Source organism: Lemur catta, chromosome 5, assembly GCF_020740605.2.
Source record: "Lemur catta isolate mLemCat1 chromosome 5, mLemCat1.pri, whole genome shotgun sequence".
In the NCBI taxonomy this organism is placed as follows: domain Eukaryota; kingdom Metazoa; phylum Chordata; class Mammalia; order Primates; family Lemuridae; genus Lemur; species Lemur catta.
This window is the reverse complement of record NC_059132.1, coordinates 5,925,381-5,982,806: the sequence shown is the minus strand read 5'-3', so window position 1 is coordinate 5,982,806 and position 57,426 is coordinate 5,925,381. Positions and strand designations below refer to the sequence as shown.

General features: G+C 58.5%; 1 protein-coding gene and 1 long non-coding RNA gene across 4 annotated transcripts; one reads left to right on the top strand and one right to left on the bottom strand.

Annotated features, from left to right (window-relative positions):
* Window positions 1-20,282: 20,282 nt before the first annotated feature.
* CXXC5 (CXXC finger protein 5) lies at window positions 20,283-53,535 on the bottom strand. Of its 3 annotated transcripts, none has more exons than XM_045550948.1 (3): window positions 53,051-53,535; window positions 22,735-23,811; window positions 20,283-21,313 (listed from the first exon to the last, which is right to left on the bottom strand). In XM_045550948.1, the coding sequence occupies exons 2-3, from the start codon at window positions 23,650-23,652 to the stop codon at window positions 21,269-21,271; spliced, it is 963 nt and encodes a 320-aa protein (XP_045406904.1). In that variant the 5' UTR covers window positions 23,653-23,811; window positions 53,051-53,535; the 3' UTR covers window positions 20,283-21,268. The 3 variants fall into 3 exon arrangements, with proteins under 3 accessions (XP_045406904.1, XP_045406905.1, XP_045406906.1); XM_045550949.1 differs by lacking the exon at window positions 53,051-53,535 and adding an exon at window positions 52,886-52,972; XM_045550950.1 differs by lacking the exon at window positions 53,051-53,535 and adding an exon at window positions 39,365-39,381.
* Window positions 52,198-52,982, top strand: LOC123637846. The gene is made up of 2 exons (XR_006735081.1): window positions 52,198-52,569; window positions 52,714-52,982. It is a non-coding gene; the product is annotated as an uncharacterized LOC123637846 (long non-coding RNA).
* Window positions 53,536-57,426: the final 3,891 nt, after the last annotated feature.

Here is a 57,426-nt window from a genome sequence, read left to right as displayed (position 1 = left end):
GGCTCCAAGGCTGGAAAGAACTTGCCTTGTTGAAGGTCTGTGAGCATGCCGGTAGGCCCCCAGGGAATGTAGATAGGGCAGGGGGTTATGAAAATGGCAGTGGGAGCCTTTAGTGGGCTTTAAGCTTAAATTTCTAAAAGATCCCTCTGGCTACTGTATAGACCAGAGGAAGGCAAAGGTTCAAGCAGGGAGACCAGGGAAGAGGGAGGGGGAAAGGAGGGGGAGGCTTAGTGATACACTTTGGCAGATGAATTGGATGTGGGGGTGAGGTAGAGAAACAAGCTTGGTGAAAGGCAGCATTTGGACCTAGGTTGGCCTTTGGGAGCGTGGAGGAGCTGTTCAGAGGTTAAGGGTGAAGCTCTGGAGCATGAACACCAGGGTTCAAATACTGGTACAGATATGCACTAGCTGAGTGACCTGGAGCATCTAGATGAATGTTCTCAAGCATTTAAAAGACAAGGAGGGGATGATAATCGAGATTGTCATTGTAAGGTCTGAATATGATGTAACACACGAAAACTGTTGGGCATAGAGCCTGGTGGAGAGTAGGTGCTCCAGAGGTGTTGGCTCTCACTGTGGATGTTGTTGCTATTCACCCACCCCCCACACACACCTGCCGCCTGGGAAAGCCATCCTTTCCACCCCACCTCTGGCCTTGTTTTCATTTGTGAGGCCAGAGAAGTTCCTGCTCCTCCCATCGACCACCCCCCCACACACCCTTGTTTGGAGGGCAGTTTAAAGGGGTGGGGGGTCTTAGTGAAGAAACCCATCTAGTCTCCCTTCACTGTACCATCTTCTCAAGACCCCAACTCCCTACCCCTGGGCTACCCTAGGAGTGGTCTCAGTGGGAGCCTTCCCTCCCAGCCTGCCAGAAGAGGGGAGAGTATGTAGTTCTCATTCAGTGGCTGAGTGGCCCTCCAGCCCAAGCCATGCCCTTGGGCAGATGCCTGGGCTACTCAATTGCAGTTGGTTGTGGATTTTGTGCTCCAGGAGCTCCAGCGGGGCAGGAGAGGATGGAGGTTGGAGGTGGGGGCCTACAGTTACAATTCCCATTTAGGAGCCTTTACTCAGCGCCAGGCACTTTGCTCTGGCCCATCGGTGTTGCACATACATGTCGTCAAGTCCTTGCAATCACCCCATGGGATTGGTACAACTCCTGTCCTTAATTTATAAGTAAATAAACAGAAGCCTCCAGAAGTGATATCCCTTGCCCAAGATCACACAGCAATTAAGTGGTAGAGCTGGAAATCAAACCCAGGTCTGGCTGAAGCCAGAACAAGAGAATTTAGCCATTCTACTATCTGGTCTTCTATGCCATTAAATGGATAGATGCCTCTGACAAGCCCTCAACCAAACTCCTGTGGAGGTGGATCTGCCCCTTCTGCCCTTGACTTTCCTGTGTGCCTGAATCTTTGAGGACAGAGGGTTCATCTGAATCCTCAGATGCTAGATACACAGGTACTGCTTGAATGTGGCATCATCCTCTCGACAGCAGTGATGATGTCTGCCTTCACCTCCCCTTGGGTTCTGGGCCCCCCTACAGCCCATTTTCAGAGCACCTCAGAGCTGTTGACTAGAAAAAGAAAGTTCTACTTTGCATAATATTTGCATCTGCTTTGCATGCTATTCACATAACATCGAAATGCACCAGAGGCCTGGCCCTGGCACCCTATTCCCCTTCTCGTCCTCCCCACCCACCTGCTGACCCAGAGCACGGGTGGGTAGGAGTTCTTAGTACCCATGTAGGCTCTGCCTAAGCTTGTCTACTTCCAGTATTGTGGGGAGGGAGATGGGAAGATTCCTGCCTGCTGTCATCCCTGTCCTCCCTCCCTTCCATCCCTTTCTGGGAGAAGTGTGGTGGATCAGGGCAGGAGAGCTAGGCAGCAGATGCCAGTGCGCGCGCGCGCACACACACACACACAGCAGTACCCCAGGAAATACCTGGGGTCCGAGTGCCCACCACCCCACAACGAAGGTTGAGGAGAAGGGGAAGGAGGCAGAGGCATTGCTACGTTACTGCTGCTGAGGGATGGTGGCCCTGCCCCTAACAGGATCCTCACACCCCAGACCTCCTCCTATGGGGCCAGTCTGCATCCCCCGGAGCTCATACCTGCAGGCCCTTCTAATAGGAGTGCTGGGGCTGGAGGGAAGGAGGAGGGAAGAACAGGAAGAAATGGAGGTGACAGTAATGGGATGGTAGCAAGGACTAGAAAGAAGGAGACTGTGGCTCTGTGATCCTGGAGGAAGAGCAGGAGAGTCTGGGCACAGCCTGGCCTCAGCCTGGACCTTTAACCAGGTCAGGGCCTCCTAAGAGACCCTGATACGGAAACGGAGGAGGAGAGAGCTCCTGTGATCGGCTGATGAGGTGTGACCCATTGAGTTAACAGAGGCCAATAACCTGTCCTGATTAGAGCCAGCCATCGTTGTACCCGAGCCATGAGTGTCTTGGGGGCCCATTGGCCATGAGGTATCTACAGTTGAGGACTGTGGTTGGCAGTGGCATCTTGCAGCCCACACACCCCCTTTCCCTACTCCAGGTTGAGATTTCAGGCTTGGAGGCCCCCAGTAGGTGCTTATGAGTAAGAACCAGAGACCCAGGAACTCAGAATACTGGGTTCAGCGGGGGTCCATAGAGGAATAGGAGGCAGCAGGATACTTACTGAGTGACTTTGTACCAGCCACGTGACGGGGCGCTAAGGGTGACACAGGATGCTGACAGCCTGGCGTTAGACCTGCAGACAGGCATAGCACAAACGCTAACCTGGGAGCCCTTCCTGGCAGAGCCAGCACAAGGCACTGGACTTCAAAGGATGGATAGAGAAAGTGACAAGACATGTGCCTGCAGGCACAGTGAGCAGGGACTTCTCTAGGGCTTTGGGGACTGCAAGGGGAGAGGAGAAGGAAAAGGCAGCAAAGGCTGGATTATGCCAGGCCTTGAATGCCAGGGCCAGGAGGCAGCACTTGGGGCAGGAAAGGTAGATGCAAACTGGAGGAAGAAGCTTTGAGGTCCCCCCTCCCCACCTACCCGACACCCACACCCTTACCCCCACCCTGGCAGGCAGAGTGCCAGGCCTGCAGGAGGTCCCCAGCGCACTGTTCACGCCATCCACCCATCTCCCTACACAGCGTGTTGGGTTCTGCCCCAAGACCCAGGAGATGCTGCCTAGGCTGCCCTTGGCTGAGCTCCCAGAGAAATCTTCCACCCCGGGTGGGCTCTCCTGTGCCCTGGCCTCTTCTCCTTGTGTGCACTCATCGCCTGCCTGTGCTCAGCTGAGCCGCCATGCTGGCAGTCATCCCCACGGCCCTCACACCCCTAGGGTCACACAGTCCTGGGGTTCACTCCAGTTTCCCTAACTTAGTTACATAACCGCCTTGCCTCAGTTTCCTCACCCACCTCAAAATAAACATAATACCAAGTTTCTAAGATTCTTGTGAGAATTAAATTGGATGAAGTACTTAATAGAAGGCCTGAATGTCATTTATTTAATCAGTCTCTATTTATTGAGTGCCTTCCATGTGTGTGGCATTGTTTTAGGCACTGGGTTTTCAGAAGTAAATCACACAGACTAGGTGGTCCCCTGGGGTTTCCATTCTAGAGGGGAGCATGCATATGAACCACAAATATATGTAAATGAAATAGTTCCACATTATGACAAATGCTGTGAGAGTATAAATAGGATAATGTAACAAGGTAACTGGAGGTGGGAGAGTGATTTTGGGTAAGGTGGTCAGGGACTTTATCTTTGAACTGTGATTTGCGATGAGACCTGAAGAATGAGGAGGAGCCAACCATGCTAGGGGGTAGAAGGTGTTCCAAGGAGCAGAAATAGCAAGTGCAAAGGCCCTGCGGCAGGAAGAGCTTGCTCTGGGGGATGCTGGAGTGGCTGGAGCAGGGGCAGCAGGGAAGATAGAGGCAGGGGTACTGGGGGTCTTCAAGGACCTTGGGAGGAGTTTGGCTTGAATTCCAGGGGCCATAGAAAAATCATCAGAGTTTTTCAACAGGTGTACTTGATTTACACAGTAATTGCTCATTAAAGTCTTGCTGTTATCACTATGAATAATAATACGAAGCCCAGAGAGGAATAGCAATTTGCACAAGGTCACAAAGTCCCATCCCACAGCCACTTCCTCTTTCCCCCTCCGCTAAGGAGCCATGTGGATCAGCCCCAAGCTGTCGGGAAGGAGGTGAGGGCGGCTTCCCTTCCCTCATTCCCACTCCTTCCCTCCGGCCATTTCCCGTGCTCCTGGCGCCCGCGTCCCAATTAGCTGGAGAGGCTGACGGCCTGAGCTCCGAATGACGGACACCTCCTGTCACCCCCCTGACGGGCGAGGAGATTAACTCAGAGCAGTGCCGGCTTGGCTTGAAGGGACGAAGGGATGAAGGGACGACAGCAAAGGGAGGAAGGGGGAGGGGATGACCAGACCGCCCCGCCAAGGGCCCCCAGTGCCTTAGAAGGAAGGGGGACTGGAGGGGGCCCTTGCCTCGGAGAGGGGGCTGGCAGGCTGGGGAAGGCCACCTCCACTCTCCTGATTGGCTGCTCCCAGCTGGGGCCACTTCGGCTTCCACCCTCAGCTCCTCTGAGGGCAGGGACCATGCCTATGGTGCTTCACAGCCGAGCCCTTAGTTCCAGGCACAGGGCGGGTACCCAGTAAATATTTGTGCACTGACTGTGGTAAATAATTTTTGTGCAGGTTCATCCGATCCTGACAACATCCCCATTTTAAAGAACAGGGAACTCAGAAGAGGAGGGACTGGTTCACATGTCACACAGATGGGCTGGCATTTGAACTGAGGCTGCCTGATGCCGAAGCTGAGCTTCTAACCACTGTCACTCCTCTCTTTAGGCACAGACTCCTGGGCTCGTGGCGTTTAGGAATTTACAGTCCACTTTAGGGCCATGAGATACAAGCCCCAGGAAAGGGAAGTTAACACCCCAGTTGCAGGCGAAGACGCTGAGGACCAGGCTGGACACCAGAAGTTCCATGTGACTCTCCAGGAGAGTGGAGGCAAGAGAGGCGGGTAGAGAATGGAAGAGAGTGTTCTGGAGGAGAGGAGGTGAGCCGGGCTTCTAAACGCAGGTATGATGGGTCAGAAGAGAGCAAGAGGAAGCCATTTCAATTCCAGGCAGAGGAGAATGGACAGAGGCTTGAAGGCAGAAATGGGCAAGGCATACACGTCTGGTCGTCTGGTCAGACCTTCAGGCTGCAAGTCCCAATAATCCAGCACGCACTGGCTTAAGCAAAATCGGAATCTACTAGCTCATTCTGAGGCTCAAACAGAAGAGTGTCTGGCTTCAAGTACAAGGGTATCAGTTTCTCTTTGCTGGCTTCATTCATGGGTAGCTCTCCTCAAAAGGTGGTGGCCCCAAATTCCCACCCCTACCAGATCAGATGATGCCCCCCACCCCCTACCCCCCATTCTTCCCAGTAATTCCAACCAAAGCTTGGAATTCAGCCTGATCGGATTGGTCAGGCCCAAGTCACATATCCATCTCTGAACCAATCACTGTGGTCAGCAAGGAAGTGTCTGCTGATTGGCCAGGTCCCTCAGCACCGGGGTAGGTGAGTCCTCCTAAAGCCCTAAGGCTTCTGGAGGAGGGGAAAGGTAGTCAGTCCCTCCAGAGGCAGGGCGGTACTGGGGGCCTGTCAACACCAGGGTGCTCTAGTCCCAGGGCTGGATTCTGGGCCCTGGATGACCCTTCCTGAGCAGCCCGAAGACCCCACTCTCTCCTGATTCTAATAGCTCTCTGCTGTGTAGACGACATCTGCCAGTCCAGCTCTCACTAGGTGAGAGAGGCCTCCAGAAAGGCTCCTGATCTAGAAGGGGTCTGGAGTATTTCTTTGCCTTGCTTGCTCTAGTGCCTTGCATGTCTCCATGGGTCTGCACGATCTTCTCTCCGCCCATCCTTCACCCTTAGCTCAGCTGCGAGTTTCCCCTAGAGTTTGTTTCATTATTGGGGTCTTTACTTGCCTTTTACAAAGTCATCAGCTCTGACTAGAGCCCAAGAAGGGCAGTCTTGCAACAGGAAAGACGACGGCCAAGTGCCGGGGAGGACTGCCACAGGGAGACTGTGCCACCGTCTAGCCAGGAATGGATACAGCTGTCAGTCTTATGAAGAAGAGGCCAGTCAACAACCCCACCAGTGCCCAGATTAGGGCCACAGCTGTGGCAGCCCATCCCGGAGAGCGGGGCTCACCTGGAGGAAGTGGGAGGGCTGGACTTTCAGCAGTCGTGCTCCAGGGTTTGGAGCATGGGCTTGGAAGTCATACTGACAGAGGTTTGAATTCTGGGTCGGCTGAGTGACCTTGGGCTTGCCCTGTTCGGCTTTGGTTTCCTGGACAGTAAAATGGCGGTAATGCAAGGAAGGCCTGACCTCAAGGGATAGTGAAGTTCTGATGAGATATTGCACCCCAGGTGCTGGCACCGCTCCTGGCACAGAGACTCTTCCATAAAGCGGCAGCTGTTACTACTAATATTCTAGCTCTGTTCAAGACTGGGCCTCAGCCTGGAGCTCAGGGCAGCCCTTTCTGGGCCTCAGTTTCTCCATTTGTACTTCCAGCCCTCTCACTCCCAGAGTGGGTGACTTGGATGATCTCACTGAGGGGAGGACCCCTCCCACATCGGTCAGTCCATGGGGGGGTGGGGGGGTGGGAAGGCGACAGTGCCCAACCAACATTTTCACCAGGCTGGGCGGGCAGCGCCAGGCAGGCGGGAGCTGGTCAGGTTTTTAATTGAACACGATGCAAATGAAATGTAAATACCATGCAAATAAGCTCTTGCCAGGAGGCGCTGGGCTGGGAGCGGAGGGAGCAGGGAGGGGACTGCTGAGCAAGGCTCCTCCCCGGCCCCCCTTTCCTCTCTCCCTGGCTGCCCACGCCCACCCCCTGGGCTGCCCACCCAGCTGGGCCATTCCATTTGGGTAACAGCGGGTGGGCGCTCCATCCCCCCACAGCCCCCTCCCAGGCTCCTGTGGTTCCTGGAGCTGGTGGAGTGCTCAAGGAGGAGGCAGGGTCCCTGCAGATGGGGCCAGGCTTGACACAGACAGGATCACACAGAAAGACCCACACTTAGAGAAGGGACAAACAGATATAGACATACAGAAACACACATTCCCTCTGAAGCCCTCTGCAACACTGAGACCTACTCAGAGACAGCCAGTCACACATAAATATACACAATTGCACATTCAGTCATAAATACATACAGTGGCACAAATAGACTCAGTCACAGGGCACATGCATGTGTACACACACACACACACACACACACACATGCACACACACTCTCACTGCCTGTCCTCCTATGAGGACTGCAGGCTGATGTCCCTGTGCTGGCTGGAGGTCAGAGAAGGTGGGAGTTGGTGGCGGGGAGGGGGGAAGACTGGACAACAGGCACCCTGTGTGGTCAGAGCCTGGTGGCCTGAGCAAGGCCAGACAGGTGGTAGGGGGTGGGGGGATCTTCAGGGTGGCCTGGGCCTTTTGCCCACTCCCCATCCCAAGACACATGCCCATACCCCAGGGCCACAGCCACTAGCAATCCCAGGTGTCAGTCTATCCCCCAAGTCCTCAGGGAACTCTGGGCCCCATCCTAGTCCCACAGCCCTCACTCCTGAGGCAGCTAGCCATTGGAATGAGCCTGGCCCAGGGGACAGGGCCTGGTTGGCTAGGTCAGGAATTCATGCCCCACCCTGCCAAGGGCTGAGGAGTGAAGTCAAGGGAGCAGGCGAAGGCTGAGCAGTCTGGACAAACCACCATTCCACCCGGGATCCACAGCTGGGGGTGGTCCCAGCCCCCTCCCTGGGGTGACTCATGTCCTACATTTAACTCTCATTAGCGCCTCTGAGCCAAGCTGGGAGGGACAATGGCCAACCTCCCCCAGCAGACAGGGAGCTCTGGGTGGGCCGCCCTCGCACCTCAGTTTCCCCCCAGGGGCCTGGCCTAGGGACAGAGGCTTCACGGGAGAGCAGTGCTCATTGTCCCTTAGCTAAGGGCTGTCCACCCCATGGAATGAGGGACTGGGTGTGGCCTCTTCCAGGAACCACCCTCCCCGGGCCTCCACCGGATGCACCACAGCCTCAGAGAGTCCCCCACCCCAACCCCGGCCCAGAGGTCGGGAAGGAGGGGAGGGGGCAGACAGCGTGGGATCTGAGGCGGCCCCCGTTGCTAGTGATCCTGTGGCCCTCCGACAACCCCTGCTCCTGCGCAGGCCTTACACAGGGCGGGGCGGATGAATGGGGCCAGGGAAGCAGAGATGTGGCCAAGGACCCGTGGCCGTTCTGGGTCTCCTCCGTCCCCCTTATTTTGAGTACAACTGCCCTGTTAGTCACCATGTGCCTAGCGAGCACCGTGGTCGCAGGCCCCAGGGAGGCCATGCCAAAGACCCCTGCCCGCCCCGCCCCAGGAGGGGCCAGTTCCGCCTGCCTCCGCCACCCTCCCCCTTCCCTTCTCTGTGGGAAGGAGGCAGCTGGGGCGGGGGTGGCCGCGGGAGCGTCTTGCCCGTGTGATCGTGCCGAGCGGGGAATTCGGGGCCATGTGGGAAAGACATTAGTGCTGGCCGCCCTGCCAGCCAGGAATGCGCCCCCCGCTCTGCAGCCGCCGCCTGCCTGGCCCAGAAACGGTGACTCACCCGCTCCGTGTTCCCACCCCCTCATCGTGGGCCCTCCGCAGCCCACCGCGGGCCTGGCCTGGGCTTTCCAGCCTCCACCTTTGCTCCTGCTGGTCCTGCTACCTGCCTCGCCCATCCCCCATTCTCTCTCCTCTCGCCACACGGAGCCAGATCGCACCTCCAGGGAGGCTCAGACACCACCCCCATGAGGCCGCTCTATTCTCTGGACTCCCTCTGGTTAGAACTCTCCTTTGGGACTTAGTTCCTGGGGCTGTCTCCCTCTCTCCAGAATGATTCACCTCTAGATGCCCACACCGGGGAGCACAGGGCAGGTGCAGAAAAAAGTTGGGGAAGCAGAGCACTGTGTGGGGAGTGCTGTTCCTAGGGTTCCTTCTCCGTGAGCTTGGAATGATAAAACAATGCCACTCACCAGCACAGAGTGTGCAACCTTGGACCCTTAGTCCCTTGGTCTGAACCTTGCTTTCTTCATTTTCTAGACTGGGATAGCAGTATCCAGCCCACGTGCTAACAGAGACAGCCTGTGCAGAAGCTGGTGTTTGGAAAGCCTTCAGCTTGGGACCTGCCACTGCGAGGGACTCAGTCATGATGACGGTGGTGATGACATTACTTGGTGAGCCCCTACTATGTGCGGGGCCCCAGGCTGGGTACTTTCTAGACATTATTTCATCTAATCTCTGCCTCAGTCCTCAGGGGTAGGTTCTGTTGTGTTCCTCTTTTATAGATAAGGCAACATTGAGGCCTGTCTAGGGGAAGGCGCTGACCCAGGCGTCCACAGGAGGTAGAATCTAGGCCCACACCCAGAGCTCCGGTCCCAGCGGACCCAGAGCTCTCCAGAACCCATACAGATGCATCCGCTAGGTCTGCCTCTTCCAAAGACCAAACTGGTAGTCCTACCTACTTGGGAGGCCGAAGTGGGAAGATCGCTTGAGCCCAGGAGTTGGAGGCTGCAGTGAGCTACGATCCCACCACTGCACTCCAGCCTGGGTTACAGAGCGAGACTCTGTCTCTCAAAAAATTTAAAAAAACCAAAAAATACCAAACTGGGCTCCAGTGGGCAGTCCTCTGCAGCCCCTACCCTCATTGGAACCTGCAACCAGCCTCCACCCAGGGCCACCTCTCATAACTTTTAATAAGAGGTAATAGCACCAAGCAGCAGGCATCAGCTTCGTTTTTAATTATCTAATTTACATTTAATTTTCCCCAACAACGTGATGCAGTTTATTAATGTTTTACCTAAGAGCATCCATTCATGGACTGAAAACACGTTTACAAAACTAATGGGCATTGCTTCTTTTTTGGAGGTCCCTAGTCAGACGCAGAGACCCGGCAACCACCACAGTTCGTGCACTGGGCTAATTAATGAACAAACATCCTAGAATTCTTTCAGTGCATGTCACTTTTCTGCCAGCCTCCAGAAATAAGTATTACTCTGCCAGATACTTTTCAGGACTATCTCAGTTAATCCTTGTCCTAACCCTTATAAACTATTAACTAACCCTTATAAAACTATCTGTTTTGCAGATGGAAAAACTGAGACCCAGGAAAATGAAGTGTCTTGCCCAGGGTCACATGACAACTGAAGGGAAAAGCTGACACTGTATGCTCATGTGACTCAAAGCCCACTTTCTGTGCTGCAGGAGAGGATGGCCCCTCAGAAAATCCAGACCTGGTCCTGCAGGTACCAGCTCCAAACTTTGAGACCTTGGGTCTGTGGGGAAATGTGCCTTGTGGTTCTCAACATGTCAGTGGCATTGAGTGACAGGCCTAGTGGGGAGAAGTGTGGGAACTCAGTGACTCAGGTCCCACAGCAGTGGACCCCCCCAGGCATCCCTAAGGCTGGGGTCTGGTTTTCCGGGCTTCCCAGTGCCCAGTGGCTATGACTTTCATGATGAATTTTCCTTGGTGTGCCCAGAAGGGTCCCCAAAATAGCAGGGGCCTCTCGTCTTTCTCCCATTGGACTCCCCATGAAACTGGGCCTCTTCTAAAGCAGAGACGATGAGCAAAGATGATTCTGGTTTCCAGAAGGGAAGAGAGAACATGGACCCAAGTTGAAATCCTGGAGCCCAGGGCTGGTGGGAAGAAGATGTAGGCCCAGGGCAAATGGACAGACAGCGTGGATACTCACCTTGACCTCAGCTCCAGCCTAGCAGTGTAAGCGCTCACAAAGCCTCAGCCAGGCCTGGGCAGACAGGCAGCGTGGGCACCCGCTCCAGCCCTGGCCAGGCCCAGGTGGGTGAGCAATATGGATTTTCACGCCATGCCCCAGCCAGGCCTTGGCCAAGTAGATGGTGTAGACACTCATCTATTTTTCAACAGATGCCTGGAGGTCCCAAAAGCTAAATTGGCCACTATCGGGCAAGAGAGGGCCACCCTGGAACCCAAAGGCCTGGATTAGCATCCCTTGAGCCACCCGCCCGAGCCTCTGTGTGCCCATCTGGAGCAGGGAGATGATGACCCAGTGCACATTTCCAGGTGTGGTCCACACTGCTGCAGTAATTACATGAGATGGGCAGCCAGGGCCTTGACCTTCTACTCCATTCCTGAGCCTCTCCTCTTCCATGTAGCTTCCTTACTATGAAAAAAAGGGAAACCAAGACCCAGGGAAGCCAAAGGACTACCCCAACATCACATGGCATGTTGGGGTTGAGGTGGAAGTGGAACTCAGATCTGGGTCTCAGAGCGGGCTGGGACTTTGGGAACCTCCATGGACTGCAGCACTGTGTGGTTAAGCCGCACCTTGGTATCTGGTCCAGGCTGTTTGTGTGTGTGTGTGTGTGTGTGTGTGTGTGTGTGTGTGTGTGTGTGTGTGTGTGTGTGTATGTATGTCTGTTGCCAGGAGTAGGGGGGAGTGGACAGGGTGTTGGGGGAGCTGCTGCTGCCGCCTCCCTGATATTTTTAGCTTCAAGAATGAGCTGAGCTCAGGGCTCTGAGCTCCCATCAGCAGGGAGGGAAATAGGAAGGTCCCCACCACCCCTCCCTACCACCAGCAGCCTGGAACAGGGTTAGGTGGGGATGGGCCTGGAAAGGAGCAGGGACCCCAGGGACTGGGGGCAGTCAGGCCCTGACCCCCTGCACCCCAGCTTACCCCCATCCAGGTCATCCTTCCAATGCCCTCCTCCCAGTTGGCAGGGACAGGTGGCCCCATCTGCCCCCTGCTTCCCACAGCTTTCCCTGCTAGGAGCTCCGGGCAAGCTCTCGCCTGCACCAGGTCAGAGCTGGAAGGTTCCCATGACAACAGATGACAGCAGCAGAGGCTGCTGGCCACAGGGTCAGGGGTGAGGGGGGTATGGGTGGAGGAGCAGGAGAAGGGAAGGGGCCCAGCACAGGAGTGGGGGAGGAGCTAGGACCCCAAAATTATAGCTCACTGCTGAGCCTTAAACCCCAAGGAAAGGCCTGGAACCGTGGCTGACTGGTGCTGGAGGGTACTCCGTTGCACTAATTGGGAAAGCTAGCCTCAGGAAGGGCTATGCCTTTGGTCATGTGATCATGAAGCCAGCTAGGGGTAGGGCTTGGGTAGAAATCCTATGCCGCTGCCTCCCAGCCTAGGACCCTGCTGCTCCTAGGCTAGGGTCTTGGGGGATAAAGGGTGGACCCAGATGTCCCCTTATGAGTGTTCAAGACACCCAAACTGACAGGTTACTCCTTGTCAAGCCTAGCCCCCCAAATGTTTTTGTTCCCTTGGAAGGAGATATATTAGTATCAGGGATCAGACTCTGGCTGACTACCTACCCCAGCCCCAGGGGCCTACAATGGGGTTGGGAATTTGCCTCACATACCCAGGTTGAGTAAAAGTTTCACTCCAGATTTTAGCCCCTCCAAAGGCTGCCCAGGTTCCAGAACCATCATTGGCTCCCACTTTCCCCAAGACAAAATGTACCTGCTCTTCCTGGATCTTGAGATTGACCCCACAGTCCCCTGGTCTCTCTCTGGTGTGGTCTCCTCACTGCCCGGGAAGTACCAGTCTCCAGGCCTCCTAGGTGAGCAGCATGGTCCTTTGAGGCTCAGTTTCATTCACGCCTCCTCCAGGAAGACTCCTTGGCACTTCCCATCCGCTCAGATCTCCCGCTCACTAGAAGTGCGAGGCTAGAGAGTTCTCAAAGGCCTTTCACACGGATTTCTCATCCCACTCTCACAGTGAACCTGAGAAGGGATGTTACTTGCTGACAAGTAAACGAGGCCCGGAGGAGAAAGCCTCTTGTAGGTTGTAAGGACTGTGTCAACTTGGTGCCTGGCTCCAAGCACCATCTTCTCTTTGCAGTCACCAGCCTGTGGCCCTGCAGTTGGGACCCTCCAACTCAGCCCTAAGAGTTCTTTCCCGACGCACATCCTCCTCCCGCTGGTCCACTTGTTCAACCGTGTTGAGCACCTGACACCCTCCCTCCCGGAGCTCTCCCAGCGGGAGGACCAGCCAGTGAGCAGGTGAGTTCACCCAGTGTGATGCCAGCAGGGGCCCCTGGTCCTGCAGCCCAGACTGACCACAGCTCAGCCTCCTGTAGGTCCTGTCTGCCTGGGGAACGCTATTCCCACGTCTAACCTCAATTCTACTTGCTGCAAGCCCTCAAAGACTTTCTACGTGGTTAACTGGCTGAGAAAGGCCAGTACCCAGGTCCCCGACCCCAGGACCTTACGAAGCAGCGACCTCACTCTCTGTCTAGGACCTCCTCTCTCCACCATCTCCACCCGCCCCTCGGGATGGTTACAGGGGCCTGGCTGGGCAGCAGGCCCAGCAGGCCCAGAGCCATCACACTCCTTTCTGAGCCCCCATATAAATTCTGCATGTCCAGGGACTTCCTACAGCACCCCACTGCCCCCCTGCCCAGCTCAGCGTTGGTGAACTGGCAGGCCAGTGGGCCAGCAAGAGGTAGGTAGGCAGGCAGCCTCCCCCTCCCGGGGCTGCTGAGCCAGGCCAGGAACCAGGGGAGGAAAGAGACCACAGGATGCTGCTTGGTCCTCAGCATCCCTGAGGGCCACTAGGAAGGGAAGAGAAAATGAGAAAGGAACTCAGTCTCAGCTCCCCAAATCCTCCCTTGGTTGGACTGGGGGCTGTGGGGGCTGTGGGAGGCAGGGCAGGCTCCTGACACGAGGCCCAAGGCCCCTCCTGGGGTGGGGGGGTCAGAGCGCCGGGCGCCCTCGTGATGAGCCGGCTGCAGGGCGATTAATCTTGCGAGGCCGGCATCAGCCCCCACCCCCAGCCTCCCATGGCCAACCCTGCCCGCGCTGCCCTGGGAGTTAATCTCCGCTCTGGGGGACTTCTCAGCCACTGTCGCTGCTGCATTAATTCTGAGGCAGAGAGAGGCAGGAAGGAGGGAACACAGTTGGGGAGTGGTGGGTAGCCTACTTGGGAGGGTTTTATGGCCAGCAGCTGGTGAAGAGGGGTCCCGAAGGATGGGGCCTGGGTCCCCTTCAAGGGCCCAGCACTGGGTGAGAGGTGGGGGCATGCCATCATCCTCATCAGACCGGCAGCGCCCTCACACCCCTGGCCTCTACCCTGGTTGTTCCCCGGCCGAGCCCCAAATGCAGTTTGCAGTTTTGACAGCAGATGTCTCTGCTATTATGATTTATCAGAATGCTTAAGGTAAATAATGCACACATATTTATAGGAAAGGAGGGGGTGGCAGAAGGGGAGGGACTGAATGGTGTGAGGGGGCTTTGGGGCCTGAGGACTCACAGCATCCTGCCTGTCCTCAGCCCTCTGTACTCAGACCCAAGGGTTGACCCCAGTCTGGCCCTGGAGAAGTGGGCTGGGGTGTCACCACGCCTGCCCAGCTGCCGGCCCAGACCTGGCCCCCAGGAGGGCAGGGAGTGAGGCCGCCAGCGACTAGACCTGTCTTGCTGGGCCCCGGCCAGGCCTGGGAGGTGGCCACCTGGGGGGAGTGCCTGAGCCAGCCTCACCCTCGGCCGTGTTTCCATGGCTTCCCCGAGTCCCAGCTCCTGAGGGCTCCATCGCCTTGTCCCGGCGGCGGGCACTGCCTTGGCCCTCGCTTTGCAGCCACTGCCCGCAGACCCCACTGCCGCAGAGCCAGGGCTCAGCCACAGGGGCTGCCCCTCCCAGGGCGGCCTCGGAGCTGGGCCAGGGGCTGAGGGCACAGTGGGAAGACTCACTCTGCACCCCCAAAATACCCATACCCTGTCATTCCAGGGGAGGGGACAGTGGTCCTAGGCTACCCGCTTATCCCCTATCCTCGCTCCCCACAGTGCTCTTTGTTTTCAGACCTTTCTGGGCTTGAAAAAGTTTGGTTAAATAACTTTATTGGGTATTCTGATTTGAAGAGCAATACATAATATAATATGTTCACTGAAAAAAAAGTAAAAAGACAAAAAGAAAGTGCAGACAGGTTTAAGGAAGTAGGTAATACTCGACCCTAACCCAACATCTGGGCAGGATCACAGGCGGCATGTCGGGGGGGGGGGGGGGGGCAGGCGGCTCCTTCCAACCAGAGCCTGAAGCACAGCCAGGGGTTTCAGGGCTGGGTTCTGAAAGCAGAGGAGCCTGGCTGTGTGACCCTGCGTGTGTCTCTCTACCTCTCTGAGCCTCATCTTTCTCATCTATCACCTGGAGACCAGCGCCGCCCTCCCAGGGTTGCCGTGAGCGTGTCGGTGCGATGCACCGGCCCGACGCCTGCACACGGCCACGGCTCTGAGCCTCTTCCTGAGCGGTGTGGAGGTTCCAGGGGCTGGGGACGGCAGCGCCCTAATTAGGGTTGGAAATTCATGAGAGGAAGAAAATTCCCAGAAGGAGGAGATAATGTATTTATTCAGCCCACAGATGTTTTCTACCTCTTCCATGTGCCAGGTGCCAGTGCCACCCTTACTGAGCTGCAGACCACAGCCCTGAAGCCAGGCCATGTCACCAAGAGTGATCAGTGCTGTGATGGGGGCACAGGGACATGTGGGCCAGCCTGCAGGGGACAAGAAGGCTCCTGAGGGGACACTATTTGAAGGGAGAGGAAGGTATATGTCAGGAGAGAGATGGCAACAGGAAGGAGACCTGCATGTGATGGGCCTGGGGAGGCTGGTGTCACCGGCCACCTTGGCCCCCAGACCAGGCCCCACCACCCAGCTGCTTTGCACCCAGGCTGCAGCCCTGGAGGCCCCGGCTCACCTCCCTGGGCTGCCCCATCTTCACGCCCTGCTGCCTGGAATCTGAGGCAGCCCTTGTTCTGCAGCAGGAGGGGAATTTAATGCCGCTGAGAGATGGCAGGTCGACAGGCGGAGAGAGATGAAAGTGTCCGCACTGGCAGCTGGCCGGCAGCCTCAGGGGACCCTCCTGTACCCCGACCAGCCTCCCCGGCCATTCCCCACTCTATGTGGCAGGAAGAGCCCTCAAGGGAACATGGGCCTCTGGGGACAGGACTCCCTGTGGGACTGTGTGACCCTAGGGGACAGCTGGGCCTCTCTGTGCCATACCTGCAAGGTATTTGGGCCAAAGTCTGTGTTATTACTATGGTGTTGGCTGCCTGTCCCTCCCCCAACCCTGGCGGTCATCAGCAGTGGCCTGTGGGCCCAGGGCTGTGGGTGGGCAGTGGGGGCCAGGCAGGCTGTACAGTGACCTCCAGCCAGCCAGCCCTGGCGCCTGGGTGGGGGTGGGGGCTGGTGCTGCAATCAGGTCAGACCCGTGCGGTGCTGCCTACAGCCAGGCTGTGTGCGCATCACCACTACCTTCTTTGTGGCAGCACAGAGACCGGCCAGCCCGGGAATGCAGGCTGGGGCCCCAAGCCACAGTCTGCCCTGTTGGCCCCATGTCCCTGTGGAGACGCTGTGGGCCTTGGCACTGTGAGGTCACCTTGTTGCACTGCAAAGCACCCTGTCAAGCGCCCTACCCCACAATCCCTGGCTTCTTTCTTAGAACAGAGAGGCAAGGGCTCTTGGCCAAGGTCATCCAGCAAGAACACACACACACACACACACACACACACACACACACACACACACACACACACGGCTTTGACACATGGTGACCAAAAAATGAGCAGGGACCCATGTGTTGAGACTCCCAGGCCCCCTCTCCATTCTTTTGGAGGCAGCTGGTCCTTCTCCCAAGGCAGCCAGGAGCCTGGTTCTAATCAGGGACCTGCCACCATCTTGCTCTTGGGCAAGTCACATACTCTCTCTAGCCGTCAGTGTAGATAATAATCCCTGTCCTGATGACTTCCTGGAGCCAAAAATGTAAACTTACTGGACAAACTGAAACTGTCCTAGACTGAAGACTGAGTGTCCCACTAGCCTTGGGCCAAGGGGAAGTCCTCATAGAGTCCAGCTCCTGGCCCACGATCACCCAGTACAGCCACTGGAGTATCCTGCTTCCTTCTTCCTGCACATGACCACCGCAAGCTCACAGCAGAGCATCTGGAGTCCTGAGTCAGGTCCAGGGCATGTGACAGGGGCCCCTGTCTGGGTTGGGGGATCAGGGCAGCTAGAGACTAGGTCAGGCCAAGCCTGGCTGCTGTGGGGGGGAGGGGGCGCCTGGCGGCGCTGGGCAGGCTGGGATGGGGGGAGGCCTTTGGCGGCCTCGGAGAACAAAGAGGCTGGGGTTGCCAGGATATTCTGTGGAGCTGAAGCCAGCGGTGATGGGGCTGGGAGAGGGGCCACGGTGGCCGTGGGAACTGCGCCTGCTGCCCCCACGCTAGCTCACTCATCCAGACTGGGCCTCAGGGCCAGGCCAGGGCACAGCCTGGGGGCAAGAGGGGCTGCCAGAGCCCCCATTCTCTCCCCAGAGTCGCACGGCTGTCAGGGCAGGGACCCAGGAAATGCTGTAGGCAAAGGCACACATGGCAACGGCGTCAGTGTCAGTGAGAGGCACACAGGTGCACGCTGACATGGTGTCGCGGCCACACACCCAGGGTTATCCAGGCAGCATCACAGGGTCACGCCGTGGTCACACAGACACATCACACACTCATACACAATCCCTGATGTCAGTTCCAGGGCCATCTCCATGAGGGTCACACAGATACAAGGTCACACACTCACTGAATCACTAAGTGTTGCCACAGGTCACACAATGCCATACAACATCAGTGTTGTACACCCAATGTCACACGTTCAGTTGTACAACCCAGTATCACATTGGGTCTGTTACAGGACTATACAATGTCACAGGATCACACAAAAAATGTCACAGAACATCCCAAAGTGTGGCCACTGACATCATACACTAATCCATGGCCCTGTGAGGTTCCACATCACAGTCTCCCACACACTGTCACAAACCCATTTTCATAATGTCACACCTGATGTCACACAGCCACATTGATGCACAAGGCCTCACGTGGTTGTCAGGGCCTTGAAGCACCTCTCTCCCTCTCTCCCTCTCTCTCTCACACACACACGCACACGCACACGGACACACACGAGGGGCCCTGCAGGGGCTACATGGAGGCTGGACATGTCTTACAGCCCATGTGTGCACCTAGCCTCTGTGAACCTCCACCCTCCCACCCCCAGAGCTGGCCCTGAATGCCAGATCACCCAGGTCGGGGGACAGGGTGCCTGGGCTGGCTCCTAGGTCACCACGTCAGGCTCCCAACTGCAGCAGAGGGGACCTGGGCACACGACCCCCGCGGGGAGTCCACCTCTGACTCTTCTCTGCTAGACGGGAGGGCAGCAGGGGTGAGCTGCAACAGACACACGGAGGCTCAGAGATCAGAAAGATGAAGCGACAAAGACACAGAAGAGTCAGGGACCAACAGAGACCATCAAGACAGAGATGCAGAGACAGTGAGCAGAGAGAACCGCAGAGACAGACAGGCTGGTGCAGGCTGGGGCCAGGCAGGGGAAGGGCTGGAGGCTGGGCCACGCTATGGAGCGGGGAGTCGGGGTGGCTTCAAGAGGATACACAGCCGGGCAGAAGGTGGGGGACACCTTGGTGAGATTTAGGTGAATAATAGTTTTAAAATAGCAACACCAGCTGCCATTAATTGAGAGCTTACTACCAGTCGGGCCCTTCCCTAGTGTGATCTCATTTCATCCTCGGGCAACTTTATGGGGGACACAATTACTGTCCCGTTTCCCAGATGAGGTAACTGAGTCCTCAGCGTGTTTTCAGCCTCACAGCTATCCCCACCCCTGCCTCCTCCAGACACAGAGGGGCTGGCCTACCGTTTCCACGAAGCACAGCGGCGAAGGGCTTTGAGCCCTGGGTGTGTGTTGGGGGGTGGGCCCAGGAGACACGGCTGGGCTGCGGGTTGGCACACCAAAAGGTACAGGCGGCTGAGTCACGGCACCCCCCCTCGGGGCTGGCCCCAGAGCCGTCCACCCCACACCTGTAGGTGTGCCAATGAGGGCCGGCTGAGGCCATCTGCAGCCTGCGTGCTGCCAGCAGCGGGCGGGGCAGGCAGGGGCCTCCTGCCCGGGTGCCCCCTGCTGGCCAGGCTCCCCCCAGCTCCCCCGGAGAGGACCCTCCCCCTCGAGGTGGCGGAGGTGCTGCAGTTTGCCCTGTGCTGGGGGCGAGGGTGCCCCTGAGCTGCAGCCGCTCCCCCTACTCCCTGCTGGACGCCCCCCTTCGGCAGAGCCGCCTGGAGAGATCACAGGCAGCCACATGAAAGGGAATTTTTCCCAGGCAGAGATGAAGTTGAAAGCTGCCTCCCACCACCCCCACCCGCCCCGCTGGGCCAGGCCGGGCTGCTGAGGCCCTGGTGCTGGAGAGGAGCTTGCGACACTCGGGAAGGGGCTGCGGGGGCAGCGCCCCCCAACATGGCTGCATTCTCCTCCCAGGAACAATGGCAGAGATAGCCCGTCTGCCCCACCTCATAGCCCGCTTGGCTTCAGAAATTGCTCCCTCCCTCACTTACCTGAAGCCAGGCCCCAACATTATCAGGAAGTCCTTCCTCAAGTCTAGCCTCCAGCGCAGCCAGGCTCAGAGCAGCTGGGTGAGAAAAAAGCTCCCCCAGTGGATGGACAGGCCTCTTCCTTCAGCCTGCCTCTGTGCTGTATGGGGAGGACATGCAGCTGCCACCCCTTCCTGTTTAGACCGCCACGGCCCAGACCATGTGGCTGTGTGGTGACTTCCCCAGACATCTGGCCCATGAAGTCCCAGACAATCTTGTACCTAAAACCTTCTGGGGTGGGGACAGACAAAGTCAGGGACACCCCCAGAACTCAGTCTAGCAGCCCTCAGGCCTAAAGAGGATATGTGTGTATGTGTAGGGGGGTGTCTCTGTGTGCGTGCTGGGCACAGCCAGGCCCCCACGAACCCAAGCTAGAACTGCCCCCTGGGGAATCATATCGGGGGGGGGGCACTAGATCCCTGCCATGCAGGAAGAAATAGGACCCTGAATGGGCAGCTGAGCCCCCCACCCCCACCGGCTGCCTTGCACTGATCAGGCCCTGATGAACTTAGGAGACCAGAGCAGGTGGCCCTAGTTGAGTGAAGATCCCTGGAGGCCCAGGTTCTAGGCACGGGATCCAGCCAGGCAGGTTAGGTGCGCCGGTGCCAGCCACTTCCAGACTCGGAGCTTTTCTCCATCCTGCCTGCCAGGCTGGTTGCTCCTGCTCGCCCCCATTCTGGATCCAGAAGGCCTCTCTTCCCAAGGAATCCGCACTCTACATGTCCCTGGGTTATTCTTCTTCCCCATCAAGGTGGTCCCAGACAACCCCTGCCCAGCAACAGCCCCCCAAGCCAGCTACCCAAAACCAGAGAGCAAGAAGCCAGTGGTGCTTCGTGACACAAACATGCATTCGTTTTATTCACAAAACAGCCTGGTTTCCTAAAACAATACAAACAGCATGTTCATCAGCAGGAAGCTGGCCATGGGCAGGGCGGCCCAGGCCGCAGGGGGCCCCCTGGGCACCCACCCCCACCGGCAGGGGACCACGCAGAGAAGCCCTTTCTTCTGTCCCCATCAGCAAGGCCAGAAAAAAAGGACTTATTTTCTCTAAGGGAAGTAGCCAGGATTGGAAATATCGACAGAGAGGCTCCCGAGATCTCAGTGGATAAACAAACAGAACTTTCATTTTTCCAAAATCATCACTGTTGGGGTGGGGGAATCCCAGCCTGGGGGCTGTGGGTGCAGCATGGCTGGCCTGGGCCCGGGGGTGGGTGCTCCCTCCCCCTCTGCGAGCTCCTCGCTGGCAGCTCTGCACGCGTGGATGGACACAGAGGGGCTTCTACACGGCGCCATCAACATCCTCCTTATAACGTGAGTGGATTCTCCAGGCAAACTATGCACTATTTCATGGTCGGAAAGAATCAAAGGAAGTTTAAATGAGGGTGGAGTTAAACTGTGCTAAATTACAGTAGTGCTTATTAGTAACTAGATTCAAAAGGTTACAGAAAATTTACATTCTCTACACAAAAACTGCATCTCCTGCACAGACAACATCGACATCAACACAGGAAGGAAACTGATTGTCCATTCTTTGCCCAGGAAGTCTTGGTACTTTATAGATTCATCTTTACCTCTTTTTTGTTGTTGTTCTTCCGAAAAAGCAGTTAAAATTTTTTTCTTTTCTTTTTATACTAGGGACGTGGAGATGTTAAAACGACAACAAAAAATATATATATAAAAACAGGAATGAAATCTGTGAGAGAATATTTTTGGTTCTAAAGACGGGTGCATCCGTTTGTCTTCGCCCGAATCCCTTGCTGGAGACCACACGAGCAGTGACATTGCACGGAGAGGGCAGCTTTGGATTCCGCCGCCGTCACTGAAACCACCGGAAGGCGGCTCCCGTCGGAAGCATCACCTTCTGGCGGGGGCGGGAGACAAAAACAAGGAGAGAGTTCAGTCAGGGTCCGGATGGGCCTGGCGAAAAGACGTCCCGCGGATGGCCTCGTGGCGGAGGGACAGGCACGAGCAAAGCAGCCACTCCGAGGCGCTCCTGCTGTCCCAGCCAGGCCAGAGAGGGAGCCTGACCCGCTGGGCCGCTGCGGAGCCCAGAGGACCCTGAGGCCTCCTGAGCCACTGTGCCCAGGGACCCTCCTTCCGGATAGGAAGACCCCTTCCGTGGCCCGAATGCAACCAGAGCCGGGGGGCTGCGGTGCATCTGGGGGCCGTGTGCATGCTTGCCAAAGGAGCGCACGAGCGCGCACGCTGGGCTGGACGTACGGGCCGTGCCTCGCGCCCCGACTGCGGAGCGTGCACGGAGCTGTGCGGGAGCGGGGATATTTGGTGCGTTTGTCGAGTGGCGGTGTCTGTGAGAGTGTGAGGACTGGGCAGGTGTGTGTGTGTGTGTCTACACTGGACCCAAGAGGGAGGCTGTGGGCGCACACAGGAAAGCAGAACTATGAGAGCTGGGGCTGGGGTGGGGGGAGGGCAGCCAGGAGGCCATGGCTGGGATACCATTGTTGTTTTCCAACCATTCTGGACATTTGCATCAAGCCCACTTGTAGAGGGGCGGGGACAGGGGCAAAGACAGCAGGCTGAAAAGATGCTTTTGTACCCAGGCCTGGCATTCCAGCTAGGTTGCTGCATCTGGGGGCACAGGGACAGGCCCTGCCACAAGGGTAGAGAGAAAGCAGTATGGGAACCCCTCTGCCTTCTCTAAGCCAGTCCCATGGTGGACAGCCCCTTGCCTATACTCCAGGGTCATGGCCGTCCCCCAACCCCAGTCTAAAAGAATCTGTCAACTAGGTACCCACACCAAGGATTCTTCCAAGTGCCAGAGCAGGGCAACCAGCAGTTCTCTCCTTGGGTGGCCTTGGGGGGAAGACTGGGCCCTGGAGGGGCAATAGAAGGGCCTACCCTCTAGGCCACAGGGTCCATGGGACAGAACCCCTCAAACGGGGCAGAGAGTCCCAGAATCTTAGGTCATGGACTGGATGCTTTGGACATGTCAGAACATCGGAAACTTGGGACCTGTACGGGAATCTCATACGTGACCCAGAACCCCAGGAGGGATCAGAATCCCAGGGCCTGGCTGGGAATGCTGGGCCCTGCTTGGAACTGTATGCTTGCCTTGCAAATGACAGCCTCATGGGCTCTCAGGAGGTGGCTCTGACTTTTGGGGCAGTGAAGTGGTGTCTCGCAGCCAGATTCCAGACCCCACGGAGTGGCTGGGCATCCCTCAGACATCTGCCCAGGTAGGAAAGGTGGGTTTGGGGTTGGGGGTGGGTCTGGACTTCCAGACAGATGCAAGAGCCCACACACCTCCCTCTATGGCGCCGTTACCTCCAGAGCAGCAGAAGGCTTCTTTTTGAGTTCCTCACATTTTCTGAATTTGCAAATCTGATGGCCAGTCTTTCGGTTCCTACAACTGCTGCACTGCTCGCAGTTGATGCGCCGCCGGCAGGGCGCGCACATGCCGCAGCGTTTCCGCTTCTTCTTGCCCGAGCTGATGGCGGAGGCCAGCTCTCCCTGCATGGGGTACTCGGCCAGGCCGGCCATGTGCAGCGCACTCTCGGCCAGGAACACGCCGGCCGGGGTCATGATGAAGAGGCCTGGGTTGATGGGGAAAGCGCCCAGGTAGGGGAAGTCGGACTGGCCGTTGAGGGCTTCGGCCCCAGCCACGGCCTCCATGTCGGGCAGGCCAGCGCCCGCCTCGCTCATCAGCGGCAGGTGCTCCTGTACCACGCGCTTCAGCATCTCTGTGGACTGCGCAAACTGCTGCAGCGTCAGATGTCCCTCGGCTGCCAGCTCCGTGGCCCGCTCTGCCTTGCTCAGCAGGCTGGCCACAGCACCACTTTTGTGCTTTGAGGTAGGGTTGCTCTTGTCCACCGCCATGGCCGCTGCCAGGTCGTGCCCATTGGCCAACAGGGAGGCGGCTGTAGCCGCCGCCGCCTTCTCAGCAGACTCCCCGCCCATCATGCTGCCGCCGCCGCTGCCACCACTGCTACCAAAGGAAGAGTAGTGGGAGAGCGGGCGGGAGCGGCGCAGGCTCTTGTTGAGGGGTTCACTGATGATGCCGCTCTTGTTCCGACGCTCGGGGGGTGGTGTGTCATCTGCCACTGAGGCTGGCGCAGCAGCAGCCACCGCTGCACTCTTGTCTGCCGCTCCCACCTTTGGGCCGCTGCTGCCACTGCCATTGGTGCTGCTGCTGCTGCTGCTGCCGCCACTGGTGTCCTGGGAGCCACCGCCAAGGCTCGACATGGTGGGGCCGAGGCCCGGATCCCGCTGCTGGGGGAGCCTGCCAACTGCCGGGGGCCACAGACTAGCACCTGGCTCTGCTGCCCGCGACAGAGATGCCTGGGGAGCCTCGCTGCTCAGGGCAGGCACATGGTCAGGTGTCCGCGTGGAAGTGTCTTCACTCTGTCGGGACAGGAGGATACAAGGTCAGGGCGGCAGTGAACACCTCCTCCTTCAACGTCAACGCCACCACTGTCAACCATATTGTTGCCATAACAACCACAAGGTTGACCAGGCTTTTATTAAGTGCCAGACCCAGCCTGGTTGGGAGTTTTTTAACTTACAGTATCTCAGCTAAGACTCACAAGAACCCTGTGAAGTAGTGGCTGGTAGTTCTCTATTTTATTTGATAGATGATGAAAACAAGGTTTGGGAGAACGACTGGCCACGGACACACAGGCATCGAGTGGCATGGCAGAAACTCAGCCCCGCTCTGCCCTGCTCGGGTCTGGGAAGATCAGACAGAGACAGGCAGTCCTTCCTGTGCCGGGGTGGGGAGAGCTGGAGATGCTTCCTGGCCGTGGAGAGACTATAGAGTCACCTCCACTTGCTAACCTTCCCTTCCCTGACCCATCTGAGGAGAGGAATGCTTGACGGTGCAGCCCAAAAAGTCTGGTTTGCTGCCCCTGGACCTTCCTTTGGAGATTTCTAACATACATCAGTTATCTCAAGGCTCTGACAGGTCCTGCAGGAAGGCTCCAAAGGAACCTGTCTGCCCTTTGTTTAACCCAGAGTTTGCCAGTAGAGCACACGCAGCACTGGGCCACAGGACAAGCCTTCCCCTGCTGGCGTGGGAGGTCATGCTTGTGCACAGACTTCCTCCTCCGCTCCCAAACCACAGTCGTCATCATCTCAGACCCACTCTTCTCTCTACGTGGGCCTCGCTGCCATGCTCTGGCCTGGCTCCCAGACTGGTGAGGGGCAGAGGCCCCACAAGGCCTGGAGAGTGGGGCCTGGGTGGAGGTCCCACTGAGAACCCGGAGAGCTGGGGTGGGCTGTAGATGGGGGGGGGGCAGCTCTGGCTGGGGAGGACTGGCACTGAGAGAGCAGGGGGGACCCTGGAGGGAACAGAGCCAAGTGGAGCCTGTCCTCTGGCCATTTCCCCATTTCTGAGGTGCCCTCCACAGGACGGGGCTTGCCCACTCCGGTGTCAAGGCTAAGGCATTTGAGCAGCCAGCCTCCTTGGCTGGAAGGAACTGATCTAGATGGAGTGGGGTGGCAGTTTCCTCATTAGTTCTGGCTCTCCAGTGTCCCTTCCCTGTCTGCCTGCTGCGGCCTAGCCACCCCCCAGGGGAAGGGTGGGAGGACAGGGCCCAGCCCCTGAGCAGCTGGCGGCTCAAGGGGGAGGCGCACATCTGGTGGCCCCATCCTGCCCTGGGCTTGCAGACAGCACACACTGGATCTTTGTCCCCAGGCAACCCCACCACCCCCCAGTCACAGGACTCAGCCCATCCTGGGAGATCATCTAGTCCAAGCCTCTACATTTACAAAGGGGGAAACTGAGGCCCTGAGAAGAAAGGGATTCCTGCCCCGGGACTGCTAGGGAGTGGCTGCAAAGAGGAACATGTGTGAGAAAGGGAAAACTCTGTCTCCAGGGTGAGGCAACTGGCAGGTGTCAACAGCCACACTCCCTGGCCCTCACCTGTGGGCACCTGCCCACCGTTACCTGTGCCACGCTCCTGCCTAGCGCAGGTAAACGGGTGGTGAGGAGGAGCTGGGTAAGGCGACAGAGTCCACCAGGACAGACCCACGAGGGCCTGGCAGGGTGTCCAGGCCGGGATGGGGGGTGTCAGAGGTCAGAGGCATAGTTTAAGAGGAAGGAGACCACGTGTTCCCAAGGATAGCTGTGTTCTCTCTCACCTCCAAGGCCAAGCCCAGGCTGGCTTTTCAGCCCCTGTCCTCATGGAATGGTGACCCCTCCAGGTATCGGGGACCAGGGCCAGAAACCATTAAGTCAGCTCATCCAGCTCCTGCCCATTTGAGCTCAACTACCCAGCCCTGGACGACAACCCTGGCAGCCCCAGATACAGGGTGAGGAGAGAGAAGACAGGAGAAGGCAAGTGTCTGTGGCCTGGGGAGGTGGGGAGGGGAGTAGTCTGTGCCCCAGCCCCTGTGTATGTCCCCCGCCTCTGCAGCCCGCTGGCTGGTGGCAGAAATCGATAGCTGCATTAACGCTGCTCTTGCTCTGCTCACTCCTCCCTCCTCCCAGCTCCAGGATCTGGCTCTGCGTGCAGGGCGGCAGGTCAATTAGAAGTCAGCTCCCTCCAACACAGCCGGCCTGCGTTCAGGGAGGCGCTCTGCTCAGTCTCTCTGCTTTTGTCTCCATCCTGAGTTCTCTTGGTGGGGACCAAACCTTCATGTTCTGTCCATCTCTGGCTCTCTTGGAATTTCTCTCATCTTCCACTTTTCTGTTCTTCCCCAGGAACCACCTGCCTCCAGCCTCCCAAGTCCTGGCAAATGCTGAGCTTGAGACCAGAGGACGTGATATGTCACTGAACAGGTGCTATAGGCAGAAAGAACACTATGGCTTGTCAGCCACTGGCCCACAGGGTTACCTCTGTCCTCAACTCCAGAGTGGGCAGACATAACATCTAGTCCTCAAGCTTGTTCCAAATTTGTCCTGTACCTGGTCATCTTCTCCTTTAGACCTTAGGAAAAACTGATGCCCTGGTCCCAGTGGATCCCTGACCATGAGCCCCATGTGCCCTACTCATGGAAGGGGAGGACACAGAGGGAACGTTCTCCCCCCAGCCTTCCACTGTGGGGCACACAGCAGCCCCCTTCCAGGCCAGGAAGGGCCTGGCAGTGCCCAGGCAGCAGGGGAGGAGCCGGGGCTGCGTTGAAGCGGAGCGGGAATGAGCGGGAGGGAAAGCTGGCGGGCAGGCGGGCGGCGGCGGGCGCATCCATCATCGGCCCTGCCAGGAACGCATCCAGCCCCCAAAAAGAAATACTGCGCCTGAGGAGGGACAACAAAGGGCTCCGTTTCATCAGCAATGCGGAGCCAGCGCCCCGCCGCCCCGCCAGCCGCGGTCAGCCCACAAAGGACCCCTTTGTCCATGCAGGAGCCGGCCAGCCGGGAGCTGGGACCAGGGGCTGACGGGCGGGGACAGAGCCCAGGGGGCCAGGGGGCGGCCAGCCTCGGAGAGCTGGGGGGCAGAGGGACACATGGGGGCAGAAGAGCGGAGACAGGTGGTGGGGATAAAGAATCACGAGGCAGGGAACTCGAGGGGTGGGTCAGAGCAAAGACCTGGAGAGGAGGGGCAAGGGGTCAAGGTTAGAGGGCACAGTGTCATGGGGAGCAGGGTCTGAGGCGACTGGGCTCGGAGAGACCCAGGGAGCCAGGGCACCTAGCCCAGGCTTGGGGACTTGCGGGTCCGAGAGGCGTGGAAACAGCCCTGAAGAGGGAGGCCTCCGACACAGCGTGGGGACCAAGGGAAGGCAGCTGGACAAGCCCACGGGAGAGGGAGGGCAGGGAGGAGAGGCCAGATCAGACCCACCGGCTCTGCCCACGGCCAGGGGACAGGAAGGGGACGGAGGGCAGGCGGGCGAGGGGTTCTTGGCCTCAGGGCATGGCTGTGGCTCCAGTGCCTCCTGCAGCCCAAGCTCATGGGCAGAGCGGGGAGGAGAGGGAGAGTCAAAGCCGGGACCACCCTCCTGGCAGCGGGGCCACTCTGTGCCTCCCCCCTAAGGCCCTGACCAGCCCCAGAAGGCAGACCTTGCCCCTCTAGCTGGCCCCCACCACCAAAGTTGACACTCAGGTACCCTTCACTAACTAATCCTATTAACTAGCATTTACGGAGCACCTCCTGTGTCCCAGGCCCTGTGCTCTCGTGCTGTACGAGTCACCTCCTGGACGCTGCCCCAGAACCCAGGAGACAGCAACCATTAACCACTTCAGGGAGGAGGGCACTTAGGCGCACAGAGGTTCAAGTTGTCAGGCCGAGGTCGAACAGCTGGTGCCTGGTGGGGCAGAACGTGAACCCAGAGCCCAAGTGTTAGCCCGCTCAGTGACTACCTCTGCTCTATGGGGCAGCTGACACAGTGGCCCCAGGGCAGGGTGACCCAGCTGCCCCTGAGGCTGCTCCCATCCCCCAGGATTATTACCGTGCCTGTCACCTCTCCGTGGTTGGGGGCAAGCTGTCACACACCCCAGGGGAGTGCCCCCACCTGGAAGGCTTGGAGATGCCCAGGCAGGAACCTGGAACGCTGGGCCAGTGACATCATAATGACAGCTGGCAATGAGGTCACCGGAGGTGGTGGCAGTGCCCTTACTCCACCCTCAGCCCCCGAAGAGCCTTACTTCACCCCAAGCAGGGCTCTGTCCTGAACCCTCAGGCCAGACAGCATGGGGGAGGAGGGCACACCCTGGCGTGAGGTGGCACTGTCTACACGTAGACATGTACACAGGTGGCCCCCAGCGGACGTTCTGGAGGTTCAGTTGCACACACCTCCCATGCGCCTACCTCACTAGCCGCCCTGTGCCCTGCAGTACTGGGGCGACAGTGGAGGACACAGACCCAGACCCGGCACTCGCTGCCTTCCAGGAGTACACAGGAGCTGGGCCCACGGTCACAAGAACCAGCGTGAAACGAGAGCTGGAAGGGGACCTAGTGGGGCATCTGGGGCCTTCCTGGAGGAAGGGACTGCTAGGCTGAGAGTTCAGGATAAGGAGAGGCTGCCAGAGGGGACACAGGCTGAAAGAGTTCCTAAGAAACGGGGAAAGTGGGTGCAAGATATGGCTATGAGGTTGGCAGAGTCCCAGTTGGGCAGGACTATTTAAAACAGTTTTATTGAGGTACAGTTTACATACTATGAAATCCATTCACTCTGAAGTGTATAATTCAATGATTTTTAGTAAATTTACAGAGTTGTGCAAACATCACTACTACCAAGGGCAGGGTCTGAGCAGGGCCCCGTCCTTCCTCTCCTCCTTGCTGGCTGGACCCAGGGAGGCCCCGGGGGAGGCTGCGTGTCAGGCCCAAGGTGCTGGCCCAGCAGAAGACGCCGTCATCTGGGTGGGCGGCTCTGCAGACCCCCACAGCCTGACTCAACGCACCCTGCCCCACACTTCCATGCAGCTCCTGACACCCCCTCACACCCCTTCCCCCACCTGGGTGGACTGGTCCCCTTGGCCTCGGAGGGAGTGGGATGGACAGACAGGCTGACAGCAGGCTGGCCGGTGGTGGCAGGAGAGCAGACCACAGGCTGCGGTGGTTGAGCTGAACCAGGCAAGGAGGGGGAGCAGGGGGATGTTCCGTCTCTGATTTCCATGATTCAGCCTGGGGAGTTTCCAGAGGGAAAAAGAAGCCCCGCTCAGGCCCAAGGGACGCACACAGGGACACTGGTCTGGGAGGCAGGAGAAATGCAGCCCCAGACGGACAGCGTGGCACACACACACCCAGCTACGACGAACACACATACGCTGACACGCTGAGCACTGACTGCTAGCACCCGGCGGGTGGCCTGGCGTGAGACATGCCCTCAACACCACTAGGGTCACCCCAAGACTAACACCCAATCATATATCCTGCCCAGCTCCACATCGCCTGACCCGCTTCCACCCTTCCTTCCAGGGCAGGTGCCACTCCCCAGCCTGAGAACTAAAACATGCTGCTGACACACAGGTGCAAACCCCCTAGTACGTGGGCTGGAGGACATCAGCCCATCCAGGGACGGCAACTCCGAGGCCCCGGGCAGGAGGGCTGCTCCGACCTGGGGCTCTAGGGTACCTCTGATGAAGACAGGGCCGTCCGCATTAGGACCTGCTCCGGCCAGCTTCCTGCCCTGGCAGTCAAAAGATAAGGGGAACACTCTTCTTCATTTTGTGACCTTGGCATGTGGCCTCTGAACCAGTTTCCCCCTTTTGTCACATGTGACCATGAGGATCAGCTAACATGTATGAAACCCATGAGCTTCATCTCATGTAATCCTCAGACCCACTCTCTGAAGGAAGTACCACTGTCGCCCCATTTAGAGCAGGAAATTTGATAAGTAGTATGATGTAGAGAAAACGATGCCCTGCCCACTTGGGATCCCCTGGATCTTGGACTGAACATTTTCCAAGCGGTGCTGTCTGAGCTGACACCAGTCTGGGATCAGAGGCCAGACACCCACTCGGGCCCTCCCTCCTGCTGGGCCTCACCGTGGAGTAGCCCAGGCAAGGCTGGCTCAGACACACCTGAGCCAAGAAATCAGAGAGGGGCGCTGTCTCCTGGGGCCCCTGTGTGGGGTATGTTCGTGTGCCTGGGTGTGAAGGGGCAACACGTGTCAACAGGCCTGGCTAGGGAACTGGAGGCCTAAGGTCTAGCTTTGTGGTTCCACCCTGTGCCTCCCTGACCGTTGACTCTGACCTAGCCCTTTCCCCCAACTAAGCCTCCGTTTCCCATCTGTGAAATGGAGAGTGCTTCTTGCTCCTCAGCCTAGACTGCACGAGTCACGATCCCAGAGTGTCCCATGGGGAAGGGGGTAGAGAGACACAGAAAAAGAGATTCCAGATAGTGATCCCCTCCCCGCTCCAAATCTCAGGAGGGCCCCAGAAGCCCGAATCTGTTGATGTGATTTGCAAGTGGGGAAGCAGATTTGGAGAGAAGGGTTTTGAGCAGGTCACAGGGTTGAGACTGAGCCCCAGGTAACGTCAGACCTATGCAGGGAAGGGGCACCCAGTCCCTCCCGCTCTTATTTCCCCAGAGGACATGCAACAGCAGGTCCCAATAAGGAGCACTCATTCTCTGCCAGGCACTGCGCCGAGCAGTTTACGTGCATATTCTCACTGGATTCTTCTAACCTTTCTTATTATTCCCATTTTACAGATGATCAACTGAGGTCCAGGGAGGTAGTCACCTGCTGAAGGTCACAAGGTCAGTAGGTGTCCAAGCCAGGACTGTGACTCTCTGACACTGGCCAAGGGCTCCCAGGCACATGGAGGAAGGGCTTCAGCTGAAGGATGAGGTCCAGTTCAGCGCTCAGCCTGGGGGAACTCCTAGGTTTCCCATGGGTCCTGGGGGTGGCTCTCAGGCTCTGGGCAAATCACATCAGGGCACTATTGCAGAGAAGTCTGTAGCTGTACCCCAAAGCCCAGGAAAAGCCAAGGGAAGGGGCTGCGGGTGGGCTGGACGGGCCAGGCTGGGCCAGAGCTCCGGGCATTCCGGCGGCCTCCGCAGGAAGCAGAACGGGACGGAAACTGGCTCCTGCCTCCTCCCCCAGAATCCTGTGGGCAGCCCAGCCGGGCCACACAGAGGCCCTCTTTGTGCCTGCCCTAACCCGCCACCCGCGGCTGGCCCAGGGTTTTGAGTTTCCTGGGGGGTGGGGGCCCAGCCACTGCTAAGCCTCCAGCCACCTCCCCCTCTCGAGGGTAGTCACAGCAGTCCACAGCTGGAAGAGGAAGTGAGCGGATGGCTAGGGCTGCTCCAGAGACCCCAGGGGACCTGGAGTCTGCCTACATCCCATTCCCCCAATGTTCACACACCCTGATCAGAGGCTGGAGGTGGCAAGAAGGACCCAGAGACAGACACTGAGTTGCCCCCACCACTGGCACCCCACCCCTCAGCCAGCAGCCACCAAGCCCATCATGACACACCTGGGAGCCCCCAGCCCATCCTGGTGCTGCCCAGGTGGGTAGGGCAGTCCAGCTGCTCAACTGCCATTTCCCACGCTCTGGGGCTCTCTGGACACACAGCGCTCATCAAGCGGAGGAAAGCTCACTTCCCAGCACCGCAGGGGACAAGAGTCCCTTGAATGGTATAACTGCTCAGGGAACGCCAGGAACCTGGGAGTGAGCTTGGGGGTGGAGTGTGTACGTGAGGAGAGCACCCCGTACAATTATATTTCTGTGTGTCTACCCAGGAGGTACATCAGACACCTGCACGCTGTGGCGGGGGCGTGTCCGGTGGATGAACCACTGTGTACAAGGGGCTTATGCACCAGCGCAGCGGGAGGTCTTTGTGTGACTCCCCCGTGTGTGCACTGGAGGGGTGTGCAACCCACACCTGCGAATGCATGCAAACACCCAAGCGTGTGTGTCCAAGTCGAGTGGTTTATGTGGTGGGTGGATGTTTGTGGGTTCTTCTGGCCTGCGTGTGCCAACATATCTGCTGCATGAACACCGGCGTGTGCGCGTGTGTGCACCGTGAGTTGTGTCAAAAGCCCTGGGAGGTCTGTGTCTGGGGCCCTGCTGGAATGAGGATGGTGCAGACAGGAACTGGTGCAACATGCTAGGGCCCCTATGGAAACAGGAAGCTGCCCACAGGTGCGCCTGGGCTGTGGTGGGGGCTGGGCTCCACCCAAATTCAGTTTGTCCGCCTGAAAAACCAACCCACGATCCCACTGGTGGAGAATCTGTCCCAGCCATGAAGGAGACACCTGTCTTGCCTGCCATTAAAGGTCCAACAGCTCTGTCCAGCGTCTACCCGACTGCCTGGCCTGAGCGTGGAAAAAACTGGAAAACAAAAGCCCCCAGACCGCAGGCCCTCCCTGCAGAGGCGTGGGGGAGGCAGGCAAGAGGAGGGAGGCTGAGGGGGAGGGAGGGAGGTGTCGCGAAGCCCCGGAACACAAAAATAATGAGGCGAGAGGGGCCATAGGGACGAGCTGGCTGGTTCCGGAGTCGCTATCTGACCTTGACAGATGCCACAGCTGGGCGCCTGGAGAGGAGCCCGCCGCCACAGTGCTGCAGAACCCCCCCCCAGCACCTCCCCCAGGCCAGGGTCGATAGAGGCTCAGGCTGGCCCCAGCCACGGGCAGCCACCGCACCAGGCAGGAGCCAGGAGACCTCAGAGCACATCCCAATGGGGGGGTGGGGGGGAACCTGGAGGCAAGGGAGTAGGGGCAGGGCCAATGCAGGGCATGGGAGGCAGCAGTGGGGTCTCCTGAGGGTGCCCCAACCCTCAGGTATGGCTGTGTGAGAAGCACACAGAGCATGCCATTGTGCTTGTGTAGCTTAGCTGTGAAGCTGAGTATGTGTGGAGAAGGGAAGCAAAGTGTGAGTGTGGGTGTGACAAAGACAAAGATTGTACTTGTGTGTGTGTCCCTGGGGTCACACAAGGCTGGGGAGACAGACTAATGTCCCCAAAATGGGTGTGGCCACATCACTCAGGGGTGGGCACTGCTTACTCCCCCAACCCCCTCAAGAGCCACAGATGTCCTGGCTGGTGCAAGCCATGCTGGGGCTAGGAGTGGGGTGGGGGGCAAAGAGAGCCACAAGTCCTGTCACTTGCAGATGGAGGAGAGGTGCCCCTATGGTCCTTCATGGCCTACCCTCTCCCACCGTGGCACTCAGTGATGGGCACAGGGCTGGGCACCACCACTCTGGGGACATCAGCCAGGGGCTGGGGTGTGAGCCGCAGGAGGGGTGCTGGGCTGGAGGTGGATTAGCAATTCCGAGCACTGGCTGCATAATTAAAAAATCATTACAGCAGGCGGGCAGAGCTGAGTGTGAGCTCACGCTCAGAGCGGGCGGGGACACTGCCACAGCGCTCCCCCTCCCACCGCTTCCCCGAGGAAAAATCCCACCTGCTAATATAATTATGGAAAAACACAAGCACGGAAATTTGGTTTCAGCAAACAACGTGCCTGAGTGCCCAGGGCCTGCCTGGCCCTCAGCACAGCACACAGGCTGGTCACTGGCACCCAGGGCTCATGGCAGTGAGGCGGGCTCTGCTGGGTCCAGACTCCGATCTCCACCCGCTCAGCTGCCCCCAAGGGAGGAGGGTAGGGGAGGCATATAAGGCCCAGCTCCCCAAATCCCAAATCTAGGAGAAAATTGCCTGGTGTTAACAGTTTACAAATGGGGAAACCGAGGCTAAGGAATCTGCAGTAGGTCACTTTTGTGGCAAAGCTAAGACGGGATGGATCCCAGTGCACCAGTGTCACACCTCAGGAGCTCAATAGGTCACTTTCCCCTGTCCCAGCCCCTTCCAGTCCGGCGTGGGGACCAGCCTCTCCCTCCCTGAGACTGAATAAGGCTGTCCCTGCCATGTACCCGCACCCCAGAGCCTACCCGGCACCACGGCGGGGGTTTGGCGCCCCAGCCTCCCAGTTCAGGGACAGGGCGTCCCGGGCTCGCCTGGGTTAAGCCGGGCGGGCAGAGCTGGCTCCCGCCCGAGAAACGCGGCCAGCTCTGGGGCACAGGCCCCAGAACGGCAGGAACAGCCGCCATCACCTCGGGCCTGGAGCGGGCAGCCGGCCTGGAGCGGGCAGTGGGCGGCGCGGGTAGGGAGCCGGGCCTAATTAGTCGGCCTGGGACCCGGGCGGGCGCCGGGGTGGCAGACGCGGCCGCCAGAGCCGCGCAGGCACGTCCGCGTCCGGCGGGGAGGCGCCCTGGGCCGCGGCGGGACAGGCGGCCTGGGGAGGCCCGGGCCAAGGAGATTCCGCACCGAGAAGGCCTGTCTCCCCTCATTCCTCGGTGCCACCAGGCGCAGCAATTAGAGGCTTTCAAAGTTTGTCCTTAATTGGTTTCATTTTTGCCTCATAAATGATTCATGGCCCCGGAGGTCTGGGAGGCAGAGGGAGTGGAGGGGAGATTTGGGGAGGCTTTCGCCTGGGGCCGGGCCTCCTACCTGAAGCTGGGGAGGGGGCCGCAGCCCCGGCCCAGTGGATGAGAGGGGCTGGGAAGCCCGGGGCAGGTGGGACCCTGCAGCAAAAATTAAAATCCAGGCCCTCTCCTTGGAGCACTGACTAATTAGGAACAGCAACTTCTTTCTGCAGACCGGAGCTCTGCGCCCGGACCTAGCCCCGGAGCCCCGGAGCCCGGGAGCCACCCGAGCACTCACCGCAGCTGCGGGCTCTGGGAGCATGAATAATAATGCGATGGTAACAAAATAACAGTGTCCATAGTAATAATAAGGATGGTGAACTCCAGGCACTGAAGCTAAGAACACTGCATGCGTGTCTTTTAACCGCCCCCCCACCCCAAGCACTACAAGGAGAAGCACTGAGAACCCTGCTTTACACATGGAGAAACTGAGGCTCAAAGAGGTTAGAGCCTGCCCTCTGACCCTGTCTGATGCCAGAACCCCCCAAGCTCTCAGGAGCAACGGGCCAAAGGCTGGACAGCAAGAACACTGCCTGCCAGTGGTCAGGAACTGGAGGGCACAGGGAAGCCTACGAATGGTCCCGAGGCCTGAAGGGGGGGCCCCAGAACGCCCCCACCTGAGATCTGCCCCTCAACAGGCTGTGTGACCTTGGCTGAGCAAGGGCCTCACAGGGCCTTAAGTGACCTACCTGTAAATGGGAACACAGGAGCCCCATGACTCCTCAAGAGTGCTAGCCCTGTGCTGGACACTAGGATACCGACAGGAGATGCCATGGACCCCTCTGGCAGGGAGCTCCGGGCCTAGGGACACACACACAGAAGACTCTAACAGGGAACCCTGAGCACTCAACCAAAGGCCTAAATTATCAGGAGCAGGACCAGGGAGGGCTTTCAGGAGGAAGCGAAGTTGGCAGAGGAAGTATCTCCTCTCTGACCCCATGCCCAGCCCACCAGGATGCTCAGGCAGTGGGTGTGGCCCACTTAAACGCAAGCCTGGGGTCAGATCTTGAAGAAACCCAGAACTACAGACCGTATCAGAGCGATGGGGATGCAAAGTGCCCAGCCCAGCCTGCCCGTGCCGGTCACTTTTATTCAGAATAACTATGGGAGGTGAGGCCTATAAAGGTAACTGCAGGGCCCACTTGGCCCCTGGAAATCCCGGAGGTGAGGGAATGCACTAAACAAATCCCAGGGAGGATGCTGGATGGACCGACCCCCTCAGAGCAGGCCCCGGAGACCTGGGCTGCTAGCTATTACGCAACCCTGCAGGTCACCACGCCCTCCGAATGGCACCGGTGATCACCCCCCATTTCCCAGATGAGGAAAATGAGGCTCAGAGAAGCTAAGGTACCTGCCCAAGGCCACACAGCTCAGGAGAGCCCATGCTCCTCACCTCGCCGGCCTCCTGTGGGTTAGTGTACCTGACATGTCCTGGGCCTAGCCACCGCCTGGCCACCGCCTGCCCCAGCCCTGACCCTTCCCCTGTCTGGACAAAGATCGCTTGAAAGCCAGAACTCCTCCTCCCACTAGGACTTGGTCTGGCTGAGGCTTGTGGTCAGCAGCCCTGCAGGGGGTCTCTATGTACCCTGGGACCCCTGGGGCATGGGGCTGGGTCGTCCTGAGGATTGGATGGCGTGGCGGGGGAGCCCCTATACATACACACAGGGCACCACAAAAGTCGAGGGTGGGCGAATAAGGAGGAAAATGGGGCCAGGAGTGAAAGGGTGGAGGGGTTGTGGATGTTTTCCAGCCTCCTCCTTGGGGAACAGAGTCAACTGCAAGGCCCCTATCACTCACGCTTGGGAGGAGGCTGCCTGTTGGATCCTAACAGCTGTGGCATTCCTCCTTTGGGAAGAAGATCCAGTTTTATGCCTCCTGCTCCACCCTGTTGGAGGATACAGCTGAACAACCTGGGCAAGTCTCACCCTCTCTGAGACTCAGCTGCTTCATCTGCACGATGGGCCCAATAATGTCCCTTGAGTCCTTCGGAAAAGCCTTTGAGAATAGGTTTAGAGGTTTTCCTTGAGAAGAAGGGTTTGGAAGAACTGGAAAAAACATTCAGTAGTCTGTGTTGGCTGGGGCACTTGAGACACTGGGGTCAGAGGCTTGACAATGGCTTGTTGAACATACAAAGTGGCCGTGTTCTGAGGACACCGAATCCATTCTCAGCAGGTCTAAGTCAACAAACCCTCCCCAGGTGCCCACTCTGAGCCAGGACACTGGTCTGCCCTTGCTCCTCACTGTGCAACTACCTGTCTCAGGGATACTCAGCCAGGTCACCGGGGCACTGGGGTCCCTCTGCCCAGCCTGCCTAGGAAGCTGCACGTCTTCAGCGGGTCAGCCCTGACGTCAGCAGGACCGGCCAGGCGTGGAGCGCGCCACCCCCGGAACTGCCAATTAATTAACTTTTTCAAATTAATTTCCCAAGCAAAATTCCATAATTACATCTGTCTCCCTCAGCCCAAGCTGGGCAGACAAGAGGACCCTGCAATGAGATGGGATGTGGGGTGAGGGATGACCATACCAGTCCCGGGACCAGGTCAGAGAGGCCACTGGGGGTTAAGTTTCACCATAGCAGGGTGTTACCTGGCGTCCTTATGGATGCTACCTGAGAACAGAGGGGGCTGAGACCAGAGCCCCCCAGCCAGGAGGTGGGGGGCTCACGGAGCCCATGGCCTGCCCAGCTCATCCTGCTGCCCCCATCCCCCACCCCGGTGTCCCTAAACCACAGCGGGTCTTGGCATGGCCCAGCAGCAGCACAGGCACCGCGAGGCTGAGGAGGCCGCGGCTGCAGCGTTCTAATTTCCCAAAGGGGCTGAGATTAATTAGCTCACACACAGGCGCAGAGAGGGAGAGGAGAGTGGGAGCAGGGGCAGGCGGCGTCAGGCGAGAAGCTGGCTGGCGCTCCCCCCTGCCCGCCTGCCCGCCCAGCAGGCAGTCAGGCGGCCTTGACAGCCTGGGTGCTCTGAAGGTCAGTGGCCAAGCTGGCTGAGCCAGCAGACTGGCACCGTCTCCTTCCCAGAATCCTCAAGACAAAGGCTGAGGGGACAGTGACCAGGATGACAGCCTGGGGGGAGGGGGCCATACTGTCACCACCATCTATCAAGTGTGGGCTAGGTGCTCTGTCCATGCCATCTTGTTTTTATCCTCACGGCAGCCCTAGGAGGTAGGCGCCATGGTTCCCCCATTTCACAGATGAGGATACCGAGGTTGAGTGGCAAGTGACCGGTCAAGGTCATCCACGCTGTGGACAGTGGACGTGAGCCTGAAATCGAGGTTGGCCCCAATTTAGAGCCCAGTCTGCTTCCCCTGGATTCCCGTGCCGCTGTGAGGCCTGCGGGAGCCCTGGGCCTGGGGACCGGGAAACACCGGCCGCCGAGGGGCTCCTGAGTGTGTCTGTCTGGGGGGATAAACTCGCCTGCCTCAGAGAACCAGGGCAGACTCTCACAGTCATTTCACAAACGAAGAAACTGAGACCAGAAAGGGGAAGTGATCTGAGGCTGGGATCAACCTCCAGCAAAGTCAACCTGACTTAGTGACCTTTAGTAAGTCTGACCCAGGGCCGCGCAGAGCCCGGTGCTCTCTGGCTAAGTGGCACACTGACCAGGGGATGGGAGGTCACTGTGGCTGTCCCTGTGTGCTTAAGAGGAAATGCCAGCTCAAGGTCACTTTTCTAACTAGTCCCTGCAGGGCTCCCCAGAGAGGAAAGGAGCCCCCAGAAAGGAAGGGGTTGGGGGAGGTGTGTGATGGCCCCTAGGTGACTCTCACAAGCCCAGCAACGGAGTTTCCCAGAACTTGCCTGCAGGGGAATCCCAGAAACCCCAAGGGGCATCAATCTGCTCCCCAGGGGAACCCCTGCCCCCCAAGCCCCCAGTGAATCACTTCCCCTGCAGAAGCTAAGGCAAACGGGAGCTCACCCTCCCCAGGCCTAAGGGGTTAACAGTCCCCAAGGCCCTTGGGTTCAAACCTGAAAGTACCTTGAGATAGCAGAGGGCCCCAGGACAGGTATGGGGCTGGGCATGGGGGCTGGCCCCACCAGGAACATTACTCATCACGTGTGACTATGGGGGCTGGGGGAGCCCATCCCCTGAGAGGCACAGGCTCAGGCCATGTCTGGGTTCAAGTGGGCTTTGGAGACAGGGTTCCACTCCCAGCTCTGCAGTCTCCAGCCTAGGTGACCTCAGACAAGTTGCTCAACTTTGCTCAGCCCAGGTCCCGCCTGTGAAATGCAGAAGATGACCAGCCCCACCCCCGTCAGGGACCTGGAGAGGACATATGTGAAGCTCTCAGTGCAGGGCCTGCACACAGTAGGTGCTCAACAAATGATAGCTCATTATGTTATTATTTTTACTGTCATTGTCTGCCAGCATAGGAGTGAACATCAAGGACAGCTCAGGCCAGGGGTGTTGGGTATGACCTAGGTGATGGCCCCAGTTCTACCACTGTTTGCTTTTGAGCTCTGAGCCAATCCTTTATGCCTCAGCTTCCCCAGCCTCAAATACTAAACATCCCCCTGCCTTCTGACCTGCAGGGCCACGGGGAGATGAGCATATGGTAGGAATCTGAAGGTTACAAGGAGGGTAGCACCCAGCTGGCCAGGCTGGCAACTCCCCCTCTGGCCACAGGAAGAGCCCACCTATACTTCCTTCCAGCCTTTCCTGCTACCCCCAGCCCTGCCTGCTCTTGTTTGTGCTTCTTGGATCTCCCACAGTCCCAACAGCCCTGCCACACAGGCATGTGCCAAGCCCCTCACCACCCTGCAAAGGCCCCACTTGCCACCTGGAAGTCCCTTTTCAAGTCTAACTTGTTGTGGTCTTGTGTGAATGTTGGGGTGGGGAACAGAGAAACCCTTGAAACTATATTTGGTTCTTTCTATTTCCTCCCATATTGTGAAGCCTCTAAGAATTTCCACCCAAGGATCCCAGGTTCCTCTGCCCTGGGCCCAACCCATTTCCATCCCTCCCCTCCCCCAACCCTGGCTTCCAGCTCAGCCTCTTCACTCCTTGACCTCATCCTTCCCATCTGAGAACAGCCCTAGAGAAGACTAAATCCAAGACATTCTATTTAAGGAGCCACTGATGTAGGGTACCACCCCCAGAAAAATGCCAGCTTTAGAGGAGCAGATAGTGCAGTGCAGTGGGCTGGACTCACCTGGAGACACAGGTGTGACACAGTAAGAACTGGTGAGATGATACCGCACCATCTGCTTCAGGCCCTGAGCTTTGAGACAGATATGAGGGTTATACCCATTTTATAGGTGACAAAAGTGAGATCACAGAGGTGGGCAGACTGGCCCATGATTACACAGCAAAGTAATTCAAAACCAGGTTTGGAGTCCAGGACTGTCCAACTCCCGAGTCCAAGGCTCAGGGGACATCTGGTCTTCTTGACTGGCCACTGCTGCTTGCTTTCCCTCAGGGTATCTGGGCCGCTCTCTCCTCCCCAACCACCGTCCAGACCTTTATGGAGGAGACCTGTATGGCCAGGAGGTGGGAGCCTGCCTGGGCCTGAGTCCTTATAGCTACCTGCCCTTTGACCATTGCCAGGATGCCTCCATCCTGTGAGCCCGGAATGTTCTGTAGTCTGGGTGTTAGGTGACCATCCAAAGTCCTTCATGACCACGAAGCCATCCCCAACAGACTCAGTTTTCTCATCTGAAAAATAGTACCTTTTTCAGCATATGGGAAATGGATTTACCCCTAGTTCTGCCCAGTCCAGGGAAGGCAGGTCCCAACCCCAATGGGGTGCAGAGGCTTAGAAGCTCCCCGAGAACACGCCCCCCTCCCCACTCAGCAGCCCAGGCCTCCCTTATACTCAAGCCAGCTCCATGCTCATTTGCAGGGCTGTAGACTAAGAACCAGAGCTATGGCCAAATTCTAAGTGGGGGGCACTGGATAATGAGGGCCTCAGGAACTAAGGGGACAGAGAGAAGCAGGTGCCAGATGAGCAGAAGGGGCAGGCAGACAGACTCCTGGGCACAGCCCACTTGTCGGTGGTCTCATTCTTCCCCCAATCTCTAGCACCCCCACCTCCCCAGGCCCCTGCATCCCTGAGTGGGGACCAGCCAGCTGGGCTTCCTGGGGAAATCAATTTTCCACAGCATTCATTCTACAGCCTTTCCTCTTCCCAGCTCCTCTGCATCCCTCCCCATCTACCCCCACCTACTCTGCCTGGGCCAGAGTCCCCGTGCTGGAGGGCAGGTGGGCTTAACACTCCCATGCCAATTTTGGGGCCTCTTCGCCCAGGCAGGGCCAAGCCCACCCGGTGATGGGAGAAAATGATCTCCACTTCCCCACCCCTACCTCACAGAACTCAACTAACCAACATGGCTAGGGGTCAGGCTTTTCTGTGCGAGCCTGAATGGGGGGCGTTCGGGGGGGGCGGAGCCCTGCACACATCAGGTGAGTCTGCCTGCGTGTGGTGTGCGGCAGGCGCTGCCGTGTCGGTGCTCCCGGCCTCACTCTGTAGCATCGTCAGGGTGTAAGCTACGGCCTGGGGTCCACTGCCTGGGCCTGTGACAGGATGGAGCAGACACACAAACTGCCTTACCAGGGCCCACAGGGTGCGTGTGGCCTCCTCCCAAGGGGCACACCTGTACGTCCATCCATCCGCCTCGGTACGTGCCCGCGTGTGCGCGCGCCAGAGGCTGGGGCTGTGAACCCAACGGCGAATGTGCTTCTGGAGTGCCCACGTGGGGGCTGTGTGTGCACAGTGCATGTGACCAAGTCTGCACCACGCGTGTCAGTGGGGTGTGCTGAGTCGTGTGGAACTCTGTGTGCCGTGAGTGACTGTGTCTGTCCTGTGTGTGCCCCTGGGTGTGCCGCATGTGGGGTGCGTGAGCGTGTGCTCTGCCTGCCAGGCCGCAGGGCCTCGTGGGGCTGCCGGGGATGGGGTGACTCACGTCTCTTGAGCTAATCCCGCCGCCCGCCTGCCCAGCTCACCCTGCTCTGCTGGGCTCATGGCCGCCAGCGCAGGAGGCAGTGGGGGGGAGGCGCGGGCAGGCGCGGCGGGGAGGCTGGCTTGATAAATAACCTGCTGCTTCCCCAGGCCTCGAGAAGGGGAAGCTGCATCGTGGGGAGGAGAGGGGGTGGCGGGGGAGGCAGCCCCGGCCCCCCAGGCTCTGGCTGCCCTGGCCCCCTCGGCCCAGGCTGCAGCTCCGGTTCCTGTTTCATCGAAACCTGAGCTGGGAAAAGCCTATCGGGTCATCTTGCCTGTCCCGCCGGCCGCCAGGCCCAGGCAAGCTGCCCCTCAGGGGACAAGCCCGCAGCCTGGCGGCCCAGCCAGTGGGTGGATGGGTGGGGGGAGGATATTTCTGTCCAGACTAAATGCAGGTCCAGGCCCCGTCTGTGTACCCCCCCAACAGCTGCTCCCAGGGGCCCCTTGGGTCTGCAAGACTGACTAAATATAACCCCCTCCTCAGCAAACCCCGCATGTTCACTAATTCCTAGTGGCCCCACCCACATGGGGGGTAGAGGGAAGGCCTGGGAGCCCACTGTGTAACCTTGGGCCAGCGTATCCCCCTCTCTGGGCTCTCAGCTATGAAAAATCAAGTATTACTGGGCTGTGGACCCTGCCCTACCTAACAGGTGCTCCTGGAGAGCAGGCCACAAAGGTGATGTTGGGTCTTTGCATAAGGAGATAAGGGCTGAGGTCCCCTCCGCACAGCACCCCAAGTGCCTTTGGGCTTATAAACATGGCCCCCTCCATCCTGCCTGCTCCTTGCTCAGGCCGGGCAATACCAGGCTCCTCCAATCTGCCCTGGCCGGACCCTGGCCAGGAAACAAGTTGTGCCAGGCTTTGGGGGGTGGGGGGGCGGGAGCATGACAGCTGCTATTTCCTGGAGGCCACAGTCGGGCACAACCCGGATTCCTGCCTGGCTCCACAATCCACCAGAGCCTCTCCCGGGCTCCAGGCCCTCGACAGGACGCCCCCTTCCTGTGTCAGCAATACTGCCAGACCCAGCTAGGGTCAGCCCCACTCCCCTCACTGCGCTGGTACAGCCAGAAGAAGGTGCCTGGGTGCAGCCAGCCTCTGGGACTGGGGAAACGTGGTCTCTGCGGGGTTCAACAGGCTGGGAGGCAGCCCCGGCTTCCCTCCTCCCTCCTGCCTGCCCACCCGGCTGCTTCCCCCAGCCCCACACGCACCAAATTCCCCACATGCCTGTCTGTCTCTGACAGCTCGCGCAAATACTTGGCTGCACGGGCACCCGCTGTTCTGAGCCCGCTGCGCCTCCTCCCTGCCTTCCCCGGGGGCTCTGCAGACACAGCCAGGAATGGGAGGGGGGCAGAGCCAAGCAGCTCAGTGGGCAGTGGGGGGAAAGCAAGGACAGGAGGGACCAGCCTCAATTCAGAAGCACCACCCCCAGCCCCTGGGACCCAGGAGGCCACTGCGAGCCAGCCAGCAGGGCGGCAGCTGCTGACACCCCCGCTGCCCCCCGGAACCTCCCAGGAGGACCTTCCGGAGGCCTCCCACTTGCCTCAGCGATGAAACAGCATCTGCCACCCCCGCGGCAGCAGCTCAGGACAGGGTGGCAGCAGCTCAGGACAGGGTGGAGGGCACGAGGCCCCTGGGGAAAGCTCTGAAACCTGGACGATGGCCCAGCCCCTCCTGGCAGCCCCAGTCCCTCACCATGAACCCAGCCTTGGAGTATGGGGGGTGCATTCCAGCCTTCCCGCCATGTGAAGGGCACACCCGCCCAGCTGCCAGGCCTGGGATGTCTCCACTTGGACCGTCTGGGGCCTTATTTGCCCCCCGCACTGCCCTTCTTCCTGCTTGCCTTGTCTCCCTCCCAGGAGACCCGTGCAGGAAACACTTCCTGAAAACAGCTGGGATTTTCCGCTGGCCAGTGTGCCTTGCTGACCAGCTCCGTACCTCTCCCCACCTCATTCCTTCTCCCAGAGTCACCCCTTCGACCAAATCACACCCCCACCCCATGTCTGCAGCCAAGGATTCCTCCCCTCCCTGGCTGATCTGCCACCAGCCCCAGCATCTAGCATGTATCCAGGCACAGCACGGACAGCAAAATGAATGACCTCACGGGATAACCAACGCCCTCCTTTTTGCAGGTGGGTATACTGAGGTTAGGAAAAAGCTAGGCCTCCCATCCCTGCTCTTCCTGAAAGCACTGCCTGCACCAAGAACCAGTCCAGCCCTCCCAGGCTTGTGGGGGCATGAGGGTGACTCCAAACAGAACCTCCCAGTGCTGTGGGTTCAAATGCCCAGCAGCCTGTTCTGGACTACTCTCCCCGCTCTCCCACAGCCTAACAGTGGTCTCGAAAAGAATCCCGACTGTACCGTCTCTGCGCTAGACTGTGGGATAAGCCTCCTCTCCCCATTGCACAGATGGGGCTGCTGAGGCCTCCAGGGGAGGAGGAGCTGCAGGCGGCCATGAGTCACAGGGGGAGCTGGGAAGCCGCCCGGCCCTGCCGGCTGTCGCTGGAAGCAACAGCCTGCATTTCCTCCTCACGCTGGTGCCTCGGGAAGCGTGGGCAGCGGGCGGGCGGGCACCGCCGCGAGGACCCCTCCTGTGCCTGCAGGCCAGCCGCATCCCCTTGCTGCCTGACTGGGCCCACAGCCCACTCTCCACACTGGCCAGATCGCCACAGAGGAGCAGACTAGAGGCAGAAGTGGCGTTTCTGTCCCACGTATGGACTCATGTCACCTGAGGGCACCAGGCACATGACCTCATGGAAGCCCCTCCCCTAGAATGCCAATGTCCCCTAGCATCAAACAAGGAGACAGAAACATGACCATTTATGCTTCCTTCTAGCAGTAAAACCTATGGTTCTATGATGACTCTAAAATCCCAACACAAGAACCCTGACTTGAGAATTCCTCTGTTCTAACCATTCTATGATTGTAGACTCCTGTGACTAAAAATTCTAGGCCACCAAGATCTGACACCCCCGGCAGAAAGGGGGCCATACGCACCCCTGCCTACTGCAATTTCCCACCTAGGTCTGGGGGAGGCAGGCCACAGGAGAGGGGCTGGGCCTCTCCCACCAGGGTCAACAGAAACTGACAAGAAACTGAGGGGGACCTATGGGCCTGGGGAAGAGCTGGTCTAGTCCCAGGGGACAGGCCACCTCTTCCTGGCACACACAGCCACTAACACTGCAGATGTCAGGAAGTCAGCCCACACCACAACAAGACTGGGTGGCTGGGGGGTTGTGTGCCTGCACCCCCACCCTGCAGCTCAGAGGGCGGGCGCGAGTCAGGTCAGGGCTGGTCTCCCTGCTTCTCAGGTTCCAAGCCAAGCTCCACGCTTCATCTTCCTGTCTTTACCACCCACTGCTTCCTCCTTCCCACCGCAGTCCCCTCACCTCCCAGGCCAGCCCCAGCCCAGGCCAGCTGGCAGCCAGCCAGGGCAAAGGCTCCCAAACCCATTTGATAGATGGAAAAACTGTGGTCTAGAGCAGTGGTCCCCAACCTTTTTGGCACCAGGGACCGGTTTCATGGAAGACAATTTTTCCACGGATGGACTGGAGGGGAGGCGTAGGCGGTGATGTGTGGTGGGGTTCCTAACAAGCCACAGACGGGTACCAGGACCTGGGGGGGTTGGGGACCACAGGTCTAGAAGGAAGATATGACTTGCTCTGCTGGCTCAGCCCAGTAGCCTACTGGTCTCTGGCCACACTTCTCAGCCCTGCCCCCACCTCACTTTCCAGAATCCTCTGTAGGGCCAGTGGGTCTCCACATACTGCTGTCCACCAGCACATCCCTGAAGAGTGCTCATTCCCACAGCCAGTCATTCATTCATTCATTCATTTGTTCACTCTGCTGTCTGCCCAATGAGCCTATCAGCCCATCTCCCACCACGTGTCAGGCCTAGAGCCAGGGTTCCCGGGGCCTCCAGGAGGGAAGAGCAAGGCCTGTGTTCACCAGGCGTGGAGGGAGTCCCGTCTGTGGGCCAGGCAGAGTGGAAGGTGCAGGAAACGCTATATACAGACCAACCCTGGCTGTCCTCATAGCGTTCGCAGCCTGTCAAGGGCTCTGCCAGGACCCAATCCCACTTGTCAGTGGCAAGTCACAAACTCCCCCAGCCTCAGTTTCCTCATCTGTGTATGGGGATGCTAAGACCCAACTCGATAGGCTACTGCAGGGATTAAAGGAGGCAAAAGCCAGAAAGCTGTTGACACAGTGCCTGCCCCAGTCAGGGCTTAGGATGGCCTACCGGTTATTATTGCCACTGTTAGTAATAATAATTGGGGGCAGCAATGATCACAGCAGCAGCTAAAGCTCTTCAAACACTTACTTGGTGCCAGGCGCTGGGGGTGCAGGAAGGAATCACTGCCACATCCCCTTGCAGAGCTGGCGAGGAGCAGACTCAAAAAGCCCCTACAAGCGTCTGATGAATGAGGGAACCAATGACAGGAGGCACAGCCCTGCCTCCAAGGAAGGTGCAATCCAGTGTGCTTCAAGGGTAAGGAAGTCTTTCCGCACACGTGGGCCAGCACTTAGGTGTGTACACATGCGTGCCTATGTGAGGGACCTGGGGGTGTCCTGTGATGCAGGGAGCACAGCTGCTCAGGCCACTCAGCAGCCCCCCACGCCCCCGCTGCCCCAACCCCACCCTGCCAGTGATCACAGCAGAGCTGAGGGGACTGTGGCAAGAGTGGGGGCCACACCCGTGGAGAGAAGCCTGGAAAGATGTTTTGCATAGTCACGGCCACCAGATTACAGGCCTATGCTGGGCCCCTGGGTGGGAGTGTGAGGACTGCTAGGTGTTGCCCACACACCCAGGCCCCCCGTGCCCACCCCTTACGCCCGTACCGGCACAGCACCCAAGCGTTCCCGCTGGCAGGCTGGGCAAGTCTGAGGAGGTCACAGGCAAGGGAGAGCGGTGGGCCCAAGGGCCATGTGGGGTCTGCCAGACAGGGGAGGGCGGGTACAGGGCTCCCCCGGGGCCACCAGGCAGGCCTGGCTCTGCCCTGCTGGGGCCAGCAGCTGGAGGGGAGTAAATATAGCGCGGGGCGTCCCAGCCACATTCCTGGGAGGCCAGCAAAGCCCGCCTGCCCGCTGCTCTAAGCAGAGCACGCAGCCAGGGCCCAGAGCCGCCACTGCCCTCTTCCCAAACAAACAGAAAAATAAATAAAACCAGCTCTCACGCCGACTGGGCTAGGGGGAGGGGGCAGGAAGGGTTGGACCCGGGGGAGGGGGCAGACAGGCAGGCGGACCAGTTGCCGCTTTTCTGTTCCACTGGGAAGGAGGCAGCCAACAAAAGAGGAAAATGGAGGAAAAGGGCAGGGAGATGGTCAGAGATGTCAGAGGGGGAGAAAGTCCCTACGAGAGACTAAGGGTATCACAAGTGGGGGCGCGGGGGAGGCAGGCCAGGAGGGACAGGGAAAGTGTCGGGACAGGCACGGTTGGGAGTCAGCAGAGGCAGCCTCTGGGTCAGTAATTCTGTGACAAGGATGCCCCAGGGGGGGTGGCAGGCAGACAAAGGGGGCTTGTGGGCTGGGGCAGGGGGGCAGCTTGAAGGGCCATGAAATATTAAAGAGCTTGGCCAGTGAGTGACAGAGGTCACAAGAAGCAGGAGACTAGCCAGGGAGTGATGAGGAGCCCTGAGGCGGAGGGCCGCCCCACCTCTGGCCCGTCTCCCCAGCTCCCCTCCTGCTGGCTCCTTTCGGTCTTTCCAGCGACCTAGGACAGGCTGAGGGTGGGAGGGGCCGCGGGGATTAGCACAGGAGGGAGACCTATGCAGCTCCCTCTTCCCTCGGGCTGATCTGGGCACAGCCGGCCTTGCAGAGCTGCCAGCCACCCCAGCAAGAAAGCCAGGAGGCCTGTCAGCACAGCTGATGCTACGACACCTCCTGGGCAAGGAGAGGGAGACGTCCAGCTTCCCCTTCCCAGGAAAAACTCAGCCACTTTCCACAGAGACCCGCAGGAGGGAAGGCTGGCCTCACAACGCAGCTGAGCCAGCAGGTCATCCCTTGGCCCTCCCACCCCACCCAGGCCCCATTATCAGCCTCATGACCTTGGCCAGTCCCCTTGTCCCTGAGCCTGTGTCTTCACCAGCCCCACCCCACCCCAGCAAATAACACGCTGCAAACCTGCTGGGGCCAAGCATCTGCATGCATTATCCCAGTCATCCCCTCATGTGCCCTATGAGGTCAGTCCTAGTATCAGTCCCATTTTGCAGATGGGGAAGAGAAACTCAGGGGGGCAAAGTGATGTGCCCAAGGTCACATACCTGGTCATTAGAATGGAGTCAGAAATGCTAAGTGTGAGTCATGTGTTCTTTTCTTCACTGGGGGATATGGAGTCACTGTCATCATAAAAGCCAACTTTTATTGAATGCTGACCATGGGTTAGGCCCTATGCTGGACACTGTGCAACCATCCCTGTGTCCATCTGAAAATGGTCTTGTAAGGCAGGCATTCTTATTGTCCCATTTCAGAGATAAGGAAACTGAGGTTTGTAGAGATAACACAACTCCATAAAATGTCATACATCCAGCTAGGCAGTGACATGGCCAGGATTTGGAGCCAGGTCTGATGGCCTCCAGAGCCACTGCTCATACATACTTGTCTGGGTGAGGTCAAGGGAGGGGGTTAGGAGGACCCAGTAGGCATGGAGCTAGGTGGCTCAACTGGCTGCTAGAATGGATACCATGAAAAGGTCAAAAACAAGGTCACAACTGCTGCTGGGGGGTGGCCAGCAACTGCTCTGGGAGCAGGAGGTGGCCAGAGCCTATGGCAGCCTAGCAAGAGTGATCTGCCTGGTCTACCCAGAGCCCCTGTACCAGGTAACACAAGCCCCCTCCCTCAGCACAAGGATACTGAGGCTGGTCCCAAAAGGGCCAGTGGAGCCCTGTCTTGTTGGTCCCCAGGGTTCGAACCTGTGCTCCAGGGCCAGTGTGCCAGGAACTAATCACCCCTACAGAGCCCCTAGTCCTGTGGAAGGGGGGCAGGATCCCTTCCCTCCCTCCCAGGTCCTGTGAGCCCAGAGGGAGGCCAGCATCAGAGGCAGGAAATGAAGAAGAATTTGCGATCTAATTGAGCTGGCAGGGGATTAGGCAGCAGAATGCAATTACAGGGGCTGGAGCTAGGCCAGGGGCACTGACACCCTGAGATGTGGCCTGGCCCAGGTGACTGGGCCCAGCCAGTCTCTGGCCAGAGACACCTGACTTGGGGTGGGGTGGGGAAGATGGGCAGAGGCAATGGCTGAGACCTCAGCATACAAACACATACAGATGACTGCAGGGTTCCAGCTCCACATGAGACCCAGAAGCAAGAAGTTTTCCTGGGATTTCTCCTCCAGGGAACAGCCCTATGGACTGTCATATGGGGACTAGGCAGGCAGTGACACATGCTCTCACAGGCTCTGCTCATGCATGTACATGCATGTGTTCACACTCCCAGGTAAGCCCTGTATATCCATGTTCACCTGCACTGGGGCAGACTTCCCAAATTGCAGACACACAGCTCTGGCCCTTTGCTGTCACCAGCTCCACCAAAGGGTGGGGGGGACACGACCCCCCCCCAACCACTCATGACCTTAAAATCCTTTTATTCCTGTAATCACAGGCTGCCATCGCCGTGGATACGCGCTGTCACCCTGGCCCCAGCCTGTCTCCCTCTGCGGCTTCCAAAACTCCCAGCAGGCAGGCAGAAGGGGAGGCTGCCCAGTTACTGCTTGGTGGGGGAGGATCGGGTGGGAAAGGTTCAATTCTACACAAACATGCTACACACACTCCGGGCCTCAAACAACCAGAGGAGAGACTCAGACAGACAGACTGGCAGACAGGGATCCAGAAAGAAAATGGAACGCATAGCCACCAGACAGCAAAGACAGAGACCACTGCCCACACAGCTCCGACAGGCACACTCCCACATTCACACACACATTCACAATTCAGATACACACCACTAGGAAGCCAGACACTCCCAGATTTATAAGCATATACAAAATACACAGATACACAAAAATAACAAACACAAACTCCAGAATTCTAAGCACACACAACTCATCAAATATATACATTTCCAGATTCACAGGGACCTATCCAACTTTCAGACACACAGCAACACATGTACACATACAATGCAGATCCATACACTTCTACATCCACAGATGCATGCCCTGATTCATAAACCCACGGATGCTCAGACTCCCACACCCTGAGACAGACAGACATTTAACAGAGATTCACAGATATAGATACACAACTTACAGACACACGTGTCCTGAGTCATAAGCACACACATCACCCAGATTCCCACATCCTAGACCACCAGACTAGTGCCCACACAGCCTCATCTCTGTCAGCTGACACTGCCTCTGGCTTTGGGGGGCAGGTGGACTGCTGGAGATTCCTGGGTCTTTGAGGGGGCAGGCCTTTCTCATTGCCCAAAGCCTGGGAGGGTGGGCTCAGCATGGGGGGGCAGCGGGGGGAAGTAAGAGAAAGCAGAAAAAAACTTTAGTGGGATATTCTTGTTGGGCAGTAGCGCGTGAGTAACGGGGGAGGCTTTTTGTGGTCTGGTGAGTTCCAGCTATGAGTGAGAGTTTAACTATTAATACACTTAATCAAGGACACTTCACACACACATACACAACCACACACACAGGGCCAGGGTAGGACCAGGTGGTGTGGGGAAAGAGAGCGCGCGCCCCAGAAAAAAAAAAGGGAAAGCCCCAAACAGGGCCCCAGGGGGCGGGAAAGGGGGCGGGGCTTCCACCGAGGCCTGCCTTTAGAGCCCAGGCAGAGTGATTCATTTCTGCACCCCCAGAAGGGTGGGGTTTGATACACAGCAGGTGCTCAATGAATAAATGAATTACATATAAAGAGTGGGCAATAACAAAAACTAATAACAATAAGCGAGCCCCCCCATCTTGATCAATTAGGGCATGCTCCAGAGCTCCATGTGTGGGGAGTTAATTCCCACTAAATGATCAACCCACCGGACAGGGGGCTTTGGGAAAGCAGGCCTGGGTCTGGCTCACCTGTATCCCCCCATTCCTCCACCCCACCCTGCACCCTGGAAAGGCAGATGACCTCACCCCAGCCCACACCCCTCTCTCTCTCCTAGGGAGACCCCATCTCCATTCCACCCTCCCATAAAATAACTAGGTGGGATCCTAAAGAAAGTAGGATATTTAATTCCCAGACTTGGTTCTTTATCCAGATGCAACCCCGCCCCCACGCTCCTATAGGCCTGTTTCAAGCTTGCCAAATGGGAAGAAGGCAGGCAGGCAAAAGAGCTGGAAAGAGGTAGCAGGAGTTGCGGGTCACGGTGGGAGCCCATGGAACATAGGCCTGTGCTGGCCTGCGCCTTGAATGCAGAATCCTACCCTCCCCTTCCCCCACCCAGTCCAGCCCAGCCCAGCCCAGCCGGGTGGACATTCCAGGCCTCACGTGATAAAGACGAGGCCACTGGCCCTCGGGTAAGTCAACAGGCTCAGTCGCGGGAGAGATAGGAGGCCCGGGCCAGGGTCACCTGCTGAGCCGGGAAAACAGCCGGCCCAAATACACACATAAATAAGGCACCAACCGACAGCCAGCCTGCCAAGGGTCTGTCTTCTGCGGAGGTTCACCTTGGAAAGGGAAGTGGCATGGAGAGGGAGGCCAAGGCAAGCTAGGGGCTTCCCTGGGAGAGACTCAGCTCCTGCCAGGATTGGTGGTGCTGGGGGTTCTACCAGGCTCCCCAGGGTTGACTGAGAACTCAGAGGCCAACCTCCCTCAGCTGTTCCCACCTCTTCCCAGGGCAAAAATCAAACCGTCACCCCCTCTCCCTCCTCCCCAAAGAGAGAGGACAATTTCCGTTCTGGGAGGGGGGTGACAGCTGCAGAGCGGGCCACTCCCCACCCCCACCCCCCAAGCTCCAGCTTGACTCTCATCTAGGGAAACTGCTAAATCAACACTACGCAGTTATGGGTAGGTAGCGCCAGCCTGAGTCTCTCCGCACGGCTCTCAAAACGGGGTTTGGAGGGGGCTTCGGGCCCCAGTTCTTGAGTTTCCAGTGGCGGTTAGAACGCAGGGTACGGGCGTCTTTCGGGAGAGGAATTAGGTCAAGCTTAGGCCAGGAGGCCCCCCAAAACATCTAATTTAAATGCTCCCAATTGCAAGGGACGGACACCCCCCACCCCCGCGGGCTGGGGCAGCTGAGGTGGCGCCGGGCGTTCAAATCGCGCTCCAAACAAGTCCGCAGCAACCGCGCTCGCAGCCCCCGCCAGGCGGCCCCAGCGGAAAACTTGAAAGGGACTCTGTTTGCCGGCGGCCCTGGGGCGGCTCCGGCGGGGGCGAGGGCCGAGCGATCACACACGCCCCCTCCCCAGCGCTTCCTGAGCAAACGCGGGGGGGGGGGGGGGAGGGAGCCCACCACAAATCCGAGGGCTCCAAACAGCGCCCGCGGCGCAGGGAGAGGCGGGGATCGGGAGGCTGGTCCGCCGGCCACCCCTCAGCACCCCCATCCGAAGACGCGACCCTCAGACCACCCAGGTTCTGGGGGCAAAGTGGGGTGCGGCCGCCAAACCTTCAGACCCCTGTCACAGTTGACTTGGGGTAGCGGGTCTTGCCGAATAAGTCACTACAGAACCCCCCAAATTTACTGGTGCCTCGTTGTAGCCCGTGGCACGAGCCCAACTCCGCGCGCCCCTTCATGTTCCCGGGGGAGAAAAAAAAAACAAAAAGAGATCTTGCCCCCTCAGTGGCTGCTTCACCTCTTCTGACAGGTCCTGGAGGTGGTCCCCCATTTAAAAACTGGGGTCACTCACTTCTGTCGATCCTACAAATAAACAAAGCCAGGCGCACCCCGCTCTCCCCGCCGGAAAGCAGCCCATTCCGGGCGAGGACAACTTCCCCTAGTCACAAAATTAACACATTCCGCCCGCAGCGGCTCGGCCCCTCGCACTGCTCCCGGGAAGCGCAGGGCTGGGGGTGAGGGGGTCGGGCAGAACTTCAGGGTTAAATTGGGGGCCGGAGCAGCGTGGCAGGCGCCTGGGACGCCCGCCTCCCACAGCTCCGCAGCCAGAGCAACACCCCCATTCTCCCTCGCTGGCTTCGCACGCCGCCTGGCCCACGCGGGGCTCGGGAGACAGCCCCAGAGACTCCCAGAGGCTGGGGAGGGAAGGAGAGAGGCCGCGGGGCACGGGGGTGGTGGGGGTGATACTTTGACGGAAAAAAAAAAAGGTCAAACTTGATCTGCCCGCCAGGCACCCCGCGGGCAGCGGGGGCGAGGAGCCGGAGGGGAAATGCAGAAGTGGCCGCCGCCTGTTCCAAGCGGTGGGGGAGGCTCTGAGCAGTTGCCGTCGCCCCGAACACAGGGCTGCGAGCGGGGCCTGATGGGGGGGCAGTGCGCGCCGGAGATCTCCAAGCAGCCGCCCCCGCAGGCGGAGCGCCCGCCCAGCGCCGAGAGGTGAGGACCCCAGGAGTCCGCCGCCCCAGCGCCCGCGAGCGCCAGTAACGGGGGGCGGTACCCGCAGGGAGAGCCTCAGCCCCACTCCGCGGCGCCCAACCCGCCGTCCCCGACCCTAAAACCCCTCTTTTTGTCTGGACTCAGTGATCTGCGACCGAGCATACTGCGGCTTGGGGAGGCTTGGGCACAGCAGCGGCCACCGAGCGATCACTGGCGCTAGGTCTCCCAGGCTCCGGGGCTCCGCAGCTCAGGCTGCGGGCGCCCCCTGCCCCTCCCAAACACGGACCCCTCCTACCCAGTCCCTGGCTCTCCGCACCTGAACTTCGGGGGAACCCGCGCCGCCAAACTTTCAGCCGACTCGCACCGAACTCCGGCCCTGGCCGCGCACCGAACCCCGGGGGAGGAGAGGGAGGTAGGCGGGGAAGGGGAGGGGGCCGGCCTCCGGGGGGGGGTCGAGGGAGGGCCGTGGCCCGACACCTACCGGCTCTCCAAGTCGTCCAAGCCGCCACCGCCGCCGTCGCCGCGAGGCCGAGGGGGAGGGGCGGGGCGGGGAGCTGCGCTCCGCTCTGGGCACCGCCGCCGCGGTGCGCTCCGCTCCAGCCGCCAGCCGTGCCCGGTCCGGAGCCGGAGTCGCGCCGCCGCGGCTGGCCCGAGGCGGGGAGGGGGGGGGAGCCTGCAGCACCTGCCCCTCCTCCCCCTCCCCGCAGCCCAAATTAAAAAACAACAAAAAGCAACTAATCACCCCCGAGCGGAGTGCGGCGCGGCGGGCGGAGGGCTCCGCGTGCGGCGCCCGGACTCAGCGGGCGGCGCGCATGGCTGGGCGCGGGCTGGGCAGGGTTGGGACGCAGGGCCCGGCTTCGGCGGGTGAGGCTCAGCCGCTCTGCTCGCTCGGCTCGGCCGCCTGCTCTTGCCGCCACCGCCGCCTCTGCTGCCGCCAATGCCGCCGCCTCTACATCCCCGCTCAGGCTCCGCCGCCTCTGCCGCCGCCACCGCGCGCCCGCCCGGGCAGGAGCTCTGAACGCTGCCCGGGGGCTGCCGGCAAAACCCGGACCGGACTCGCCGCTCCCTCCTCCCCCCCACCTTCACCTCGGCTCCCCTCCCTCCTCCCGCCGCCTCCCTCCCAGCGCAGCTCTGGCCACTTGGACGCCGCAGGCTCTGAGGCCGGAGCCGCAGCCGCTGCGCCTCCAGCTCCCCGCGCCCTGACGAGATCCGCCCAGGCTCAGCTCCCTCGCGCGCCCAGTCTTTACCTTTTTTCCACAACTTTACAAAAAGAAGAGGACCTCCCCCCTTTGGTGAGGGCTGACTGGGCTTGAAGACGCACCTTCCGGGGGAAATCTGCCCCCTTTTCACCGGGGCAAGAAGCTTCCAGGGAGGGTTCGGCCGCACCCCCCAGCTCGGGTGCGCGGCTGGCCAGGGATTCCTAGCCGAGGCTCTTGGAGTTAGACACATGTTCGAAGACCCCACCCTTGCCAGACTCAGTGGGCACTAGGTCTCCAGGAGAAAAGGGGCGGAGATTCCTGTCCCCATTTCACAGATGAGGAAACTGATTCAAGAAAGGATATTTTGTTTCCTACGCAGGCGCTAGCCTAAACTCTGAGTCCTGGGGCTAAGGCGACTCTTACATTGTGGTGCCCTGGGACCGTGGCCTACGAACTCTGAGCCCGAGACTGCCCTGAGCGGCAGCCCTCAATAATACCGGTTGAAAGAGAGAAAACTCAACCCTGCCAGCATAGGCGCCCAGTGAGGGCAGATTTGGACCGCATGTCCTCTCTCACTCCATCAGTGCCCCTCCGTCTGCCCAGCTTGGGTTGATCCTACGACTGCAATGTCTTCTCCACCGCGGGGATCCACAGAGCGAGCCCCGGGCTCATATAATCCCAAACTGCATACAATCACAAAGTGGAAGTTTTCTTCAATTCTCTGGAATTCGTGGGGGCCCGCTTGTGCAGCAGGCAGATCCCCTGCAAGGCAGATAAAACGCACCCTCAGACCCGAGCCGATGGCGGGGGAGGGCCAGGGCGGTTGGGGAAGTCTGCCTAGGGTTAAACGTTACTGCCTGAGATTGGGGCCCAGATAACAGGGAGTTAACTGTGGCAACCCCGGCGCCTCCAGCCACAGGCGCGGCCTCGGTGAAAGAAGCGAAACCCGTCTCCCACCTCGCTGCTTCCTCTCCTCTGCGTGGCGAGCCTATTTCCGAGGCTGGCGTGAGAGCCATGGGGCCTGGGTCTCCCGGGAGCAGCAACTGGCACCCACTCTCCAAGCCTTCTATATGTGGCCTTGGGGCCTTGACCTGCCCGGGGTGAGGGGATGGAGGAGGTGTCAAAGAGCAGAGCTCAACAGGAATGTGTTGTCTCTCTCCCACTCCTGACAACTGAGGCCACGTGAAGTGACCCCTCCCTAGACATCGTGGACACCCCCACCCAGCCAATTCTTGTACAGATGCTGACAAATGTTCTCCCTTAACTACTGTGCCAAGGAATGGCTCCCATGGGGAGATGTTTAGCCTCTCTCCTCCCCTCCAGCAGCCTTTTTCAACACCTGCCCCCCAACAAACATACCATGTGAGTAAAAGCAAGGTGCTAGCTATGGAAACAGTTTTAAGACAGTGAACACCCCCAGATTATCACCCCTAAACTGCTTAAAGATAGACATTCTGGGCGTCATCCTAAGTATCAGGCACTGTATTGGGCACTGACCATATAAGGAAAAAGGATGCAGAATCCCAGGTCTGGATGCTCCAGGATCTCCAAGCACTTGGTGTATCTCCGTCTACCTTTTCTGGGAAAACTGAGGCACAGACTGTGAGGGAGGACCTGTGCCCTGCCAGTCAGCAGCAGGCCTCAGAGGATTAGGACCCAAGAAGTGAAACTATCCTGCAGAGCTCCTGAAGCCTAGGGTCAATGCAGAATCAGGTCATGTACATTCCCCCAAAAAGTTTTATGCTGGGATCCAAGGGGGAGGATGAGTAGTAGCTCCACCTTAGGGAATTGCTGACTATTAATTTTCCACTTTTTTTGAGATCTCTGCCCCCATCCCCATCCCCCAACTCAGGAGGGCAAAGGCCAAGGAGCTGCAGGCTACAATGGAGGAAGGCCAGGTGATCTCCATGGTGATGGCTTCCTCAGGGGAACCTGTGATAACATATGTCTGGCCCAGTTTAGAGGGCAGGTCTTGGAGTCTTTCCCTTCTCCTAGAAATTAAGGACTGGGGGGAGACCCAGACCCTCACCTGTCCAACCCAGGTGGGACCCAGGAAGGAGTGGGGCAGAACTATTCACATGGAAAATGCAACATGAATTGGAAATGTCATGTGCAAGCCATCCACGTAGAATGCTTCACCATAGATGGCAAGTGGGGGACATCTGGGAAGGATGGAGTGGGGTTTCTGCCCTTGGGAGAGACCTTCCTCATCCTGACCCTTTTCCCCAGAGAAGAAGGGAAGCCATCACTGGTTCACTATTCTCTCCCCTCTCCCTACCTCCAAAAAGGAATATTTAAGTCTCACGTTGTTATTCAACTTTCTGCTGAGTTTTCAACCAGTTAGGCTTCAAGACAGGAAGCAAGTTCCTTAAGTCTCCAGCACCTTCAGAGAGAGGGCCCCCGCATCCCCCTGTCCTATCTCCAAGGAGGAGTGCTTCCATCCCGGACCCCCCCCCAGCTGGGGCTGTCCTGGGTCCTGGCGATAACATCCGTGGCTGATATTTATGAAGCCCTTAGCCTGAGCAAGGCATTATGCCAAACAGTTAAAAGTATATTATCTCATTTCATCCTTACAACAGCCCTAGTAGTATCCTCCCCATTTTTCAGATGAGGAAACTGAAGTGAGATTAGCGCCAGAGTTGTTCTCTCATCCCTGAGGCTGTTCTAGGGAGGCCTCGCACACAGATCTGACCTGGGGCTCCCCTGCCTTACATCCTGTAGTGGCTCCTCAGAGACAACAGGACTCGGCCCCAACCCCTTCCCCCACTCAGCCTGGCTTCCCAAACTAGCCCTTTTCCTCCCTACAATCCCTGGGCCCTGCTCACCAACACCACCTAATGCTGGCCATTCCCCCAGACACCGGAAGACTCCCCTTCAGGTTTCCAGGGCTTTGCATATACTGTTCCCTCTGCCTAGGAGGGCTTTAATCAAGCTCACCTCACCAACTCCTCATTGAAGCCCAGGAGCATCTGTCACCTCCACTCTGACTGCCACTCCCAGCCTGAGTTTGGGCCATAGCTACAGGGCCACCTCTAGCCTTTGTGAAAATTAGAAAAAGATACACCCTTTTGGCAGATATAGGAAACCATGGAGGTCACAAACTGCCTTTCAGCCTTCCTAGCTCCCTTTGCTAGGTGCCTTTTGTAGCACATGCACTGCGCAACTGCATTCTGTGGCCTGGCTTTGGGCCCCTCATCTGTCCCCTCCTATGGCCACACTGGACCATCCTGTGACCATACTGGACAGAAATGGCTTTTATTTGCTCATCTCACTACTCATCCCTTCATTACCACTATGGGTGAAAATTCTTTGAGAGTAAGGAAGTCTCCTACCTGCCCTGGGTCCGAAGCTTGGACTCTAAGGTCGTAGTAACAATCGTAGCCAACATCTTTCTGACCACTTACTATATGTCAGGCACCGTACTGATGGCTTTCTGTGCATATGCTTATTTAATCCTCAGGCTCAGACACCAGCTCAAGGTTACAAAGTAACAAAACCAGGATTTCAATCCAGATCTTGTCTGAGGCACTTTTCATGACTGCCATTTACCTGCTAATGTCCATCATTGATTAAATATCCAGTGACTGGAAATGGCTACATGGAAAGGAGTACAGGAGTTACAAGGGTAACCAATCCCGAACTGGGTCTAATGTCTACT

What these genes read in the sequence shown, in the direction of transcription:
- CXXC5 (XM_045550948.1), bottom strand. Translation starts at nt 23,652, where the DNA reads ATGTCGAGCCTTGGCGGTGGCTCCCAGGACACCAGTGGCGGCAGCAGC. An exon ending in AGCCTTCTGCTGCTCTGGAG is followed by an intron (nt 21,314 to 22,734) that starts GTAACGGCGCCA and finishes CGCCCCCGCCAG; the next exon opens with AAGGTGATGCTTCCGACGGG.